Here is a 72,089-nt window from a genome sequence, read left to right on the forward strand (position 1 = left end):
TAATAATTGAGTTTATATTCATTTTCAAATTCAAGAATATTGATTCATTTATACTCTAAAGCTCAAGATATTGACTTTCAGAGAGTGGCTCACCAAGATGGCCTAGAGCAAGATGAGAGAGGAAAGGGAAAATCTCCATGAGCAACTTCTACCTCTTGTAGCTTAAACTGGAAACTGAAAGAATTTATGAAATCACACTGGAGCCTTTCAGGTCACATGTCTTATAGAGGTAAACAGCAGTAGCAGTAAGGTGGTACAGTGCAGCTAGAGTCAGAAATGCCTGAATTCAAATTTGACCTCAGATACTTACTAACTGTGTCACTTTGGTCAAACCCCTCAACCTTTTCTGGCTTAGTTTCCTCACATGGAAAATCTGGATCTTCATAGTACCTACCTCCCAGGGTTTCTGTGATGATAACATGAGATGATATTTGTAAAGTTCTTTACAAACATTAAATAGTGTTCTATGAATGCTGGCTATTATTAGACCATAATGTCCTCAGACTCAAGCTTAAACTGCTTAGGATTGATCAGGCCTGAACAAGTCTCAGCTAGCTTGCTGAAGGAGATGATTTGATGATACTGGTTATTGACCATTTGCTTTATTTACAAAATCCTGAATTCAAGCTATGAAGCATACCTTGCTTTCTGGAAGAATCTTTTTATAAACATAAGAACCAAGGGCCCAACATCTACTTCTGGGCTCTGGAAATCCTTTGGAATCTCTAAGTTCCCTACAGTTATTGAGTCAGGTCTATAAAGACCTTCGGTAGGGCTTGGGGTGGAGTATAGAAAGGTCACTATAGACTTTTTTTGTTGAGTCATTACATTTGTGTTTCACTCTCCATGACCCCATTTAGAGTTTTCTTGGCAAAGATACGGGTTGATTTGACATTTCCTTCTCCTGTTCATTTTACAGATGAAGAAATTGAGTTAAACAGGGTTAAATGACTTACCCAAGGTCATATAGCTAGTAAGTGTCTGAGGCCAGATTTGAACTCAGGTCCTCTTGACTCCAGGGCTGCTTCTCTATCTACTGTTCTACCTAGCTGCCCAAAATACAAAGTGGATCATTGGATTATAGATTCACATCTCAAAGGGATATTAGAGTCACCTACTCTAATCCCTTCATTTTACAAATGAGGAAACTGAGTCCAACAGGAAGGAGTGGCCTGTGTCAGAATTTACTTCTAATGCCCATGGGAGTTTGTGGGAGAAGGCGGAGGAGAAGAAGAGAGAAAGCTTGAGATGAGTAAAGGGGGAGAGTGTGATGGCGATTGGAAAGGGTTTAGACTTACGAAGAAAAGTTAGAGATTGAATTTGGGGAGGAGAAACAAAAATATTTAAAGAGCAATCTCCAGATCCAGATTCTAATTTCACTTTCTGTGAAAGGAGGTTGAAGATGAAAATAGATAAAGAAGTAGGAAGGAATTTTAGGAGAAGGAAAAGGTGGTTGGCAAGGCAAGGGATCTAAGAAAAGGTATGTGGATCAAATTGGTGGGTAAAGCAAATTGGTAGAGTATATTATTACATGAATATCACAAATGAAAAGGCTAGAAGGTTGGTGCTGGGGTAAGAGGATGTGGGAAACAAACGTAGGGCTTTTGTTCAGACTAAGAAAAGGAAACTGGGTAGAAATATCAAGTTACTACAAGATAAAAGTCTTAATTGAAGTGCCTAGAAGTGAGGCATACACATCCTAAAAGACTAAAAAGACTGAAAATTTCAATACTCTAGAGAATAGGGCTAATTTTACAATGACTTTCACTGAGTGATATTTATGTTTCTGTCCCAACCAAGTGATTGCTATCTGTCTTCTAAGTATAGGTTGGTCTCCTTCATAGAAAAGAAGGTGAAGAAGTGTCTTCTTTGGAAATACTTCTCAACATTCCAGATCATTAAGGATAGTGGAATGTTGAATTATTCATAAATGAAACAAAACAAAAAACAATGAAATTCAGGGATTCAAAGGAAAAGAAAAAAAGAATCTCAAGCAGAGGAGGGGAAATCACCATTGTCAGAGTTAGACAGTGGAAGTATGAGGAAAGAAAGGAAAGGTGAGGTGTATATTTATCAATTTAAAAGAAAATTGAGGTATTTTCTGAAGAGAAGAGAATGGAGTTCTCTTAGGAGGAAGTAGCTACTTATCCTCAAAAGAAAGAATGATATGGTAGATTCAAAGAAGCTATAAGGTAAAAGCTTATTCAGTAGTGGTTAGAAGAAGAAGGCAAGAGTAATGGCTCAGCAATTTGCTGACCTGATGGTGACACTGCAGAAGGCTGTTGTCTTCCCATGTACCAAGACAGAACAGAAAATTACTATAATAAATGCAGAGTTAAAAATACTGTTTTTCTTCAACTGGTCCTCAAGGATGTGCCATGTTTTCTAGTCTCTGTACAATCTGGAGTTTCCTTCTTGGGATCTGTACCAGTTTGTCGATGTCTAGGTCCCTCTTAATGTATTGCACCCCAAAGTGAATATAATGCTTTAGTTTCTTGGGCTACTCAGGGCAAAAGTTGGATGTTTCAAAAGGGATTCATGCCTCTATTAAATGGTTGAACTAGATGGCTTCCTAAAATTCCTTCATCTCTCTGAGATTCAAAGTGTTTACTTAAGCCTCTTGGAAACGAGATCTATAAACAACTTTTTGAGCACCCATTATACAATTCAAGCCAACATTTAAGTGCCTACTATGTGCAAGGAATATGCATGTTGCAAGAATTGTGCATATGTCACATATATATGCTGATATGCATATGTTGCATATGCATGATGATATGCATATGTATGAAGATATGCATATGTTACAAGGACTTTTAAGTAGGAACAAAAATTGAGAAAGACATGATCGCAATTTCCTGTCTTGTTCTATCTTGGTATATAGGAAGACAAATGACATCTTCACTGTTGCCATCACGTCAGCAAATAACTTTCTCAGTACCCTGAGCATAAGTCTAGTTATAATCAATTTTTGGTAAGATAATATTCACCCATGTAATACAATTATGGAACAACATATTCTAACAAGCTGTACTAGGTGGTGGAAGTATAAAGGCAAAAATGAGGGAAAAAATAAACCAAACAGTCCCTGCACTCAATCAGTTTATATGCTATTGGGGGATGCACAACATGTCAAGAGACAAGTTATGTACATGATAATTATAATGGGAGAGAGTCAAGGAAAAGCTTCCAATAGATGATGTATGAAGTGAACATTGAAGCAAACTGAGGCTACTAAAAGGTAGGAGTGAGGAGAAAGTTCATAAAGTCAGCCCATTCAAAGACCTAGAGGTAGAAGAGGAAGTACCAATTATATCCCATGTAGGAATAGCAAACAGGACAGTTTGACCAGAACCTATAATTTGCAAAGAGAAATGTGAAACAAACCTAGAAAGGTAGCCTAGAGCTAGGTTGTGAAAGACTTTACATGTCAAAATAAGGAAATTTTATTTAATCTAGGAGTAATAGGAAACTATTGAAGATTGTTGAGTAAGAAATGACAAAGTCAAATGTGCTTTAGAAAGATTTTTTGGCATCTGCTTTAAAGACAACATTGGAGAAGGAAGAGATTAGGAGTTTAATTTGGAGGCTGTTGCAATAGGCCAAGTAAGAGGGGATGATGGCCTAAATTAGAAGACGTAGGAATGAATGTAAGAAATCTTCAACAAGACTTAGCAACTGTTTAGATAGGAACGTACAGGAGGTTTAGATAGAAGGAATAATCAAGGAGAGCTCTGAGGTTGTAAACCTGGGTGACTAGGAGGATGGTCCTGCCCTCAATAAAACTAGGGAAATTTGGAGGGAAGGTGGGTTTAGAGGAGATTATGAGTTCTATTTTTCACACACTGAGTTCAGGATGTTTAAATCTCAGGGACTTGGTGAAATCCCTGAAACAGAGTATAGAGAAGAGGTTCTTAACCTTTGGCATCAGGGACCCCTTTGGCAGTCTCCTGAAGCCTATGATTCCCTTTTCAGAATAATATTTAAAAAACTAAAAGAAATAGTACATTTCAGTTAGAGATCAGTGAAAATAAAGATGCTATTTATTTTCCAGTCAAGTTCACAGATGCACTGAAATCTGTCCACCAGATTTCAAATCTAAACCCCAGGTTAGGAACCCTTAGTCTGGGGAAGGTTGAGAAGATTTTCTGTGAGAGGCCAACCTGAGGCTCTGGATTAGAATGCATTGAGATTCATGTAGACTGTAAAATATAATAAAAATAATTTTATTCAGGATAACTTACTGGCCATCTCCTTAAAATGTTGTCTCTATTTGGGCCATCATCTTTATTGCTCGTCCTGTTCCTCAACCCTAGCTCTGACAGGTAAGCTTTCACCTTATCTTGCTAGGAAACAGGTCTTTACTTTCTGGCCATCTCCACACAAGGCTGCTGACTGAGTACCATCATCCCTCAGCCCCTCTCTGTCCTTGCTTTCTGGCTTCCCTTTATATACTGTCTTCCCTTATTAGAATGTAAGAATTTTTAAGATAGGGACTGTTTTGTTTACTTGCATCTGTATCCCCAGCACAGATGTGACAATCCACGTCACAAAGTAATCACTTAATAAATTTTCTCTCTCTCTTTCTCTCTACACACACACACACACACACTCCTATTATCTACATAAGGTTTAAAATGATCTAAGTCAGATAACTGCTGTTCTCTTTCATATCTGCATTCACCATGTCAATGGCCATGGTAGTTTGATGGAAATTTTGCTAAATTTCTAGCACCAAATCCCCAAAAGACTGGATCTTTCAATGCCTCAGGTAGAAAGGAAGCCAAACCACTGAGAATTGTCTCTCTGTACTCTTATGGGGAAACCAGCTCAGCCTTACTGGATGAGGAAGGGGCCTTAGGTAGCAGAAATCATCCAGTCCAGTGCCTGAGTTTTACTAATGGGGAAGCCAAAACTCAGAGAAATAGAATGACTTGCCCAAAATCTCACCAGCAGAAAGTGACAGAGCTTGGATTTGGATTATGCTAAAGACAGAGTTGTTAGAAATATAAGAGAGGAGATCAGGAAGAGACTATGGCTAGATATATAGATCTGTAAGTCATCTACATTGGAATGACAATTGAATCTATAGGTAGCTGATGATATCACCAAAAATGCATTTATGTATAGAGAAAAGAAGAAAGAAACATACTAATCTGTGTGCTTCTGACTAACATGTACTTTAGAGTTTGAAAGAATAGAGAGATCAGTGTGGTCATAGTAGAACGTTTATGTGTATTCATTTGTACTGTATTCTGGCTATTTTTCATTAATTACTAGGGGGGAAAATCAAGTGGTCCAGAAACTTCACTGGCACTTTTGGAAACCAACAAAATAGGTCATTTCTTATAAACTTTCAGATTGACTTCTTCCTCCTCCTTGTGGACCTATAGTCAACTATTTTTCAAATAGGAACAGAACAGAGCAGTGCTCAAGGAAATATACAAAATCGCCCTATTTCAGGTGTTTTTTTTTCCACAAGGATTAAAGATTTTTCCCCATCAGTTTACATTCTTTCCATGATTAATTTGAGACAGCTTACTGCATTCTTCTCACAAAACAATCTGCTTATTATGGGATAATACTGGCATGTAGAGACATTTACCCCAGATGATGTCAGAGCTTTAGGTTGGAATAAATCAGGGGCAGGCAAGGATAGCCAGGCATTGACCCTAAATGAGAAATAGTCATTCCTCTTACTTCTTTGGGAACTCCAAAGTAATCGAATTCAGAAAATAATTGATATGTAGAATACATAACTTTTACCTGCCTGGAGGATAGAGCAAATATTGGGACTCCCAAGATTGATGTCTTATGTATATGTTCTGAAGTAAGCCAGTTATTCAGATTCATACTCTTTGCCAAGAGCCCCCAAGCAATGAACAAAATGCACAACTAGTGACCTGATGTCCCTGTCAGAAAGAAAGGAGTACAGGACAAAACTCCAATAGCAAATGCCCTTTGTGATTTTGGTCTTGAGGAGTTCAGGTTGGGAGTAGACAGATTTAGCCATGATCTCTCTATGTTTCAATTGCTCAGAATATTGAAAGGTAGAATTGGGAAAAGAGATAAAACATGTTCTTTTGGGTCAATGGCTTTATGGAAATAAAATAACCCACTCAATCCTTTGAATGAAGTCTGGTGGGTGAGCTTTAATTTCATCATTTCTACTATAAATGTTTCCTTCAGGATGATACTGGTCTATTCTACATCCTGCTAAGTTTTTGGGGGACTCAGGAAGCCTCTGGACTGTCTCAAGAAGACAGGTCTATATTCTGTCTGCCTTTTAGAAAGCAAAATTTATCATTTTTAATTGACAAGAAAAATTGAATTCAGTCAAACTAAATGTGAGAGAAGGGTGAGAATCATTGAAGGCACTCCTAGGAGGTCTGCCTCCCCAAAGGCCTTTCTCACATCTAAAGAAGTATAAAACAGGTCATACATTTTGAGAAATGTATTGGGGGGAGGGGGCTTTTTGTTTTTGAGGGTGAAAGTGCCTTACTACCCAGATGGACTGTATCATGATAAGTGATGTTTCCTTTTGTAATTACACATTCTCTATTCAATAGCAGGGGAAATGTTTGTGTGAAATGCATATTATTTCCAGTTCATGAATTAGTGCTATTGAGGAAATGACTCACTATGTCAGGAGCCCAATTTGGTTTCCTAAGCCTATTTTCTGTTTCTTTCTCCCTAGACCCTTCACCAAAGGATAATGCACACTCTGAGCCTGGAACTCTACAAAAGAATTAAAGTCTGTTGAATTTTAATGGTCTCAAATCAAAGGTATCCTGAATCTTCATTTGAGAATTAGGGATGTAGACCTAACATTTAGCAAAAGAAAACTGCTGAAAATAAAACCAGACTCTGAGACCTCATAGCAAGGCCCAAAGAAACATATTAATAGTAAAGATGACAAATAGAAGGACCTAGCTGGCAAAACATATATAACTGGTGCATTTAAAGGCTTGCAATATTTAAATATAAAGACTCCATCTTCCATATTGTAGTAGCAGGGGATCAAAATGTAAATGTTGAAATTCGGCCCAAGCTGCAAATTTTTTAAGCAAATTGTTACATTGTAAGTAAAGATGATACATTAGGAAAGCTGTTTACTTCATTAAAATACCATTCTTATTGAAGTGTTAAACGAGGACTTAGAACTTTTTCTGAAGGCCTCAGAAAATTGAAGTCTCATGAATGGGATGTATGAGTTATATCCCATTCTAAAATTAGGTATTGGGGTAAATGCCTCCCGTAGGCCATAATGACATCAAATGCCGACTATGCCCATGTTCAGATGATCCTTGTAAACAAAGGGAAGAAATAGTGCTTATTGGCTCTTTTTTTTTTTTTGCCACAGCCCAGAGTGCTCCTGTCCCCGGCTTCAAGGGAGCATTATCACAGCCTGCCAAGTAGGTTCTGAAAAAGATATAAATGGCCTTTCCCATTTAGTGGGGTCATAATAGTGTGACAGAAAATCAGACCTATAGCTCTACAGTAGCTGAGAGCAGGGGTTCCTACCCTCAGGGCATGAACTTGTTTTTAAATATTTTGGTAATTTTATTTCAATGTAATTAGTTTCTTTTATAATCCTATGTATTTTATTTTCTGAATTTAAAAATATTATTGTGAGAAGGAGTTTGTAGGCTTCCCCAGACTGTCAAATGAGTCTGGGACACAAAATGGTTAAGAATCCCTGCCTCACCACTTTAAAGACCATCTTGTCTATGATTTTCATTTTACAAGTGGAAGAGAGAGCTGAAGCCCAGAGAGGTCAAGGGACTGGTCCAAGGTAACAAAGAGTCAGGATTTGAACCTAGTCCTCTGACTCCCAATCTAATGTCCTTTCCACCTCACCACAACTTCTCCATTAAGTTTTTATGGAAATGTCAGTGCCTCATGTCGTGTTCATGCTTGATTCCCTTCATATGGCAAAGTGAAGAAAAACTAGCATGAAAAGAAACCTTGAGAGGTCCTCGAGTCTATCTACCTACCTGAGAGAAAGGGCTGAACCTCCATCACTTCAGATAGCTTTAATAAACCAACTGTTCATTTTAGCCAAGGAAAATAGTTTCAGAGTGTGGCCGGCTGCTTTTAATTTATGTGCTCACTGATTTCAATATTGTAAAAATTTACTGGGAGCCAAATTCTGTTCTGAGACACTCCAGGGTAACTCCTGCTAAATTTGGCTTGGTCTCAACCTTTCCTTTTGAGTTCTCCTATTAAATACATTTATTATCAAGTCAGAGAAAGCTTGAATAACTGGTTCTCAAAGCTAGTGAATATTGAGAAATCTATTCCTGGAAGCATTTTTACTCTTTGTCCTGTAAGAAATGTTGGGGAGCTAAATGTGTGCTGATTGGGACAACTTTCACTTGTTCATTTTCCTCAACTTCTACCAAAGTATTTGATTAAAAAAAGTTTTTTGTCTACATATAGCCTTTCATCATCTCCCTGTCCCATGCCAAAGCTCCTCCTCCCCCACCCCAAGGCAAAATTTACCTTCGATTTTTTATATATTTCTTTATGGATATTTTCTCTCCCCTGAGAGAAATTCAGGTCTTCGAAGGCCATTTAGTCTGACTTTTACTCTCATATCCCAATTTCCCATCACAGTGCTTGGCACAGAATTGGTATATAAAAGATGCTTATTGTTTGTTTGATTGATTGATCTGTGCTTTTTGATCTAACATTGGGGAAAGTAAGAATGAAGCTAGGCTTAAAAATGGGGCTGAATCAACTATGACTTATCAAGGTGAACATGTCTCACTGTTCCAGCCAAATCACTCCAGGGCTATCCTCAGATCTCTGCAGGAAGGTCAGGTGAAACCAGGGTCACACTTTCAAACAAACGAGGGGCAGCTGATAAGCAGCTGCCAGGTGAGATAACCATCCAGTTTGTCCATCAGAGTGCTGATACCAGCAGCCAGCAAAATGGCAGGGTTTCATAATGTTTATTTTGGGTCATGCTGACACACCAACTAAAGGGTTACGTCACACTATTTTGCCCTTCCCAGGTACTGGTCAATGGAGTGACTCTGAGTCAATTAGTTCACCAAGTCAACCAGCATTTATTAAATTCCCTCCATGTGCCAGGCACTATGCTAAGCTCTAGGGATACAAAGAAAGGCAAAAACAGTCTCTGCTCCTGAGTGTGTGCAAACTACTTCTATCAGCCCACTACATTTACTGGGTGGCTCTAGACAACAAACTGCTTCATCTTTCTATCCCATACAGCCATCCATATAGTCAGGGATGGGGAACCTGAGGCCTCGAGGCCATATGTAGCTCTTTAGGTCCTCAAGTGCAGCCCTTTGACCGAACCCACATATGGCCTCAAGGCTGCAGATTCCCCACCTCTGACACAGACTATCTCACAATTTGTCTGCTATGTGGCCTCATATGAGCAAACCCTATACCACCTTCTGCTTTTCCAGAACAAAACTATCTTTCCAGCTTACTTTCACCTTTTATGTATTGTATTCACCTAATAGGTTATAAAGGGCAGCTAGGTGGTTCAGTGGATAGAGTGCCAAACCTAGAGTCAGGAAGATTCCTTTTCCTGAGTTCAAATCTGGCCTCAGATACATACTAACTGTGCCATTCTGGGCAAATCACTTAACCTTGTTTGCCTGAGTTACCTTATCTGTAAAATGAGCTGGAGAAGGAAATGGAAAACCATTCTAGTATCTTTGCCAAGAAAACCCCAAATGGAGTCATGAAGAGTTGGACATGCCTGAAATTAGGAATGTTAAGTTCCTTGATGGCAGTGATGGTCTCTTTAAAAAAAGAATCCCTAGTGGTTGGCACAAAGTCTTTTACGTAGTAAGTGCTTAATAAATGCTTTTTTCTTCAGTAAGTACTGAGTATGTTTAAAGCATTCTGCCAAATGCTAGGCATAAAAAGACAAAAAACACATGGATCTGCCCCCAAGGAGCTTACACTCTAACAGAGGAGACAATGTGTAAATACCTAGGCAGCTACAAGACACATACAAGGCAGACACAAGATAGTCTTGGATTGGAAGGAAATAATAATAATAATAATTCTCATAAGTAGAATTTATATAGCCCATTAATGTTTACAAAGTGCTTTACACATGCTATCTCATTTGATCTTCACAACAACTCAGACTTGCCCAGACTTGGTACCTGTAAAAGTATTTGAACTCAGGTCTTTCTTATTCCAAGTCTAGCATTCCATCATTTTCACTACCTAGAAACTTGAGGAAGAAGGACAGTGAAGAATGCATTTTTTTTTCTTTTTGGTGATGGAGGGGACTGGATCTATGATCCTATTGGTACAGGGAAGTACCAATGAGAAAGATTCCTTTTCCAAAACAGGTAAGCACTTGCCAGAAAGGCTTACATGCTCTGTAATTTATATTCTTAAAGAGTAGCCTGAGACAGTGAAGCATTAAGTGACTTTCTCAAGGTCACACAGGCAGTATAGGGCAGAACCTAAATCTTCTGTCTTTGAGGCCAGCTCCCTATCCTCTACAACATGCTGTCTCTCTAGACTGATGTTAAGGTGGAGAAAAACAGACACAGTTTAAGAAATTTTGAAATTGTCCCAGTAATATAAACATAGAATTTATTGTCTCTAGTTTATTGTACATGGGGTTTAACATGACAGATGTAAGACCTGAGGGTTCTTTTTGTGGATCAACCTTCCCGACTTAGAGAGGAGCCTTTCTGCAGAGAGGATTGCTGAACTCTAAAGAACAAGTCAGTCAGCCATTCAGTTGTCTCCTTGTCCTTAAAATCCCATCTTCCTTTGCCTGGATTCTCAGTCAGGTCAGGATGTAGAAAGTAAGGCCAGCCCACAACAAAAAGACCTGTTAATGTTTGTCTGACCCTTTCCCCCCATCTCAAGACCCTTTTGGACTTGTCCTAAAGCAGCCAGTTTAGAGAAAGTCCTTTAGCCAAGAGGCAAGAAATGAAAAAAAAAATGGTACCCAAAACCTCCCAATGACTTGGGAATTTTTTTTTCTCTTGAGGAATAGAGGAAAAAACTCAAAATATCAAACCTGTAAGGCACCCACTCATGTTACCTGCTGTAGATTCAGTTTTGACAATAACATGCAGCATTCACTGTTCTTCTTCCCCAAGGTTCTAGGTAGTGCAGTAGATATCTTCTTTGGTCAGTTTTCAGTAAAAAGATGCCTGAACTCAACATCAGATGAACCAGCTTGAAATTCTGACTCCAACATTTATTAGTTCCTAGACAAGTCCTTTAATCTCTTTGAGGTTCAGTTTCATAATCTCTGATTATGATAACATAATCAGATAACAGTAACACTTACCTCATGAGATTGTGATAAGAATAAAATGGGCATAATAATATATTACCTGCCTCAAAGGGTTACGATGAAGAAAGCACAAAATAAATATGACCTATTTGTATATAGTCTTTTTGTTACCTTTATTTACTTTTTTATTACCATTACTTATTACCTTTGGTTCACATCTCAGCATTTGCAGTGGTCTAAGAATCTTAGTAATAACTTGGAATTTTAGATTCACCCGCAATGAAGATGATGTAAATGCAAGGGTATTTTGAGACTCAAATGAGACAATGGATGTAAACCATTTGCAAACTGCAAAATGTCATGTAAATGCCAATTATTATTATTATTAATTATTATTGTAGAGCTACTATTATTATTATTATTATTATACACATGGAGTTTTTAGTTTAATCTGCATAATCAACATTTTCATAAGTCTAAATAATCAACACAACAACCAAGCAAGCCTTGACCTGTATTGCTGATGTCTGAGTTATTAACGTTCACCTTGAAGATTTAACAATCAGGTTTCAAGCATTAGCTATGGTTTCCCATTTTCCTTTTTGTCTCCCACCAGACTATCAATTCAGAAACAATCAGGATGCACTCCGATTCTAGTCTTTTTTTTGGACCTGTTCTCGCTGGGCAGGAATTGAGTCCTTTGTCCAGAGGCTATGAAATGAGACAGAGATGCCTCATGACCAAGAGGCTTTTCCAATGGAAGTACATTCCCCAACAGTGAAATAAATACCTGGAAACCATAAGACAATGAGCTTTTCTCCTTGAATTGTGTCAGAAAACTTGGATCTCAAATAAACTGAACTTCCCCATCCACCCAAAGTCAAGTATAGTTCTCTTGCTCTTGTAGATTTCCAGGGTAATTCATTTGACTCAGTGATTGGACATCAGTATCCATAGAATGGAGGGTACCTAGTCAAGTGTGGATATGTTCCAATGATGTTTGGAATTTGTGTGTAACATTTTCCATGCTCAGTTGAGTAGTTGTTAGAAATAGAGATGCTGTCTGATGAAAAATGACCCCTAAAGAGGCCATTTTATAAAGACATACATTGTTTTCCCCTCAGATTTGAAAATGACTGGGCAATTTACCTTTGCCTCCAAGTACAGCTTAGAGATGGATGGGTGATATTGCCTGCGTCTGCATTAAAACCTAGTATTCATAAGGCACCTTTGACTTTTTCAAAGCTCTTTCACATCTATGATTTCATTTTATCTTCATATCATCCCTGTAAGGTAGGAAGGGCAGATATTCTAGAGAGGAGAAGACTTAAGGGGGCATGAACCTATGCTCTTCAAATATTTGAAAGGTTATCCTGTGAAAGAAGGATTAGACTTAATCTATTTGTTCCCAGAAGGCAGAACTAGAACTGAAATAGGAAGAAGAAAGGAGAAAGATATGAGCTCAATATAAAGGAAAGCTTCATAATATTTAGAACTGTTCAAAGGTATAATGAACTACCTCAGGATACAATGTGCATGGAAGGGCAGGAATGGGGGTGGGGAAACAGGGTCTTCAGTTAGAGGCTAAGTGACTAATTATCAGGGGTCTTGCCAATGGGATTTATTTTTTTTTTCCTAGGAGGAATCCAATTAGATTAGATGTTAGATCATTTCCAATTATGTGGGTCTATGACTTTTAGAATTTAAACTTAGAAGGGACCTATGAGAGGAGTGGAGCCAAGATGCTGGAGGAGAGGGAGGGAGCACTACAGCCCAGCTCTCCCATCATTCCCTTCCAAATTACTTTAACACCACAAATTGAATTCTGGAGTGACACAGCCAACAAAAGGTTAGGGTGAGACATTTTTTGCAACCCAAGACAACTTTGGAGGTTGGAAAGAAAGGTTTGTGACACTGGGGTGGAGGCTGGCTCAGAGTGTACATGGTGGGAATACCAGCTATGGGCCTTGGAGGCAGCTGCAACAGAACAGAAGCTGCTTTAGGAGCTCTCAGACCAAAGACAGTAAGGGGATCAAACAACTAGTCAGAAGAGATTGCAGGAGATGCCTGTGCTAGCACTGAGCACAGAACACCGCACTGTTTGCAAATCCACTGCCTATGCATAGTTCCCAGTTACAGTTCCAAGGGAGAGAGGAGGGTTTGCAATAGGAGGGGAATAGGGGTCCTCCCAGGATAAAGATAAGATCATGGACAAAGAAAGCAGTGATCACACTTCTCCCTGGATCACACCAGCTTGGAAGAACTGAAAACTGACCGACCTCCAGATCTAGCTGTGAAAACAGCAGCACAAAAAAGCCTGAAGCTTGGTACAGTGCCACATGTGATTTGCCAAGTAAGGAAAACCCAGCTTTAACATAAAGATCAAAGTCAAGAAATAGGATAGAAAATAGGTAAATATAAAAAACCCTAATCATAAAAAGGTCCTATTATGACAGGGGAGATAAAGATACAAACTCAGAAGAAGACAATGACTGAAAAGAGTTACAAGCAAGGCCTCAAAGAAAAAATGCAAATCGGATACAAGCTCAACAAGAATTACTGGAAGAGCTCAAGAAATAGCAAAAAATTATATTAAAGATGAAACAAGAATGGTAGAAGAAAAACTGAGAAAAGAAATGAGAGATACAAGAAAATTCTGAAAAGTTTGTGAAAAAAGGCACAAAAAATAATGAAGAAAATAAAACTTTAAAGAATAAAATTGGCCAAATGATAAAAGAGATACAAAAGTTCAAGAAAAAAATAATTACATAAAAATTAGAATTGGGCAAATGGAAGCTAGTGATTCCGTTCGATCTCAAGAAGCAAACAAAAAAAAAGTGAGAAGAATGAAAGCAATCTATGAGGTTACCTAGTCTAACACCTCCATTTGACAGCTCAGAAAACTGAAATGCCAGTTAACTCACCCATTGCTACAAACTAGTTGATGGAAGAGGCAGGACTAAAATTAAGGATTCCTGATTTCAAATCCAATGCTCTTTCCATTATGCAGCACTATCTCCTATCCTTTCTGCTTTGTTATTGGAGCCAAATAACCAGGCTTCAAATCCTTGATCAATTACATGTTGCTTGTGTGACTGAACCTGCTTCCTCATGATCTTAATGAGGAGGTTAGAATAGTTAATGGTATCAAACTCAAATAGCAAAAGGAGCCACTAAACCATAAAGATTCCTGTGGGTTATATATTGACTTAGAAAACCATATGTTAACATTGACTATATTCTATTGTATTTCCTTTATTTTTTATAACTATTTATTTTTAACATTCATTTTTTAAAACATTGAATTCCAAATCATCTACCTCCCTCCAGCCCCTTCCCCACTTATTGGGAAGGCAAACAATATAATATCAATTATGCATGTGAAGTCATGCAAAACGTATTTCCATATTAGCCATGTTGCAAACAACAAAGAAGCAAGAAAAATAAAGTGAAAAAAAGTATGCTTTAATATTTACTCAGAGTTCTTCAGTTCTCTCTCTGGAGGTGGATACTATTTTCCATCCTAGGTCCTTTTCACTTTTTAAAAATTTTTTGAAATAGCAAACATTTTCATAACATAGTAGAATAAAAAAAAAAGATGACTGCACATGAAACTGCAAATCTATTATTTGCAACTTATCATTCCTTTTAAATATATAATAAAGTTATCATGTAACTTTTTCACCATTTTTTCCCCTACCCTCACTCCACACTAGGGATGTTGTTGGATCAATGTTTTGAGTAGAGTAACCAAGTCTTTCACAGTCGATCATCATTACAAAATTACTGTTATTGTGTAAAATGTTCTCCTGGTTGTGCTTACTTAACTTTGTATCAGTTCATATAAGTTCTCCTAGGTTTTTCTGAAACCATCCTGGTCATTATTTCTTATAGCACAATGGTATTTCATCACAATCATATACCACAACTTGTTCAGTCACTGTCCAATTGATAAGCATCCTCTCAATTTCTAACCACAAAAAGAGCTGCTATAAATATTTTCTTTTTACATATAGTTCCTTTCCCCTACTACAGACCTAGTAGTAGTATTGCCAGGTCAAAGAGTATGGCATAGTTTTATAGCCCCTTAATCATGGTTCCAAATCCTTCTCTAGAGTGGTTGGACTAGTTCACAACTCCGCCAACAGTGCATTAGTATCCCAATTTTTCCACATTCCCTATAAAATTTGTCATTTTCTTTTTCTGTCATTTTAGCCAATCTGATAGGCATGAGATGGTATCTCAGAGTTGTTTTATTTTGCATTTCTCTCATCAGTAGTGTGTTAGAGAATTTTTTCCTGTGACTTGGTAGCTTTGATTTCTTCTGAAAACTGCCTGTTTATATCTTTTGTCCATTTTTCAGTTGGAGAATGGATCTAATTTTTATAGATTTGTCTCAGTTCACTATGTATTTGAGAAATGTGGCCTTTATCAGAGAAACTTGCTGTAATTTCCCCCACCCCAGTTTCTTGCTTTCCTTCTAATTTTGGATGCATTGATTTTGTTTGTGCAAAAACTTTGAAATTTATCCATTTCACTTCCCATGATCCTCTCTATCTCCTTTTTGGTCATAAAGGCTTCCCTTACCCATACATTTGACAGGTCAATTTTTCCATGTTCCTAAAATTTGCTTGTGACATCTTTGTGGTATACTGTGTGAGATGATGGTCTATACTCACTTTCTACCAAACTACTTTCTAATTTTCCCAACAAATTTTTTTCATCAAATGATGAGGTCTTCTTCCAAAAACTTGGATCTTTGGGTTTACCAAAACTAGGTTATTATGGTCATTTACTATTATGTATAATAATACATATATACTATAATTATTATAGTTATATTATATATTATTTTATATTTATATATATACCCATATATTATAATACCTAATCCATTCCCCTGATCCACCACACTATCTCTTAGCCTGTACCAGATTATTTTGATGATTATCACATTATAATATAGTTTAGAATTTGATATGACTAGGTCACTTTCCTTCACACTTTTCCCACATGGGCTCCCTTGATATTCTCAGTCTTTTGTTTTTCCAGATGAATTTTGCTATTATTATTTCTAGCTCTGTAAAAGAATTCTTTGGTAGTTTGATTGGTATGGCACTGAATAAATAGGTTAATTTATATAAGATTGAAATTTTTATTATATTGGCTCAAGCCTACCCATGAGCAATTAATATTTCTCTAATTGTTATTTCTGTCTTTATTTATGCAAAAAGTATTTTGTAATCATGTTCATATAGTCCCTGGGCTTGTCTTCACAGGTAGACTCCCAAGTATTTTATATTGTATGTCATTATTTTAATGGAATTTCTCTTTCTATATCTTCCTATTGGTTTTTTTGGTTATTTTTACTTATTTTGTTAAATATTTCCCTGTAACACTTTAATCTGGAGAACGTTAACTTACTCAGACTGGCATGTTTGACATCTCTGGACTAGATAATCTTTAAGGAGCCTTCTACCTTTAGATCCTATAATCTTTTCACTTTGGATAGATGAGGAGATCTAGGAAAAGTTAAATTAGTTATGTAAAGTTATGGAGTTACTTAGTGACAATGCCAGGAAAGGAACCCAATCTGACTATTAAATCTTCATTCACCTTCCTCAATCATCTGTCAATTGCTTCCCCAGTATTGGACACTTAGAAGCAGTTTAAAGCCTTGTTTTTTATTCAAAGATAAGACTGAATTGGAATATGAGCAGAGATAAGGATTGGACCTGTGATATCATTGGTATAGGGAACTTAACTAGTGAGTGATGGAATGTCCTCTACTAATGCTAATTGGCATATTCTCTGAGAGGTTATTTAAATGAGAGTTTAAATGACTTGCCCAGGGTAACACAGACTTCATTACTTGTTGCAAACTTAGCTGAAGATAATATTTGTAAAGCACTTAGCACAATGCCTAGCACATAGTAGGTGCTTAATAAATGTTTGGTTCCTTCTCCCCTGAAGAGGTGGCTCCTGTAATAATAGTCTCCTGCTTGTAGCACTTTCCGTGGTTCAGCTGATCAATGCAAGAAATTTGCCATGCAGGTAGCATAATTATGATGATCTACATCTTATAGAAGAAGAAGCAAAGGCTAATCTAGCTTAGGTAAAGCTAGGATTTGAACCTGAGTCTTCCAGCTCCCAATTCCTGTCTTCTTTCTACTGCACCATACAGCCTTTCTAAAATGAGGCAGGTAGACAAAGGACTTTCCATCTCCCATATCACTAATAAACTCCTTTTCTCTCCCCAGTCTACTCTGCCAACATGCACATTCACCTTAGAAAGAAGGGAAGAGATTAAGCACAGCATATGTTCAACCCAGATATTATAAACTTAATTTTAGTTGGAAAACTCCTTGACAGACTTCCAGGAAATTTTGAAACAGATCGGCAGTGCTCCTTTTAACATACATCAGTCTGCAATTTTTTGGAGTTCTCCCAATGTCAGTTGCTGAGGGTGGGATCCTCAGAGACTCCTGTCCTCTAGAATCAGACATTGTAACTTGACTCACACTGAAATAAAAGCAGCTGCTATCAAACTTTTAAGGAAACTTACTCATAGAGAATTTACAAATGTGAGAACCTGTTTGTACAAGAATATCCTGCTTTATCTCAGGCTTTTATTATCGCCAGTGATGACATCACTAGGGACACCATGGTTGGCTGCCACATCCTGGGAGAGCAGTATATCTGCTGCAAATGTCACTTTGGGGTCTAAGGCCCACCATAACCCTCTGCTTGTCCTTAATCCTATCCAAGAATCTTTGGTTGTTTTCATTTTAGAAGATGGGTCAGCCTTATATACCTTATACTCAGCAATTTACCGAGGAAAAAAAAATAGTACAATGCGCATATTGAAGATTCCTTTTGCAATCCCTCCAAAAGTATAGCTCACTCTTGCTCTCTCTCTCTCTCTCTCTCTCTCTCTCTCTCTTCTCTCTCTCTCTCTCTCTCTCTTCTCTCTCTCTCTCTGCATTTTCACTAAAATGACTTCATTCATCCATAACAATTTTTCAGAAAAATTACAGCATAAACCTCATTCAAATTTCTATGGCTAGAATTTAGCTGTTAAATAAATGGTTATTTACAGCATTGTCATTTATGATCCTATAATGCATTCCCTGAATCAGGATTTAGGACATCATAATCTATCATTCCAATTTGTGGTCTACTTTTGTGAGATGTCAGGGGAGTAATGAAAATTTGGGGAAATATTTCAATGTATCCTGAAAAAAAAAGGCTTTGGTCCTGATGGGGGCTTTAGACTCTTGTATGTGCAAATAGAAGATGATTTTAGACAAGGTGTTGGGACTCTCCCTCTCACATACTTTTTAGAGGTTGTTTAGATTTTGAAAATGAGATAAATCCTTATGTGGTCCCTGCATATTTTGCAAATGTCAGTTGGCGTCAGGAAGTAATTGTAGAGTCTTAGTGGGATCAGTAAACCTTCTTCATTGACTCAATGGTGATTTTAAAAAAAAAAGAACCCAAGACACCAAAGTCAGATTACAAAACAAGTGATATATTCATAAAGGCAGATCTGGAATATCAAGTGTACCTGAATAACTTCATTCAGTCAAACTTAGGAAATCTGTTGGACTAAGTTCATTTTGGGCAAAGGTGAAGCTCAAAAAGAGCTGTAGGATACTAAGTAGTACATTAATGAGGAAAAGGCAGAGTTCCTTGATTTTACGGTGTGATGCTACTAATAATTCACAATTTTATAATATTTTGTCTTTCCAAAGCACTTTTCCCACAATCATGCTGTGAAATGGGCAGTGCAAATATTATCAGTTCTGGATTTCAAGATATGAAGACTCACATTAAGTTGAGCCTAATGGAATGCTGAGAGCAGGCGAACCAATCTAGTACATAGAAGATATTAAGGATACATGTAATAAGACTACTTCACTACCACCCTGGGTCTCCATATTGGTTTTAATTATGAGAGATGAAGAAGCAAACACAATAGTCTCCAAAAACCAGTTCTTCCCAGAAGTTTGCAGGCTAAATTCTTAGTGACCTAGGGTATAAAGGTGTGCTGAAGATAGCTTACAATAGCTAGAGAGAGAGACTCTATTGTTCAAATTTTTAGTGTGAGCATCTACCCCTCAGAAATAAATACAGATTAGGGTTTGACTCATTGTTTTGTTTGTTGTCTCTAGACTTAAGAAGGCAATGAGAAAAATGTCAATAATGCAAATTAAACTTTGAAGTGTGTCCTGTGTATTCTCTTGCCCCCAGAGCTTAGAGTCTGGGGAGTTTCAATGAAGTAAACAAAGGGAGCTATATCCCTTTACAAACACCCTAATCCAGGGTAAGCAAACTCAAGCCTTTGGATATATCAGTCTTGAGAAGTCTAGGTCAGAATAAACACACAATTTTGTAGGAATCTCTTGGTGCCAAGGATTGTACTTGATTGACTCATCAGTCATTCAAGCGGTTTTTCATTTTTGTCCTTGTCTTTACTCTGTGTAAAGGGAACCTCAAGCAATACTCACCAAAGTAGGCAGCAATCATATATTTACCAAGTATTTACTATGTAGCAGGCATTGTGCTGAGTCCTGGGGATACACATACAAGCAAAAAGACAGTCTCTGAAATCAAGGAGCTTATATTCTTATGCAAGAAGGCAACACATGAAAGGGAACTGAAAAGTATTTTTTTGGGGGGAGGTGTCCATGAGGAGGCATGATGGCAGTCGAGAAAGTGAGTCATTCCAAGAAGGAACTCACCAATGGAGAAAGGGGACAGCATTATGGAGGGATGTTCTAGAGAAAGTCTTATGCACTGAAATAAGTTCCATAGTGACAAATCATGGTGGCAAAGTCCAGAGAGTCAAATGCACACCAGGAGGAGGGCCGCGACTGTACTATACCTATGATGAAGCTTTTTTGCATGCCCAGATCACCAAAGATGGAGGCTCCCATACTTGAGGTGCCCAGGACCAGCTTCTGGGAGGAAATATCCTGTGTTTGTCTGCTATGTGGGTGGGTACAGCTTCTTTCCTTGGGCTGTGTAGCCTGAATTGGATGAGTCTTTATGTCTACCTAATTGAGGCATAATCATGTTCTCTTCCAGTGGTGCCCAGAGGTAGAGGGCTCATTCATTCACTAACTGGCATCATGCAATAATTGTGGAAGAGTATGAAGGCATCCCACTAGTACCACCGGAAGGCATCTACGTAGCTCAGTGAATAGAGTACTGCTCCTGAAGTCAAGAATACCTGAGTTCAAATCTTCCCTCAGACATTTATTAGCTATGTGACCCTGAGCAAGTCACTTAACCTGTTTGCCTTAAGCCACTGGAGAAGGAAATGGCAAACGACTCTAGCATCTTTGCCAAGAAAATGTTATAAACATCACTGGCATGCTGTGGTCCCCAGGGTCTCAAAAACTCAGATAAAACTGAGCAACAACAACATGAGGGCACCTTCCCTTAGGCCCTGTAGGCCTGAGAAGCAGGCTTGGGCTCTTGGTAGTATTCCATTTGTCGTTTATTTGTTCTTAGGTGTAGGGATTGGAGTCCTGGACCTGGGAGTTTGAGCTTAGAATGGCTTACTGGTCAAATTTTAGAATGAGTCCAGCAGGTAAGCCCTGAGAAGCCAGTGTCCCAGGAAGCTAGCCCAGGGGAATTTTGAGTTCAGTACTTGGACTAAAGCTATCTAGGAACTGAGTTAAACTGAATTTAATCTCTCTCCCCTCGTCAGAGATTCAGGGAGTGCAGAGGGGATTTTTCCCTGAAGTGTTGGACAGAATGTTGGTATGTTTTTTCTTGCTATAACTTTGAAGGAAAGATTCCTTGGTGAAAATGAATTTGAGTATTAAGGGGCTACATGGAACTGGGATTCTTAGGCCCCTGTAATTGGAGCTTGAGCATGAGCCTTGCAAACACGGTTGACCAGGAACTGACTGAAGCTGCCCTGTTCTCCATTCCCAGGCCAATGAATTGCCCGGGGCTGACCAGACTGTCAATTGTAGCCTCTGATTATTTTGTCGATTTTGCAGACTCTCACCTCCAGAGATTTCCAAGCTTTCTTTATGTACTTTTGCTTGTTATGTAAAACAACTTAAGTAATGAAACTGTGAGATGCCTAACCCTTTCCACTGGCAGCCTGCTCATTCACCCTGCCTTAGTACCCTCTATAAACCCTGTTCCTAGCTCCCTTCCTTGGGTACCCTAGCACTTGCTGTGTGCCACTTCAGCTGCAACTCATTTGCCTCGATTAAAGACCTCCTTTTTCATTAAAATTTAGGTTGACTAGCCAGTGGCAGAGATTAGACAGCCCTCTTCCCCCAGTCCCCTAGAGGTACCATAAAATCCTTGGGGAAGGGTCAAAATGTAACACACTTGCCCTTCAAGCATTTTGTAGGGCCAGAGTAATCACTGTCACATATAATCAACCCGATTTTTCATTTGAGGAAGCTAAGACCCATCATGAGTGCTGTTAGACCTACGTAAATGGGTAAAATGCTAAATAATCACAATGTACTTCATTACTCCCTTCCTTATATCTCAGTCTTCAAAAGCAATCTTACACTTAACAACCTAAATAAAATTCTTTGTCCCAATCATTTCTTTTTTTTTTTTTAATGATTCCTACAGTCTTTGCCACTAACTAGCTGTGTGGCAGAATCAGGCTCACAGAATTACACAAAATGTGAGAATTGGAAGGGACCTCTGCAGACATCTAGTCCAATCTATGCCTGAAAGGAATCCCTTCTATGACAAACCTGAGGAGAGAGGATCTATCCTCCCTGGAAGTTCTCCAGTGAGAGGGGACCCACTACCTTCTGAGAAAACCCATATCACTTCAGAACAACAATAATTTTCAGGAAACTTTCCAACATTAGGCCTCCAATTATCTCAAGGTCCCATCACCATCCTAGTTGCCATCCTCTGGACAATGTCTTGTTTATCAATGATTGTCCTAAAACTTGGTTCCCAGAACTTGGTATGATATTCTAGATATGGTTCAGTCAGAGCAGAGCACAGAGGGCTTTTATCACCTTCCCTGACTTCCTTCAAATCTCAGCCGAAGTCGCCCTTCTGCAAGGAGCCTTCCAAGTCCTCCTTAACCTGAGAATCTTCGCTCTGAGATGATCTCTAATCCATCATATATAATACATCTCTTATTTGTACAAGATTGTTTGCAATGTTGTGTCCCCCATTGGACTGTGAGCTCCTTGAGGGCAGAGGCTATTTTTCCTTTTTTTACTTTGTAACCCCAGGGTTTATCACAGTGCTTGGCACCCAGTGACTCTTAATAAACACTTATTGACTTGGCTTGACCTCTTTACTTTTGGACTTGATGCTTTCCTCAGTGAGGCACAAGTTACCATTAGCTTTTGTGGCTATTTTAGCATCTTAGAGTTTTAGTCCACAAAAACCATCCAGAACTTTTTTCCTTTTCTTTTCTTTTGCTACTTTTTGCTTTTATATCAAATCATTTTAAAGAATCTATCACTTCCTTTCCTCCTCAAAGCAGTGAGTCTTTCAATGTATTAAAAAGTTTAAAAGAAAAAAAGATAGAGAAACAAAAACCAAGCAACTGCTTCTGACAAAACAGGGCTACCTTCAATCCCCAGAGTCCCCTACCCTTGTTATAAAGGGAGAAGGATTTTCTTGAAAAGGTTCTGGAGACAAGCTTGATTATGGTAATCATACAGTATTCTCCTTCATTTTATTGTTGTTTACCTTGTGATAATCGTGTTTATATTGTTTTCTTGTTTCTAATTCTTTCACTCTACATTGATTCATTTATGTTTGCCCCTGTTTCTCTGAATTCTTCATATTTATTTTTCTTATGGTCCAGTAATATTCCATTACCCTGATCTAACACAAAATACAGTATTGTGTGTTTATTGATTCTCTAATGGATAGACTTTGTTTCCAATTCTTTGGTACTACAAAATTGCTGCTATCAAACAACAGGTGTGCATTAAGCACCTACTAAATGCCAGGCACTGCCTCATTACTACTGAAACATTTTTTTAAATGCACAAAAGAGAACAGAAGGAAATTCCAAAGGAAGCACAGACTAGCAAAACAGTTTTGAAAATAATATATGTTTAGATACTAAAAAAAAAAAACAAAGAGTGTGAAATGGAGAGTCACAATTTCATATACAGTTCTCTTTCTGTGTTCTGCTCTGTATATAGAAATGCTCTTTTTGGGGGGGATAAATTCAAAATAAAATACTGTATATATATGCATACATGTATATATACATACATACATACATATATATATATATGTATGTATGTATGTATATATGAAGCCTAAGTTCACCTTTTTGTTATTTCCTCTCATTGTTTGGATATACCTTCTGAGGCTAAATAGAATAAAGCTAATCTTTTTTTTTCATGTAATAGCTCTTCAAATACTTGAAGAAAGCTATCATGTTCCCCTTATGTCTTCTCTCCTCTTGACTAGGCATCACCAGCTTCAACAACCAATCCTCAAATAGAGTAACTAAATCAATGCCCTTCACCACCCTGCTTGTCCCCTGCTGCACGTTCTCTAACTTGTGACTGTCACAATTAAAATGTGGAGCCCAGAACTAAACGTGCTACTCCACATCTGGTCTGACCAAATAGAATTCAACAGGACCATCACTTCCTTTGAACAGCTAGCTGGCATAACTGATAGAGTGCTAGACTGGGAGTCAGGAAGACCTGAATTCAGAGCCTACCTCACTAGCTATATGCTAGTTAGCCAAGTCACTTAACCTTTCTCAGGTTAAGCTATACCTTTTTTAATGTAGTTTAAGGCCAGCTTATTTTTTTTTTTTTTGCTTTTTGGTGAGGCAATTAGGGTTAAGTGACTTGCCCAGGGTCACACAGGTAGTAAGTGTCAAGTGTTTGAGACTGGATTTGAATTCAGGTCTTCCTGACTCCAAGGCCAGTGCTCTATCCACTGCACCACCTAGCTGCCCCTAAGATCAGCTTTCTTGATAACTATAGCACATTGTTTATACCAAGCTTGAAGGCCACTTGTACTTCTGAAGTTGATTCAAACCAAAGAGCAAGATTTTATCCCTGTTTCCAGGTTAAAAAAAAGTAGTGTTGCTTTTTTCCCTACATTAGCTTTTAAAGATATTTTTTATATTGAGACTTCTTTTATTTACATCTTGGAATGTACCCCCCCCACCCTCCTATTATTTCAACCTCTTGTTATGAAGTTTCTGTACCCTCTAACCCTGAGGCCCCACCCTCTGATTGGAGGATGAAGAACTCCTCCCAGAACCTCCATTTAAGGAAGCTGCCCAGGCCAGCCATCCCTTCATTTTCCATTTGGCCGAGTTCCATTGGACTTCTCTATCATGTCTCAGCAGCCTCTTCATGCTGCAGGATCACTTCATCCCTGGAACTCACATTTTGTTAGTACCCTCTGCCCTTGGGGTCTCTCCCTCTGACTGGAGGGTGGAGAGGGAGAGCTTCTCCCAACACCTCTGTATAATCAGGGCAGCCAGGTCGCTATTCCTTCAGTTCCCACCTGGCTGCACTCTCCTGTTCTTCTCCATTATGCTCCCAAGTGGATACCTTCCTTTCCTCCTTTATCCCCCTTTCAGCTTCCTTTTGTGTGTAGTCTTCCCCTTTAGAATGTAAGCTTCTTGAGAGTAGGAACATCCTTTTTTCTTCTTATATATGTATTCTCAGAGTTTAGTACAGTGCCTGTCACGTTAAGTGCTCAATGAATGTGTCTTGACTTTACCATTGTTGTTGATAGCAGACATGTTCTGTTGGAGCACATGCTTTCTCAGTATTACTGCCTCGTAGCAGTGGCAAATGCAGGGTACTTGAAATGCCATGTTTTTAATCTGTTTCACTTGTCAGGTATCAAGTATCAGAATTTAGGTATATGTAGAAGTCTCATTTATGCAGGCATGCTTCTTTTTAAAGTAAACTTACTATATATAAATTGGAGCTTCAATTTAATTTAGCAACCCTCTACTCTCTCTACCTCCTATCGGATACTGTACTCCAGGTTGGGAAAAAAAGATGAAAAATGACATAGTCCCCACCACTATTAGAAACCGGCATCTCAAATACTCTTCACCTCCACTTCTTTGGAGCTGTTCACATTGAGCTGCAGGGTATATGCTAAGTGTGGCATTGATAAGTAAAATACAAAGTAGGTTGATTTTAACAGTGAAGAGACCCAGATAAAATGTATGAGTGAAATTTGAGGATAGAGAAAGCACTTTCATGTGGGGGAACTCAGTGTAGTAGTGGTGGTGGTAGTAGTAATAGTAGCAGCAGCAGCAGGAGGAACAGTAGTAGTAATAGTAGCAGCAGCAGCAGCAGCAGCAGCAGCAGCAGCAGCAGTAGTAGTAGTAGTAGTAGTAGTAGTAGTAGTAGTAGTAGTAGTAGTAGGTGGTGGTGGTGGTAGTGGTGGTGGTGGTAACAATAATAATACCCAGTTTTTATGTAACACTTTTAGCTTTGGAAAATGATTGACAAATTATCTCATTTGGTCTTCAATAGCAACCTTGTAAGGTAGGTGCTATTATTATTATTGTCCTCATTTTACAGACAAGGAAACTGAGTTTGAGAAAGGTTAAGTGACTTGGCTAGCTAGTGTGTGAGGTAGAATTTGAATTCAGGTCTTCCTGACTCCCAGTCCAGCACTCTATCAGTTATGCCACTAGCTGCTCATAGGGCACATATAATGGAAAGGTTGTACCTGAGCTTACTCTTGAAGCAAGAGAGGATTCGAAAAAGTAAAGGTGAGGAAGGAGGCCTAATTCCAAGGCCTAATTCACAAGACTAGACATAATCTCCAACCATCATACTTAGTGAACAGCTTGAAAAACAATATTGAGAAATAAGGCAGGGAACCTAGGTAGGAGCCAAATTGAATAGTTTCTTAAATAGTAAGCTAAAAAGTTAACCTCTTAAGACTTTTCATTAGGGCAAAGATATGGTCAGACTAATGCCTTGGAAAGATAATTTTTGTGGTGGGTAAAGGATGGACCACAGGACATAAATAAATCAATAGATCAATCAATAAGCAATTTTATTGTGGAGGTAGAGTCTTATTGATAATACTTGTCAACTAATTGAATATGAGGGTAAGTGATGGGGAAGTGTCAAATTTTACTCTAAGGCTATAGGCACAGATGATTAGAAGGGTGGTGTGACCATTAATAAATCTAGTAGGGTTAAGGAGGAAGGGAAGCTTAAAGGCATAAGATGAGATCAGCCCTGGGCATGTTGAATTTTAGGTTACAGCTGGACATCAGACTGTAGGTACATGAGAGATAGTTCAGTTGTTTCTCAGTTATATCTGACTCTTCATCATCTCATTTGGTTCTTTTTTTTTTTTTTGCAAAGAGATTAGAATAGTTTGCAATTTCCTTTTCCAGCTCATTTTACAGATGAAGGAACTGAGGCAAACAGGGGTAAATGACTTGCCCAGGATCACATAGCTAGTAGATGTTTGAGGCCAGATTTGAATTCAGGAAGAGGAGTCTTCCTGCCTCCAGGCCTAGTCCTGTTTGAAAGATCAGGGCTGGATAAATGGATTTGAGAATCCTCATCATAGAAGTGATAATCTAATTCATAGGAGTAGAAGAAATCAAGGGAGAGAACATATAATGAAGAAAAGGACGAGGACAGCCTCCTTGTGTGGCACTTACAATAGGGGATTGAAGACAGTAAACTAGCAAAGAGCTGTCACACAGATAGAAGAAAGGACATAAAAATGTCACAGAAGCCAAAGGAGAAGAAGTGTCCAAAGGGAAGGAGTGGTCAATAGTGAAGAATCCTGTAGAGAAGTCAAGGAGAACAAGAAAAAATCATTGGATCTCAATTGAGAAGTTACTTGTCACCTTTGAGCATTTAATTTCTTTAGATTGATGGGGCCAATCAATTAGCAAGCATTTACCAAGCACCTACAATGTGCTAGGCATTGTGGTAAGTGCTTGGGATACAAAGACAAAGGTGAAATAGTCCCAGATGTTCTTCAGGAGCTCCATTCTATCAGAAGTAACCTCTACCAGACATCATGGGCAGCTAGGTGGCACAGTGGATAGATTTTTGGGCCTAGAGTCAGGAAGACCCGAGTTCAAATCTGACCTCAGACACTTACTAGCTGTGTGACCCTGGTCAAGTCACTTAACCCTATTTGCTTCAGTTTTCTCATCTGTAAAATGAGCTGGAGAAGGAAATGCCAAGTCACACTTTTCTTTGCCAAGAAAACCCCCAAATGGGGTCACAGAGAGTCAGACATGACTGAAACAACTGAACAACAACCAGAAGTCACATTGTAAGGTTTGATAAGTGAATCAGTGGTGTGGAAGTGCAAGCAGGGAGGATAGACTACTGTTTCTAGGAGCTGAGCAGGCAAATAGAGGAGAAATATAGCTTGAAGAGGATTGCAGGGTCATGGTAAGATCTGTAAAAAGATGGGGAAAGAGTAAGCATTTTAGTTTGCATGCAAGTGGGGAAGGAGGCATCAGATAGGGAGACATTGAGAATGAGAGAGACAGAGAGATAATTGATGTATAAACCTCCTGAAGAACAGCAGCAGCAGGTGAGGGCACAAATGGAGAGGGGAGTTTGTCCAGAATGTCTGCTTCATCCTTTGAGAATGGAGCAGGATAAGTGAGCATGGGTGATGGTATAAAGTGGTTCTCAAACTTCTGCATAAAGTAAGAGTTGAGAGAGAGTAGAAATTGGTGGGGAGAGTTAGGGGTTAAGGAGGGAGCAGATTTGAAAAACCATTATGGATGCTATGGTACAGAGTCAATCAAAGAGGAGTTAAAGGAGGCCATTCAGTGCTGAGAAGGCAGTTGAGGTTAGGTAATATGAATTCATAAAGAATTTAATTTACATGGACTTGCAAATTCCTCCTGCAGTGTTGAGTAACCTTTGAGTAGAAAATGAGAAGACAGATAGTGAGGACAAACCAGAATTGAGGATTAATAGAATGGGAGAAACAGAAGAACAAGGGCTCATGTGATTCCAGGGTGGAGCATGGTGCCATAATAAACTGGTTAACTACAGGGTCAAGAGTCTTGAGGAAAGAACAGAGATAATAAAGTAGGAACACAGGGAAAGATGGAAAAAGTTGAGGACAAAGATATTTAGGAGAAACAAGGCAGTAGGAGAGAAAGAACTAATAAAAATGACAAGTTTTGGGTCTGATTCCTTTAAAGCATTTGTTGTCTTGCTAAATGTCAGGGGTGCTGACATCTTTGATAGCATAAAGGACTTGGGAAGGATACCTAATAAATAGATCAATAGTTCAAATAGCTTTTAAAGGAATAATAGCCCCTAAGAGAGCAAAATCACTTAATGAAATAAAAATAAGCAATTAAGAGATACTTGTAGGGAAAAGCTTAGGATGTGGTAAGCTGATTTGGAACAGTCTGTGAACACATAAACTTGGTTTTTTCAGAAGGAATATTTCATTGGTACAATTATATTTTTAAAAATGAAGCAGAATGGCTTTGTTTTCCTATAAACTGTCTTCCAAGGAAATATTATTGCTAATGGTCCAGGTCTCCATAGGGTATATAACCAGTAGGAAGAAAATACTGTGGAAATAGCCCTAAGACAACTCAGTTTTCCATATAACATTTTCAGTGGTAATATAGCAGATATTATTTTTCAGCTAAAACTATCTTTGTTCCTTTAAATATATGATTGAAATATGAAATTGCTGCCTTCTCAAGTATTATTTCTATTGTATCTTTGGGCAAAAAAGTTATTTTGTGGGAACACATCTCCAATTTTATAATGGCAGAGGAAGAAGAAATGATTCAATTCACAGAAATTTCTTTTTGCAATATTTCCAGGATCCATCTATTCCACAAACTAAGGTATACCAAAGATTACTTTTATGTAAATGTGTGTATACATACTTTTGGTTTCCTTTTAAGTCTGGAAAATGTCCTTTTCCTTCTTATGAATACATACTATATGTAAAGAATTGGAAATAGATTAAAGAAAACTTCCATTGTTACAAATAAAATAAGCAGTAGTTATAAATTAGCCAAGAAGAAAACTCCAGGGTAGAACCAGAAATGGAAGAGTCACAAAGCTAATCTAAGAGTTTAAATGTAATAGAAATACATGATAGAGAAGCACTTAAAAGGAAATTTTAATCCATCAAACAAATCTTAAATATCACTTTGGGGATGTTGCATAATTCACTTATCATCATGAATAACTGATAATCATGAAATAAAATGACAGCAGCTTAAATACAACCTTAAAAAGATGAAGTATCTTTCCCTTAATTAACGTCTACAAAGAGCTTTAATGATGAAAAGTGCTATTAAGTGCCAAGTATTATTAATTATTTTCTACTGCAGGAGGGATTAGGTCCTCATTATAGCCTGTTTTAAATATTTTTAAATATTTACAAAGTAAGCAAATGCAAACAAGCCAAATAAAAAGATATGTTCCTTTCTAGGTGAAATTATGAACAAAATCTAGAGGGAAAATATTACTTACCTAATAAATACAGAAGTTCAACAAATGCTTCAAAATGATCTGGTTCTACGTTTGTCTTATTTTTCTTCTCTTGTAATTCCACAGTTTATATCAACTGAGAAGTATTTGTACCACAGGTGACAAAGGACTAATTTCAAATACAAACTCCAGGGGACTGATGATTGTGATGATGATGATGATGATGATGATGATGATGATGATGATGATGATGATGATAGCAGCTAATATTTACATCGTGCTTACTATGTGTCAGGCACTGTACTAAGTGCTTTACAATTATTATCTCATTTGATCCACATTACAATCCTGGGAGGTAGGTGCTATTATTATTCACTCAGATGAGGAAACTGAGGAAAAAAGAGGTAAAATGACTTGCCTAGGGCCATACAGCTAGCAAGTATGTGAAGCTGGATTTGAATTCTGTTTTCTTGACTCTAGGCCCAGTGCTCTATTCACCGTACCACTCTGTTGCCCCAAAGTGTGGGTGGTATTCACTCTAATGATTTCAAATTGTGATCCTTCTATGCTTGACCTTTCTATGTGACTCTTACCCAGGTCTTTTTCTAAGTCAGCCACAAGGGATTCATTTAATGTTATGGGGTGGGGCATGGGGGTGGAAGTCTTCCTTAAATTCTATTGACATCTCAAGGATACCAATAGAATATTTAGTATCTCTATTGGTTATGCATCACCTTAGCAATGTGTCATGCCCTTAGTTTTTTTCTTGTCCATTTCTTTGATGATATTCTTTATATCCTTTTATAACTTTTTTCCTTCTTAATTCCTTATATTTAATGTTTGGCAGCCTCCTCAGTTCCACTAGGCACCTTTCAATTTCACTTTATATGAACTTTAACTTCACTGAATCAGACACTGTATTCTTCCATATTTCGCAGCTATGCAACATCAATAAAAATATGTGGATTGAAAACATGGGTTTGCATTTCAGGGAGAATCTTTTTCTGAGTGAGGCATAAACATATATATGTATATGTTCATGTGTATGTGTACACACACATATATATATATAAACATTTATATAATATATGTACATATATACATACACATATACTTTCATATATATGTAATATACATATACTCTATAGGTTGTTCATCCAAGTGTCTGTCATAGTCTGGACACTAGACATTTGTGATCTGCTTGGTTTTTCCTATGTGGATAGTTAGAACAAGCTAATTTGAGTGATTATGGGATATATCTAAGAGGCTTTTCAATATTTGGGTGTTTAATGCAACGTCACCTGCAAAAAGGAGCATCTGGGGGTCCTCTTCATCCACAAAGAACCCCTTTTCATCTTGGACTGTCAATGGAATTTCCCCTATGATCATGGTGAACATCTTTGTTCAGCATAATCTCAGCAATCACCAAAGTTGCTTCTGTTGCTATATCTTTTAAGAAATCTTGTATAATTCTGATATATCCTAAAAGACATTAAATTAGAGAAGAGACTTTCTTGTCTACCTGCTTTTCCCATCTTTTCTTTCTTCATATCCATTTCCAACTCTTTTATGAATATATCCTGGCCTGGGAAGTTATAAATTAAATGTAGTCTTTGGAAAGTCTACTATAAAAATTGCATATTTTTGGTCCATCTTTTGTCTCTTTGTCACCCTCCCTCCAGTTTCACCATTAAGTTCTCTCAAAGTGACTTGGCGTGGTTAATCCTATCACTGAGCTTTCCTTAACATGGTTTGCCCATCCATGGCTTTTTGCTGTTTTATGAGTTAATAATGCACATAATATTCCACCATCGTTCTCTTCAAAGTTTTACGAACTCATTTATATTCTAAACCAGAATTGTTCTTGGCTATCAAATCTCTCTTGTTGGTGAGTAAATCAAGAGTTTTGTGGCTTGGGTGCTTTGTGTTAATTAATATATGGCAGTTAGAATTCTGTGTGAAATTTTACTCCATGCTGATATCCCTTTTTCCATCCTTTCTCCATAAATTGGCACTACTGATTCCCTTAAATGTATTAAGTTGTAGTTGTTTTCATTGCATATCACTTAAAAATTATTATTCTTTCCTCTTATGTTGTATTGATTTGTATATCAATACAACTTTAGCAAGTTATTGATCTGACTATGCACTGAGAACTGATTCAGAAATGATTCCATCAGAAATGATTTGTTTTCAGTGATGTAATTTTGTGTTTACCACGCCTGGTACCTTCCGATTCTTTTTTCAGAGAAAATGTTCATGATGTACAGATGTACATCCTTATTTTGGAAACATATTTTCCAAATTTTTTCCATATGAATTTATTCCCACCTTTGCATTGAAGTCAGCCTAAATTCAAATCTGGCCCCCTGACACTTTACTAGCTGTGTGACTCTGGGCAAATCCTTTAACCTCTGTTTCCCTCAGTTTCCTCATCAGTAAAATGAGAATAATATTAACAGCTACCTGTGAGGGTTGTTGTGAGGTTCACATAAGATAATACTTGTAAAACACCTAGCACAGTGCCCGGTAAGTAGTAAGTGCTATATAAGTGTTAGTTATTAGCTATTATTATTAAATTTGATTTAATTTGGTAGCTCTAATCTAATTAACATAATTTTTCTACCTCTTCATCCTCTACAACCAATGTTGATGCATGAATTCAATTTTATTAATCTCAATAAGCACTTTTAAACACAATTATTTTCTAGATGCTAAGAATACAAAGACAGGAAAGAATTAATTGCTGTCCTCAAGAAGTTTACATTTCATTATCCATTTTTTTATTTTTATTTTTATATTTTTTAGGCAATTGGGGTTAAGTGACTTGCCCAAGATCACACAGCTAGTAAGTGTTATGTGTCTGAGGCCGGATTTGAACTCAGGTCCTCCTGAACCCAGGGCCGGTGCTCTATCCACTGCACCACCTAGCTGCCCCCATTATCCATTTTTTCAAAATTATAAAATTGACAATCATCAGCAAACACAAACATTTGACAATGAAAAAGAAAAGCACAAGGAAAGGGTTTGTATAAACAACTGAACTTGTGTCATGCACAGTTTGGTGATTTCTTTGAAAATATTTAACATGAACACTGACACATGAGATACCCAAGCGTGACACGAAATGAATTTTGTTGTTGCTTTGGGTGCAAGATAAAGGCAACTCCTTCGCCTCCTTTATTTGTCTCTTAAATCATTTTCCACTTAGTTGAAATTTTCTTTTGTCTCATGTTTTTATGTATAACAAGAATGTCCCAATCATAGATAATGGAACTGAAGCTCTGAAAGTTGGGTAACTTGCCCAGGATCACATAGCCAGTAAGTGTCTGAAGGTGGATTCAAGCTCAGCCCGTCCTTCTCCAAGTATACGAAGGGTGGCTAAATAGGTAGTGGGGCTACAACCCTGACTGGGGAATTCGCTACAATTATTTTCCTTCCTTTAGTTTTCAACTAAGAGTCTTCACTGTCAGCCCTCACATCCCACTCTAGTGACCCAAAGTCACTTGGTATTATTTAGCTTGGTCAAGAGGATGTTCAGGGAGATATATTTTAAGGAAAACCAAGTGAAAGAATTGTTCTTAATCTTGAGATGAGAATGGGAATCAATGACAATAACTTACAGGGAGAGGGGAGGGAGCAGATTTTGTTTGAAAATAAGGAAGATCTTCATTACAATTACAAATGCCCCCAAATGGGATTAGTTGCCTTGAAAGATAACAGATTACCTATTTCGGGAGAGCTGAGCAAAGACAAGATGACCATATGCTTCAGGAAGAGGTCATATTGCTCAGAGGATTCTAGACCCAGGTCTGTCACATATTAGCTGCACGACCTTGAGCAAGTTAATCTCTCTGGGACTCAGTTTCTCTTTTTGTAAAATAAGTTCATAAATTCTTAGCTTCAGAAACATCCCAGGCCTCTTGAGGCTGCACTGGTTTGGAATCTGTCCCCAGTGCTTCCATTGGACATGACTTAGACAAAGGATTGGCACCGGAATGATATTAATTGGATATTCACACCTACAATTTGTCCTCTATGTCATGTTACATTCTCTTTGTAGGAAGTGCCAAGGGAAAGGGAGATACCTGGAAGAAAAAAAATAGCTTGTCTTTTCATTTTTTCCCCCTTTTGGGGGGGAAGTAGACCACTTTACTTTGACCACTTATAGAAGAAACTTGGCAACTCAAGGGACCAGATGTTCAGCTCTGGGCTACATTCCTGCTGCCCCTGTATTTAGCTTTATGATTGGTTGCTTGCCTAGATCCTCCCTGGTCCAGATGGCATGGTGCTGAATTAGAGCCAGCTGATGCCTAGTGTTCCCTTATCCTTTTGTTTGAGTTACCAATTCCACTCATGACTGATCATTTCCTATGAGTTCCAATAATGTTTCACCTGTGAAATGTACTACATAATTATGTTGTTTTCTTAATTATCTTAATTAATGACAAAGTTATAAAAATGGAACCAGAAATATCAAACACAAAACCAAGTGTTTGTCTATGGCAGCAAGTCAGTAAGTAAGCATTTGTTAAATGCTTACAAAGTTCCAGGCACTGTGCAGAATAGTTCCCCCGTCCCAGTAGTCTACAAATAATGCCCATTACCTGAGATTTTTAGGAGTAATCAGAGCCACAGGTGAGTCATTATACATTGTTCATTATAGAGGCCCTCTGAAAAGTAACTACATAGTAATTATGAAAGATTTGGGGAATACTGCAGCATAATATTTTCATATATCTCTATATGTTGTGTGGTTATCATCATCATCATCACCATCATCATTATCAACAAGCATTTATTAAGTACTTACTATGTAGTAAACATTGTGCCAAGTGCTGGGGCAGGGGGGGAAGACAAAAGCCATCTTCAATGATTTTGTAAGGATGAGCTACTTTTCATTTTCTAGAACCTCTGGTCACTGAAGTGGGAGGTAAGGGCTGACAGTGACAATTCTGAATTGGGGAAGTACCTGTGGTGAAGTTCCCAGTCAGGGAATGGTATAGGCACTACTACCCATTTAGCCACCCTTCCTGGACTTGGAGTCAGGAAGAGCTGAATTTTGCATCCTGCCTTAGACATTCGATGATTGACCCTTTGTTGTTGTTATTGAGTCATTTCAGTCATGTTCAACTCTTCATGACCCCATTTCAGGGGTTTTTTTTGGCAAAGATACTAGAGCGGTTTGCCATTTCCTTTTCCAGCTCATTTTCCAGATGATGAAACTGAGGAAAACAGGGTTAAGCAACTTGCCCAGGGTCACACAGCTAATAAGTATCTGAGGTGGGATTTAAACTCAAGATGAGTCTTCTTGACTCAAGTCCAGGCATTCTATGCACTAGGGCGCCACCTACCTGCTCCTAAGCAAGTCATTTAACCTCTTTCAGTCCCAATTGACTTTTGTAAAACGGGAGTAATAATAGCATCTACCTCACAGAGTTTTTGTGAGTATTGGATGAGAACATATATGAATTGTTTCACAAATCTTAAAGCACTATATAAAAGCTAGATATTTATTGTTATTTATTATCATTATTATATTCCCTGTTGAAATCCATAAAAATTGTGGAAGTGATAGAAGATAAGTTGCAGTCACCTTAGAAATCTACAAAAATAGAATTGCCAAATCTCAAGAAAACAAAGAATCTCAAAGGTGCCCACGGGTCTCTAACTCAAATAGAAAGCAGGGCCACTAACTGGTATGTAAGGATCCTTGAAGGCTGTATATTGACTTAGTTTTGAAATGTAATATTTTCTAAGTTATATTGTATTATTTTTTATTTTGTTAAATATTTGCCAATTACATTTTAATCTGGCTCACCCAGAAGTGTTGTGTGACTCATGTTTGACACCTCTGCTCTGGACCAACTCATAAATGAAGAGGAATCCCCCATAAAACCAATCAACAAATCAGTAAATATTTATTAACCTTAATATGTGTCAAACACCATACTAAGCACTGTAGGGAGGGGGGAGAGATACAAAGAAAGGTGAAAATAGTTCCTGCCATGAAGGAGTTTACATTTCTTTTCCTTTTTAATAATTATGCTTTATTTATTTAAATATTAATTTTAAAAGTGTTCGAGTTCCAAATTCTTTCTGTTTTCAGACCCTCCCCCACCCATTAAGAGCAAGCAATATGATATCAATTGTACATGTGAAGTCAGGCAAAACGTATTTCCATATTAGTCATGTTGCAAAAAAGCAAAAAAAAGTAAAGAAAGTGAAAAAGTATGCTTCAATCTACATTCAGAGTTCATCAGCTCTCTCTCTGGCAATGGGTAGCATTTTTCATCATGGCTCCTTTGAAATTGTCTTGGATCATTATATTGATAGAGAGAATAAGTCTTTCATAATTTATCATCATTATATTATTGTTGTTACTCTGTACAATGTTCTCCTGGTTTTGCTCAATTCACTTTGCATTGGTTCTTAAAGTCTTCCCAGATTTTTCTGAAGCCACCCCCTTGTCATTTCCTACAGCATAGTAGTATTCCTTCGTAATCACAACTTGTTAAATTTGCAATTCTTTGGCACCACAGAAAGAGCTGCTATAAATGTTTTTGTACATATAGATCCTTTTCCTTTTTCTTTGATTTGTTTGGGATACTGCCCTAGTAGCAGTATTGCTGGGTCACAGGGTATGCACAATTTTAAGCCATTTGAGCATAGCTCCAAATTGTTCTCCAGAATGATTGGACCAATTCATAATAACTCCACCTACAATACATTAATGTACCCATTTCCCTTATCCCCTCTAGTATTTGTCATTTTCCTTTTCTACCCTGTTAGCCAATCAGATAGTTGTGAGATGGTACCTCAGAGTTGTTTTAATTCGTATTTTTCTAATCAATAGTTATTTAGAACATTTTTACATGTAAATTGATAGCTTAATTTCTTCTTCTAAAAACTACATGTTCATATTTTGTGACTCTTTATCAATTGGGGGATAGCTCTTATTTTTATAGATTTGGCTCAGTACCCTATATATTTGAGAAGTGAAGCCTTTATCAGAAAAACTTTCTATAAATTCTCATTACCACCACATAGTATCTCCTCCTTCCCCCATTTCCTGCTTTCCTTCTCATTTTGGCTGCATTTGGTTTTGTTTGTACAAAAATGTTTTAATTTCATGTAATCAAAATTATCCATTTTGCCTCATGTGATATTCTCTATCTTAGTTTGGCCATAAACTCTTCTCTTATCCGTACAGCTGACAGGTAAATTTTTCCATGCTCCCTTAATTTGCTTATGATATCACCCTTTATGTCTAAATCATGTACCATTTTGACCTTATCTTGGCATATGGTGTGAGATGTTGGTCTATGCCAAGTTTCTTCCAAACTCGTTTTTAGTTTTCCCAATAATTTTTGTCAAATGATGAGTTCTTACCTCAAAAGCTTAGATCTTTGGGTTTATCAAACACTAGATTACTATGGTCATTTATTACTTTGTATTATGTACCCCATCTATTCCACTGATCTATCAACCTATGTTTTTTTTTTTTGTGAGGCATTTGGGGTTAAGTGACTTCCCCAGAGTCACACAGCTAGTAAGTGTTATATATTTGAGTACGGATTTGAATTCAGGTACTCCTGACTCCAGGGCCAGTTCTCTATCCACTGCACTACCTAGCTGCCTCTCACCAATCTATTTTTAACCAGTACCAGATTGTTTTCATGATTACCACTTTGTAATATAGTTTGAAATTACATACTGCTGGGATACCTTCCTCCTTCATGCCCAGTCTGGCCAACCTTCATTCGCCTCCCATCTCTGCCCAATTTTCAGCTGTTTTATTTGTTTTCTTCTCCCATTTTGGTAACGGCATCATACTGTCCACTCACATTGAGCTTATATTTCACTAAAATCCCCAGAAATATTTTCAGGCAAATGGAGGTATAGCCTAACCTTCCTCATCTTGTACTTGTGGATGAGATGTTTTTTAACTGAAGTGTATGCTTTTGCATATATTCCTATTGAATTGTATCTTCCTAGATTTAGTATGTTGCTCTACTCTGTCAATATCTTTTTGGTTCCTGACTGTCACCTGGTGTGTTACCCATCAATTGTCCCAGCTTTATGCTATCTGAATATTTGATAAGTGAGCCATCTATATCTTAGAGAGAAATTCCTTTGGGTTTATGTCCTAGTGAACAACGCAAATACTACTGGGAAAGACAACACATGAAACTAAATCTTGGAGATTTCTTGGATTGTCTTTCATCTTGACTACCACAAAGCAAAAGGCAAGACTTTAAGTTTTTGGGAGATGGGGAGATGCTGAAATGGAAGAGAAAGACTATAAAAGGGGAAAGTGGAAGCACCATAGGTTAGTTTTATTCCCCTTATAGTTATTCCCTCAGCTGGCTCTGAGGCCTGGGGCCTCACCCACTGGCAGCAACTGTATGTTGGTGTTCAAGACATCATTTTCTCTGAAATACCCCAACGAGGACAAGTATGCTATCAATTGTGTTGAATAGAATCTAAATTTGTGAATTATGTGCCTAACCCTTGAGGAAAATTCTCAGGAAGTGGTTTGAATGCAAGATTACATATTAGGAGTTTCAGGAAACTCTTTTACTTATTACCTCTTGCCAGGGACTGAACATTAAAGTTCTTTACTTCATCAGAGTGAGTGAGCAGTTTGGTGCCAGAAATTGTATTACTCCCTGTGGTTCACCCTAGCATCCAGCATGGATATTTCATTAAGCTTTAAATATAGATATATTGAACCAAAATGCTCATCACCACAGGCTTCTTCCCTGCATATGCATTCATATTCTTTTTCTCTCTAGGCTGAATTTGTTTTCCTGAGGGTCACGTGGGAACTATTTGTCTCTGAAACATCCTCTCCTCCACCTTTCTGTCTTCCTTTCTTATATTCTCTGACTGTAATGTATAGACAGGAATGGGGAAAGGTACCTAATGATAGCAGAACGTAAGATGCAAAATAGCAAGCTGCCATAGGGAGGAGAGAAGAGGGTAATTGTCAAGAGATAAATTGCCATTGGAAAGAATATCAAGGATGTGGTGGCGGGTGGAGAATGTTGATAGCCTGCATAATATAGTACTTTTTTAAATGTTCATTTCTCTGGATTAAAATAATTGCTTATCTATGCCAGCAAAAGGTACTTTGGATCAATTTTGGAAACCTTATTATTGGAATGTGCTAAATTTTAATTATTCCACTTCCTGCCTGGTATATTAATGTTGTGATTACCCTTGAAAGGGTATTGCCCATGGTGATTTATGCAAAACTGCATTGGCTCTATGGCTATATCAGTTTCAATTAAAACAAGCCATGGAGGATGATTGTAGGCTGTAGATCATCATTATTTTCTCTAGAAGGCATGGCCAGTTTACTTAATGCATTACCTTTATTTAGTGGTCTGGAACCATTGCTTCCTTTCACCAGTGAGCCACAGAGGGAAAAACAAAAATCAGAGATTTAGAGCCTGCTGGTCTTGGATTTGGGGCTGTGATCATGTAGTACAATGTACTTTGCCTGTGGGACAATTAGGCCAATGCTTCCCTTGCATGAAATGTTCAAGGCTGAGCAGACCCAGAGGAAACTGTCAAATATCTAATGTTTCCTGGTTTCCTCAGCAGTGTTTGGTCATTCTCCTGGTCCCATGGATGCTTGGATCCAATCATTAAGTAGGCATCCTTTCTGCAATGGAGAGCTGAGCTTTGTGCTCATTTATCTCAATGATTTGAGTTTTCTAGAGGTCAAAGGCGTTTATATGGTGAATCCCCAGTCCCCACTTTCTCTAATTACTAACTTGGTCATGCAGCCATTCAAATTTCATTTTTGCCTGGCAGTTCTCCCTAAATTTATTCCAAACTGTGTCATATAGCTTGGCTGCCAGCATGAGGAGGAGTTCTTCCTGAGCACTGGGGACCCTTCAGCCAACCCTGATTTCAGTGCTAGTTTCATTTTAATCAATCACATTGGGAAACTCCCAAACACAGAGTGCCCACCCTTTGCCAAATATGAGCTCTGTGAACAGTTTGCCAAGAGCAGGCCATATTTTGCATTAAAAGGGAGTAGTTTGAAGCAACTTCATCCTAACAACGTATCCAAGGTCTCATGCCATGACTGAATCACAGAATCTAAACACTGGATGGAAGTTCAGGAGGTCATTTAGTTCACCTTTTTGCCTTCAGACCACTAAAAAGCTTAAACCGGATGATTTAAACTGGCTCAGTCATACAATGAGTGCATTTCAATTCTGCTATAGTAAGAAGAGCCTGGTACTATGCAGTATCCAAGGCAATCGAATCTTGCTCTTGAAAGGTTGCCAAGAACAGGGTCTACAAGTCACTCTTGTAATGCAAGTGCTACTTTCTCTCTCTCTCTCTCTCTCTCTCTCTCTCTCTCTCTCTCTCTCTCTCTCTCTCTCTCTCTCTCTTTATTTCTCTGGGGCCAGACCTATGACTTTATTAGCATAATGGACCCCAGGAAAGGAAACTCCCTCTACCAAAGCAGAGGGTTGCTTGCTCTGCAACATAGAGACTTAAAGAATTGCCTGGGAGCATCAAGAGGTAAAATGACTTATCTACATAATAATACATTATCCACAGATTAACTACAAGGGAAATATAAAGGAAGACACTATCAGCATCCAGAGAAAAAACTGACAAACAGAAGTAGGTATGGAATGATTTTGTGTATACATACATAATTGTGTCTAATGGTAGCCGTCTTTAGATTGGGGGGGAGGGTAGAAGGGAAAAAAAAGAAAAAAAATTACATGGTAACTATTATATATCTAAAAGGAATAGCAAGTGATTTATAATAGTTTTGCAGTTTCATGTGCAATCATCTTTTTTTTTATTACGATACATCATGGAAACACTTGTTTTATTTTATAAATTAAAAATAAAGTAAATAAAAACTTTAAAAAGAGATAAAATGGCTTATCTACATAATACAGTCATTGTGTATCACAGGATGGATTGAAGACAGGCTTCTCTGTTTCAGACACTACACTATTCTTCCTCCTTACAAACATTGCCCTAGGAATAGCCGTAACCCCACTGGCTGTGTGACCCTGTGTGACCCTGGACAAGTCACTTAACCTCTGTTTTCCTCAGCTTCCTCAATTGTAAAATGAGGATAATAAAAGGATCTACTTCACAAGGTTTTTGTGAGGATCAAATGGAATATTTGTAAAGCATTTAGCACAGTGCCTGGTACAGAGTTATATAAATGCTTATTGCCTTCCCTCCCTCTCCTCTTTCTCCCAAGTCTAGGGCATTTTGCGTGCTGTTGAGTATGTGAAAATATTACTCCAGATTGGTGGAGAAACAGGGAACTAAGGCAAACAGAAGTTAAGTGACTTGCTGAAGGTCACAGCTAGTAAATCTGAAGCTGGATGTGAACTCAGTTCTTCCAAAACTCCAGGTCAGCCCTCTATCCACTGAACAAAGCAAGGAAGAGGATGGTCCCAATTCTAAACAATTAGAAGGCAATTTAGAGTCACTTGTTAGTTGTAATATTTCCAGGGCTGGCTGAGCTGAGAAAGCCTCATAACCTGTTGGATAACCTGCTTCTTTACCTCATGGCATGCTCAAAGCCTTTTCTCTAAAGGGTATCCTATTTTCAATTGAAACAGTACATCAAGCCTTTGGGGAGTGGATGCCCCACTTTAGCTCACTATCCAGAATACAGATATAGATATAGATGATAGATGGGTAAATGATTTACTAAGTACTAAGTATATACCTGGCACTGTGCTAAGTGCTCAGAATAAAAATAAATATAAAAAAAAAAGCAGCTTCTACTACCTTTAAGAATCTTGAATGCTTATAGAGAAGATACCACATAAAAAGGAATTAGAAGGGGGTTGGAGGAAAGATACCATGGAGGAAAGATGGGAAATCTTGGAGAGTCAGGAGTGCAATTGGGATAGAAATGAGTATGGGTGGCCTGAATACTTTCTGAAATGTGTAAAAACTGAGTAAAAACTCACTAATCAAAGGAGGGGGCCTGGGTACTCTGCTTTGACATTTTTCCACTTAGAGAGCCACCTTGACATAGTCAGAATCATTGGCTATCTATGAGGTATAAATTGAGTGACATCCAATACTCAAATCCTTTACCCACTCATGTGTGAAATCATACTACTAGCAATTTACTTCTTTGTGTTAAGAACTGCTCTCCCTTCTCTGTCCTTTAACATGTAGTTATTCCTGAGGCTAGTAGTAGCAACACATTAAAACACTAAAAGAGTATGAGGAAATTTAGTAGACTGCTTTCATCTCCATCAGGAAGGGCTCAGGCAAGAGTATGCTCTTGGAGGAGTACTGAAGAGGGGGAGAGGGAGGAATTGCAGAGATTAGGTATGACCCAAGATGACCTATCTAGCACAGGGTTTTTCAGGTGGCTGTTACCTTGTCTACTTCCTAGCCCCATCCCAACAAAGTTGCGTTGTGATTAGCCCATGCTTCAATGCCAGTAGGCTGCTACTATTCTATCCAAACATAGCTGGTGACCTTGTCTTGTCACTGACTATTGAGAATGCCTTGTAGGTGATTCTGATGAAGCCTGATATAACTCTGACTGAAGTCCAAGACTGACAGTCATATGGAAGGCTGTCCACACTGCCATGATTTTGCAGCCCTTCATTTAGGGAGGAAACTGGATGTTTCGTTAGTGCCACACTTTGTCTTCCAGCCTCTCTAAGGACATGTTAGTCTTTTAAATGCGTTGTTCTATCTGTCAATCAGTGTACCATTAGACAGTTGGACATGACAGATGAAGGCTCCTACAACTGTGTAAGGGTAGCGCTAGGCAAAGAGTAAGCACTTGGGAAATGTAATTATAATGCTTGTGTCTTAACTATCACTATAACATTTGTGTTTGTTGTCCTTTTAAGGAATGTACTTGAGAGGATTAACAAAATCATCTTATTAGATAGGTAATGCAGGCCTGAAGAGTGACTAACATTAGATTCTTTCAAATGCCTAGATACTGTGGAAATAGACAGCAGATATATAGGTAGATAGCCTTAAGCTTTTAGATGTATTAAGCTGCAGGGAAGGTAAATTGTTCATTGATAGTTTTACACTTAAGTGCTTGCTCAAGAAGTAAAACTGTCAGGAAAATTACAAAAAGGCCCCCACAATTCAATATGCCTTGAATTTAAAGCTTTTTCACATTGATCAAAGACTGAAAAAGAATACACATCAATCCAAACTTTATTTTATAAATCATATGGAATTGATTTCCTATAGCTACAGTTCTTCATTATTCTTCAAAGACAGAATGGGGATTCTAAACCACATTTTAATACTCATAGAGATATATATGTTCCACATCCTTTGCTATGAAGATTTATTTTGTACTACAGATTTATTTTGTACTACACTTAGAATTTGTATTATTAATCATTCACCCCCAAAATAGTATTTATTCATTGGTAAGTTAAATGGACTGCAAAGTTCATTTGAAACTTCCAACCAAAAGTAAAATTTGGACTAATTATTTTTCAAAACCAAACAAAAGCAATCTAAGAAAACTAACATGTTTTTCAAATGAATCTATTGGGGTCAGAGTAAAGCAAGGGGATAGGGTACAGGAAAACTGAGGGAGAATAAATTCTGTATTGGAGAGAGAATTTAATTTCTTCTTTCTGTAGTCTTAAATATGGTGACAAGGCTAACTTAAGTATCAACATGAACACCTATGGGGGTGGAGCCAAGATGGTGGACTAAAGTCAGGGACTTCCCTGAGCTGTCCTCCAAACCCCTCCAAATACCTTTTAAAATTATTCTGAACAAATTCTACAGCAGCAGAACCCCAAAAAAAGATGGAATGAAAGAAATTTCCAGCCCAAGATGCCTTGGAAGATCAACAGGAAAGTTCTGGGGCACCAGGGTAAGAGAAGAGGGTAGGCCAGCACAGGCCAATGCAGACCAGGCCTCAGCAAACTCAGAGCAGGCCTCGGGGTGACTGAATCACTGGCAGCAGTGGCAGTTTCCAGCCTTCTCAGCCCACACATGCCATAGACAACTTAGAAGGACAGCAGGAAAGGTTTGGGTGAGAGTAAGTAAGAGAGCAGCACAGTCCAGCACAAGCCATGCCAACACAGCCCCAACCCCAGCAAACCAGGAGCAGGCCTTGGGAGTGACTGAATCAGCAATGGCAGCAGCTGCTTCCAGAGCTCTTAGCCAGCAGACGGTAAGGGGGTTAAACAACTGATCAGAAAGAGATTACAGCTAGCACTAAGACAAGACTCTGTTGCTTTGCCTATACTTGGATCCAGGTTGCAGTCCTGGGAGGCAGTCCCAGGGCAAGAAGGAGCACTAGCATAGCAGTGGTTGTGGTCACAGTAGAGGAGGGACTGTCCTCACAGTTCCAGGACAGAAAAGAGTGCTTGTGGTCTCTTACAGACCAGAACACAGGCCAGGAGAATAGTAAACACCTCTCCTTAGATCATACCACTTGGAAGAACTGAAAATTTACAGGTCTCTAGAAATATCTCTGAAAATAGCTGCAACAAAACCCTTGAAGCCTGGGACAGTGCACCCTCCACTCTGGAAATAGAGCCTTACTTTATTTAACAAACAGTTAAAAGTCAAGTAATAGGCTGGGAAAGTGACCAAACAATGGGGAGGTGGGGGGATGGGAAACTCTGACTATAGAAAGTTATTATGGTGACAAGGAAGATCAAAACACACACTCAGAAGAAAACAAAGTCAAAGCTCCTATATCCAAAGCCTCCAAGAAAAAATATGAATTGGTTTCAGGCCATGGAAGAGCTCAAAAAGGATTTTGAAAATCAAGTAAGAGAGGTGGAAGAAAAAGTGGGAAGAGAAATAAGAATGATGCAAGAAAATAATGAAAAACAAGTCAACAGCTTGATAAAGTAGACACAAAAAAATACTGAAGAAAATAACACCTTAAAAAATAGACCAGGCCAAATGGTAAAAGACATCCAAAAAGACAATGAGGAAAAGAATACTTTAAAAAGCAGAATGGAAAAGGAGGTCCAAAAGCTCACTGAATAAAATACTTCCTTAAAAATCAGAATGGAGCACATGGAAGCTAATGACTTTATGAGAAATCAAGAAACAAAAAAACAAAACTAAAAGAATGAAAAAATAGAAGACAATGTGAAATATCTCACTGGAAAATAATTGACCTAGAAAATGGATCCAGGAGAGATAATTGAAAAATTATTGGACTACCCGAAAGCCATGTTAAAAAAAAAAATAGCCTACTGCCCTGATATTCCAGAACCAGAGGATAAAATAGAAATTGAAAGAACCCACCAAAGAAAGAGGTCCCAAAAGGAAAACTCCCAGGAATATTATAGCCAAATCCCAGAGTTCTCAGGTCAAGGAGAAAATATTGTAAGCAGCCAGAAAGAAACAATTCAAGAGTGGTAGAACAACAATCAGGATAACACTAGATTTAGCAGCTTCTACATTAAAGGACTGCAGAACTTGGAATATAATATTCTGGTGGGCAAAGGAGCTAGGATTATAACCAAGAATCACCTACCCAGCAAAACTGAGTATAATCTCCAGGAGAAAAATGAATATTCAATGAGGTAGAAGACTTTCAAGCATCCTTTTGTTTGTTTGTTTTGTGCTAGGCAATGGGGTTAAGTGATTTGCCCAGGGTCACATAGCTAGTAAGTGTCAAGTGTCTGAGGCTGGATTTGAGCTTAGGTTCTCCTGACTCCAGGACCAGTGCTCTATCCACTGTGCCACCTAGCTGTCCCCAAGCATTCTTTTTTTAAAAAAATTAATTTATTTATTTTTAGTTTTCAGCATTTACTTCCACAAGATTTTGAATTCCAAATTTTCTCCTCATTTCTCCCCTACCCACACCCCAAAATGGTATGCATTCAAAATACCCCTTCCCTTGATCTGCCCTCCCTTCTATCACCTCTCTCCCTTCTCTTATCCCCTTTCCATTCTATTTTCCTGTAGGAGGCAGGATAGATTGCCTGTATATCTTATTTCCCAGTTGCATGTAAAAACAATTTTTAATATATGTTTCTAAAACTTTGGGTTCCAAATTCTCTTCCTTCCTCCCTGCCCACCCACCCTCCCAAGCATTCTTGATGGAAAGACCAGAGTATTAGGGTAGTTAGAAGAAGTATACATATATATGTGTGTGTGTGTGTATGTATGTATAATATATATGTATGTATATATATATATATATATAGAGAGAGAGAGAGAGAGAGAGAGAGACAGACAGACAGACAGACAGACACAGAGAGACAGAGACAGAGAAAGAGATAGAGACAGAGACAGACAGAGACAGAGGGCACAAGTGTGAATTCAATATGAAGGGATGACATCTAAAAATAAAACTAAGGGCTGAGAGAGGAATATACTGGGAGAAAGAGACAGGGAGAGGTAGAATCAGGGTAAATTATCTCACATAAAAGAGGCAAGAAAAAGCTTTTACAGTGGAGGGGAAGGGGGTGGGGAGGTGAGGGGGAGTAAGTGAACCTTAATCTCACCAGGATTGGCTTAAAGAGGGAATAGCATACACATACAATTGGGTGTAGAAATCTATCCTACCCTATAGGAATGCAGGAGGGGAATGGAATAAGAGAAGCGGGTATGATAGAAGGGAGGGCAGTTTGGGAGAGGGAGTAGTCAGAAACAAAACACTTTTGAGGAGGGACAGGGTGAAAGTAGAGAGAAAATAGAATAAAAGGGGGAGAGGATGGAGGGAAATAGAGTTCTTGTGGTTTTCCTCTCTTGTTTATCTTCTTCCTTCACAACATGACTAATGTGGAAATATGTCTGATAGGATTGTACACGTATAACCTAAATCAGATTGCATGCTGTCTTGAGGAGGGGGAGGAAGAAAAAATTTGGAACTCAAAATCTTATAAAAGTAAATGTTGAAAACTGTCTTTGCATGTAATTGGAAAAAATAAAATACTATTAAGTGGGGAAAACAAAACAAAACAAAAAACATGAACACCTATGTTCAGTTTCAGCTTAGAAGCTCTTTGAGGATCATCTCTAGTCTTCTTGATCTATATGTTGCCACTGGACCCAGATTGCTCTCGAGGAAAAAGTGAGCTGGTGACCTTGCACAGTCCTCCTCACTGAAATCCAGTTCACTTGCATGTCATGGTATCACCTCACTGATGTCATGGTCCTCTTCTAGAAGGAGGGATAAATAGCAAGAAGACGCTCTGAGTCATAAGGGACCTCAGGCTATCTGGTCCAATCCATGCCTGATGAAGAATAAGCTCTACAACATACCCAACAGGCCAAAGCTTTGAAATGGGGAGCCCACTACTGCCCAAAACCTACTTTGAGAAGACCTAATTGCAAGTTTTCTTTACATCAAGCTATAATTCATGTCTTTGAAATTACTATGGCTCCACCTTAGTTCTATGTTCTCAAATAGCATGAATATAATTCTTCTTCCAGATGATACCTCTTCAACTACTTGAAGACAGCTCCCTTGAGTTTTCTCTTTTCTGGGCTAAATTTCCCTGTGCCTTCAGCTGATCCTCATATGGCTTGTATTAGAGTCTCTTCAAGAGAGTGTGTCAGTAAGTCCACTAATATTTATCAAGTACCTACTATGTGCCAGCCACTGTGTTATACACTGGCGATACAAAGAAAGATACAAAACAAAACAAAACAAACAAAAATATCCCCTGCTCTCAAGGAGCTCACAGCATAAGTAAAGAGATAAGATGCGAGAAACTATGTACAAACAAAATATATTCAGAATAGAGTGGGGGTAATCTTAGAGGGAAGACACCAAAATTAAGGAGGACTGGGAAAGGTTCCTTATAGAAAGTGAGATTTTATGGGACAGGTAGGTGACTCAGTGGATAGAACACCAGCCCTGGAGTCAGGAGGAACTAAGTTCAAATCTGGCCTCACACACGGCTGTCTGTGTGACCCTGGGCAAGTCACTTAACTCCCATTGCCACCAAAATAAAGAATTAAAAAAAAATAAAGTGAGACTTTAGTTGATACTTAGAGGAAACCAGGGAAGCCAGGATATGGAAATGAGGAGGGAGAGAGGAGGGAGAGAATTCCAGATATAGGAGAGAGCCAGTGAAAATACTCAACAACAAGGAGGACAGTGATATTGGATTGCAGAAAACATTTGTGTATGTGTGTATGTATATCTATGAATATGTGTATATATATGTATATGCTTATATATAAGTATATGTATGCATACAGTTATCCCTTCTACATCTCAATTTTCCTCATCATGGTTTCAATATATCATGGATTGGTAGAAGAAACTAAATGGTAATTTTTGGGAGTTTTGAAGAAGGCACAAATGATACATAAAAAGTTTAGAAACTCAGAAATGCACATGTATAGTATTGTATAGTATTAATATATTTTATCTTTTTAATAGCACAATAATTCAGACTTCATGTCTGTGAGAGAAGGAGGGCCAAAAAATTTTAGGGGATTTACTAGATCTTGGGGTTGCCATGCCCCTAACAGCCATGAGGTGAAAGGGATAAGTGTATATATGTGTGTAATATACATTTGTAGGCACAAATATCTAGTAACAGCAAACTAAAGGAAATGAAGTCAATTGTAGGGTGGTGTGTAAATGTGTTGGGTAAAACTTGTTTTCTCTGTCTTAACTTCTATGTTTCATTCTCAGAAAGAATCACAGAGAGTTTGTCAACCATCATGAATTGATCTAGCAAAAAGAAGATGGCATCATAAATTTGGAGAACAATAAAAAGATTGGAGGTTCATTTTAGTTCACAATCAGAGCATGTGGGAACAATTTAGTCTTTCAGAAGAGAACATTAGTGTTAATTAGGCCATCGGACATAAAATGGTCATATCAGGAGAATACATTGTTCAGTTAGGGAAAAAAATCTTGAAGGACAAAGATGATTTGAAGAGAATATGCAGGATAGTAAAAAATAAGATCAAGGAGAAAAAAAATTATGTGAACTATTTTTTTTTAAATTTTGATGAAGAAAATGCTGAAAAACTCAGGGAAATTGTGTAAATTTCTTCAGATGAAGAAGGTCTGTAATTTTTCCTCCAATTTTAGCTAAGTCTAGAAAAAGAGTTAATTTTCCCAATCTGAGAGTTTAGGCACATAATAGATTTCTAAGGGAAAATCCAGCACATTTGGAGACCTTTAAGGAAAAGTTGAGAATATCTATAGTTATTTTGGTGGAGTACAAAAATCTCTGAGCTCTCCCATTATCATTCTGGATACTTTTAAATCTGTCTTGGGAAACAGACAAATTCTTGGTTGATACCCATGCTGCCAAGGAGTTCAGGAAACAGATTATAAGGCTGGCATGGAAACATGATATAGAAGTAATGGAGGGCTTCAATTATGTGGACATCTGCTGGAACTCTCTCTTCCAAAGATAAAGCAGCTAACAATGTCTTGTCTTGGTTTAATCACCATTTCATACTTCAAAAGATCGAGGAATAAATAAGGAGAATGTAAATTCTGGGCCTGATTCTCATGAAGTAGAAATTAGTTACTGCTGCAGAAATAATGTGAAGCTTGGAGAGATGCAAGCCATTCCTCTTAGAATTTTTGATAGAACAGAAGAAATCCAGGTATAGTTTGATGTTCATCTTGAATTTTGGAAGAAGAGATTTCTAAAGTTTCAAGAGAAAAGAAGTAGGATTCCATGGTTTAAAATTCTACAAAATTCTGGAATTTAAGAGATGTTTGGTGAATTCCTTGAATAGAAAAGTGAACAAAAAGAGCCAGTATGGCTTCAAGAATAGGTCATATATACTAGACTGAATTTTTTTTTTAACACAATGACAACAACATTAGATCAGGGAGACAGCTATAGAATCAGTTACCTAAATTTTACTAAAACATTTAACTGGGTTTTTTTTAAAAGCTATCATTGTAAAAACTATGGAACTCTTTGAGTTGTATACATAGGTGAATTCGGAGCTATTTGGACACAAGCAGTACTTATCTTAGCAGTTATGACTGGACACAAAGAGCAGTCATTAATAATTGACTGCCAGCTTAGAAAAAGGTCTTCAGAGAAGCACCCCAGGGATCTGTGCTCATTCTTCAGATATTTAACATTTGTATCAATAACCTGGATAAAGGACTGGATGGCATGCTTATCAAAATCACAGATGACACAAAATGAGGAGGCATAATTAACACATTTGAACACTGAATCAGAATCTAAAAAAGTCTTGTTGGGTCAGAACTTTGGGTTAAGTCCAATTAAGATGATATTTAATGGGAATGAATACAACATGCTATTACACTGAGGTTCAAAAAAATTAACTTTACAAGTACAAGATGTGACTAGACAGCAGTTTGCCTGAAAAGATATTGGATTTTTTTGGATGGAATGTTCAACATGAGTCAACAACATGACATGGTTGCCAAAAACATTTAAAACTACCTTAGCAACCATTAAAGATGCAGAGTGGCCAAGATTATGGAGGTGACATTTTCAGTATTATGTTGAGCTCTAGGCATGGCATTTCGAGGATACTGATAAGATGACAAATGACCAGTAGAGAGCAATTAGGAGAGTTAAAGACCTTCAGATTATGCCATGTGAGGATTGGTTGAAAGAACCAAGGCTGAGAAATCATAGATGTATTGGGCTGGAGGGGGCCTTATCAAATTCAACCTAATTCATTTTGTGGTTAAGGAGACAGAGCCCCATAGAGGTAAAGTGGTTTTCCCAGATTCGTACAAGTAGGAAAATGAAATTCAATCTCAGGTCATTTTACTCCACATACAAAGCCATTCTTGTCATGCTGTATCCTACTGGCCCTAGACAACCAAGGATTTTTGCTGGAAGACGATATCATTGTTCAGTGGGGCAGGCATGCCCAGGCATTGGCTTTGTTGCCCCAGGATATTACCCTTGGTTCTGGAACTTATTACATATACTAGACAAGGTGGAAATTCCCTTTGCTCTGAGTCCTTGTAACTGCATTTGAGGCTTTGTTCTAATATCACTAAAGAATAAGCTCACCTTGTCTTGAGTCCTTGCTGCCCTTGGCACCACATTGATAATGATTGATTGGTGATTTGTGACTAGTTCTTACCTCTTAGCTACCCCTTGGGTTTAATGGTAGGACTAGAGAAGATAGCAAGTAGGACAGCTAGAGGGAGGAGAGATTTTTTGAAAGTTAATGGCTCATGCGTGACTTTTTTCTTTTTTACATTTTATTCTCTAGTTAAACAAAACCTGCCCTATATTTGACATCTCATTAGCCTAGATACTTGCATTTTAAATGAGGGCCTATTTTTTTTTCTTGTGGAAACATAGACTTATTTATACCAGTGTTACCAGAGGAAACCTTGAGTGTAGGCAAAATGAGCCAAATTATTATGTTCCAAGGGAAAATCCTGGATGAGTGTACAATCAAAATCACTTACTGAGAATTTTCCAAGCTCAAACCTGATCTATGTCAATTAGGGCTTTGGATCTGGCCCATGGATTACGTGAGGGGGATGGGTCATCCATAATATTTTATTTTTCTGGGTCTGGGTTATCTGCAGTAATAACGCATGAGTCAGAATAGTCGTCTCAAAACTACCACATGGGTTACATTTTGCCAGTTTGTCCTGGATCATTCCGTATATTTTAGGTCTAAGTTTTCAGTGCTATAAGTGGCTGAGATTTGATTAATGCTTGTATGAACTTAAACAGATATGAGCCCAGTAAAGCATTGTAAAGTTTTGAGTAGGAAGTGACCCCCAGGACCCCTACTTTTTGGAAGTGTGGATCCTCACAAAAAACTATTGATTTAGGGCTTCTTATGGAGTAGACAAGAGCTCTGCTGTAATGACTTTACAAAAATTAAAAAGAGGAAATTACTTTCCTTACTACTATAAGAAATTTGGGAAAATGTAGGGCATTGGGAAAGATATTCACTAGAAAGGGCAATGCCACTGTTGCTTGATAACCTATATGATTACCTACAGGCATCCAGAGAAATATCCAGAATTGGTGCTATAGGTCAGTGCTCCTAAAAGCAATATGCTGTAATTTTAAGGGACTGAATGTTTTTTAGCTGGAAGAAGATGGGTGAGAACAAACATTGTCTAGGGCCTGTTGGCCCATTCAATTGGCTATTTTTCCTGGTACTGATAATATATCTTTAATAAGATGGACATTCCCTTTGTCCTAAATCCTTGTTGTCTAACTAATAAGGCTTTTGTTTTGGTAATAAGGTGTGAACTGGCCTCACACTGAGTGCTGATTTATCCCATGATACTTGTCGATTATGTTTGGTTGATAATTCACAAGCTTATTCATACATATTAACTACATTTGGGCTTCTTTTTAGAAGGGAGCTAGCATTAACTCTGGCACCTCTATAATGAGGAAAGGGGTACCAGGCTGCCTAAAGAGGGGATAACCCATGAGTAGCTACTGCTACGTCTAGCATGGATGAGACTAGTCTTAAAAACAAACAAATGAAGGAATAAATGAATGGGTAGATGAGGTGGCTGAGTAAACTGAGGTGGGAGAGCTGGAGATAGAGAGAGTAGAGAGAATGGAATCAAACCCAGGTGTAGTAACCTGGAAAGAAGCAAGGGGCAGCATGGCTTTCCCAGGAAAGATAAAAATGGTATCAGATGAGGAGGGTTTAGCAGAGAAATTCCTGGAGCACTGACTTCCTGGACCAAGCAACAATGATAATCAAGCTGAAGCAGGATCCAGAGCCATGATGCGGAAGAGCAAACTCGGACATTCAGCTTCCCTGGTGGCTGGAGTATATCTGGGGGAGGGAGGACGGCTCTGCAGCAATGATGTACTTCCCTTTGGGGCATAGAGTGAGGGTAAGGGAAGAGACCAAAGTTTCCCTTGGGAACATCAGCTTTGTTTTGTGTCTAGATCTCCACAACAAAAGGAAAATGCCCACTAATCCAATGCAATCAATGAGACTAACAAGACATGAAACGTTGACACAGGCTTCATTTAATTCGAAAGTAAAATACCAAGGGAGGGGCAGCCAGGTGGCACACTGGGTAGAGCACCAGGACCGGAGTCAGGGAGACTCAACTTACTGAGTTCAAATTCAGCCTACAATACTTACTAGCTGTGGCACTTAACCCTGTTTGCCTCAGTTTCTCATTTCTAAAATGAGCTAGAGAAGGAAATGGTAAACCACTCCAGTATCTCTGCCAAGAAAACCCCAAACAGAGTCATGAAGAGTTTCATTTCTGAAACCACTGAACGGCAACAACAAAATACCAAAGATTATGAGGCAGTGTAGTATAATGGATACAGCATTTTACTTACAGTCAGGAAGGCCTAGGTTCAAAACCTGGCACTGATACTTAAGACTTCTATGACCCTGGGCAGTCACTTAATCTATCAGCCTCGCTTTCTTCATTTTTAAAATGAGAGGGTAGACTATGATCTTGTGATTTCATAGCCAAGCCCTTAATAGATGAAACAACTCTTCTCTCCCTGGTTTGGCTCCATATTCTAGGTATCTATACAATCTTCCACATAGACAGTACTACCCTAGACTTCTCCCCTTAAAATGGAAAAAGGACTCAGGCTTTCTAGAGAGCTAAGCATCATTCCCTGGACCTGCACAGCCCATGGAACACTCAGTACCATTGGACGTCAATATCTAGGTTTATTATTTTGTACTGTTCCATCATTCCTTGTTCCCACTAGGTCTAGGACTCCACCCCTCTTCCTCATGGACCTCACCTACCTTCTCCATACACTCTTAAATTTGTTCTAGAATCTCCTTTTTTTTAATCCTTCTCAACTGGTACTGGTTTCTTCTATTCTGGGGTGTGTGATTTTCTGTGTGTGTGTGTTTCATGATTTCCTAGAGGGCCCTAAGGAATACACAGGACTACCTCCAGGAAACTGAGTCTGGGTTTGTCTCTACACCAATCATTTCTGTCTTCTGTGTCTTCAAATCTTATGTCTCTCTAGCTCCCTAGATCAGATATGGGAACTCACTGCTAATCATCAATCAGCACTGGTATCTGGTGGACAATAAGTACCACTACAAGGCAAGCTCAGCCTTTACCAGGAGACCTCATTAGTGCCAGAACAAATGCCTCTTGGGTGTGTGCAATAAGGACTAAACACTTGTGGAATTTGTACCCTATTTACTCTGTATTTCACATTCCGTTTCTTACCTCCAGGCCAGTGAACAGATTGTCCCCCGTGCTTTAATGCTGTCCATCTCTACCTTTTGGAATATCTTCTTCTTCTTGTTTGTCTTTCTTTCTGGAAAAGGACCAGTGACATCAGGAATGTGATGTCATGTCTTCCTAGTGAATTGGATTCAAGTGAGACAGGGCTGTGCAAAGTCACCAGCTTCACTCTCTCCTTCAGAACCATCTGGGTCCAGTGGCAGGACAGATCAGGACAATTGAAGAAGGACCTGGATGCAGTGGGAAACCTTGGCTTTTTCAAGCTAAGGTTTTCCCAGGTCTCAGTTTGTCTGGGGCTGCATCATTCAGTGATTAAGGCTAGGTAAGAAATGAGGCAAAAGAAGGCCTCTTTCACCTACTCAAAAAAAAATTAATCTGGAAGGGGAAGACCCTCAGGGTTTCTAGCCAGAAGGGAAACAATTGCTATTTACACTCACCTGGAGCCATTAAAACCCAAACAATAACCAACAAAGGCTTGGGCTGGGACTTATTATTGGCCAATAAGTAAGAACCAGAGTGATTTGGGTTTCAGGCATACTCAAATAGCTACATCTGGATCCCAATGGGCCTGGTTTTTGGAGTATCTAGCTTCCTTCAAAGCACAGCCCAGGTGCTGTGAGGGGGAGGGAGTTTCTTGATCTCCCTGCTTTTTAGCATTCTCCCCTATATACCTGTATATAGCTCTGTGTTATTTCTCTATGTATTGTTTTTTTTTTTTTGTCTTTGTGCCTAGGGGCTATAGTACAGTGCCTGGCATAGTTGGAGATCAGTAAATGCTTCTTGCATCAAAATGAAGTGAATTGAATTTTAGATTGCTTTAGATTCACTTCAGTTCAGTCAGAGGGCCACATCAGTAGGGTGACAAAAACCCAGAACAATGCCTGGATACGCACCTGCTACACAAGTCACATAAAAGAGTTTTTAGATTTGTTCTGCTTGGTCCTAGAGAGCATCATTAGAAGCAATGTGGTGAAGAGATTATTTTTAGTTCAATATGAGGAAAAAACTTCCAATAAAAAAAGCTGACATTTATATGACACTTTAAAAGTGCTTTATTTATCTCATTTGAATCTCAAAACAGCTTTGTAAGGTAGGTATTATTGATGTTATTATCCGTTTTACAGATGAGGAAACTGAGGATCAGAGATATGAAGTGGTAATCCATGGTCAAATACACAGGATTGTCATCCAGGTCTTCATTGTTCCAAGTCTAGCACTATCAATCATTCCCTGCCCCAGAAGTTAGTGGTTTCTCTTGATTATAGGTTTTCATGCAGAGATGGGATGACCATTCTTGAGATAGATTATGGAAAAAACTCTGTTCAGATATGGATTGGACTAGAGGGCCTCTGAGATAAGATTTTTCTTGGACAGGTATCAGTCTTGAAAATCAGTAAGAATAGCTCAGATCCTACTGATTTTCAGGATTGATACCTGTCGAATATCTGGGACACATTTTAAACCCTTCTCTGTCTGTAACTCTTCCCCGCCTGCCTTAGTGTGTCCCTATTTCCAAATCCTTCTCTATAGGAACCAGTACTCTCCTACTTTTTTCTCTAGACTCTAATGAAATCTGCTTTTAGGAAATTATCTGATATACTCTTTCACATGGATGTGACTGATAAGGCTTTAAGAGTTACATACCACATTCCTCCTATTGGTTCTAATTCTTACTTATGACATCACTAATGTGAAAAATGTGAATGTAAAAAAAAGTTATATACCATAGAGGTATTTGTTTTAGTATGGATATAACAGTTGTGTTGACTGGTCTTGTTAACAAATAGAAACCTCTGGTATGTGCCTATCAATCACTCAGCACCCTTCCTCTAACTGCTAAAATCTGAAACTCTTTAAACAGGAGTGTGGATCAATCATTATATCTCAACCATGATGTGCTACTCATATGGTTCCCTTCCCACCTCCTCTATGCTCCTCTTCCTTTCCAGACTTGATGTATTGTTTCAATCACTCAGCCCCATTCAAAGTTTTAGTCGAGCACTTTAGTTGCGTATGGAGGCATGGGATCATATCCCATTTCTGACACATGGTTTTGGGTAGCTAAGTGACTCAGTGTATATAGTACAAGCCTGGAGTCAGGAAGACCCATCTTCCTGAGTTCAAATATGACCTCACTAGCTTGTAACCCTGGGCAACTCACTTAATTTTATTTGCCTTAGTTTTCTTCTCTGTAAAATGAGCTGAAGAAGGAAATGGCAAGCTACTTTAGTATCTTTGCCAAGAAAACCCCAAAGGGGTCACAAGAGTTGGACATGACTGAAAATGACTGAACAACAAATACAAGCATAGGAAAATTCAAAAGCTATCAACTCTTGTGTCAGAAAATATGACATACCACTCACTTCCACTTCCAGTCCTCTAAGGCAAAACAACAATAGCAACAACAAATACCTTCCCCTCCCCTCCACTACCCCATTCTTTCAAGTTAGAGTGAAGTTCTTCACTTTTCAGTCTCCAGGGCAGCGTTGAGGCAGAGCGTAGGAAAGCATCAGTCTGGAAATTCAGTCTCTTTTAATAGATCCCCCATTTCCTTCCACTATGATTGTGTAGGGGAGGATGGAAGTGATGTTGGCAGCGCGTAAAATGGAGCTTTGAGCCAGGCTTCTCCACAATGTTTGTGGCTGCTTCCATAGACAACTGAAAATCAGTATTGACATCTCCAGAGACCTCATTTTGCTGTGCTTGCTTGGGTTCAGTAAGGCATGGGTAAAGTAGTGTTTCACCTGCTCCATCTTAAAATGTCTTTGGTCTCACAGTAACTAATAGAGCAGAGTCCTATGCTTGTATTGTTGTTCAGAGAAGGAGAAAAGCATCAAAGTCGTAACTCAAATTGAGCAAGGGAAAAATGGAGGCAACAGTCTTGCCTTCTGCACATTTCTTTTTTCTCATATCTCTCTGTGTGAATGTCATTCACCTTCAAAATTCCCCTCCCATGTTGTGTCTAACATCAGCCTCCCCACTCCCATCTGCCATCTGCATCAGCTTTCACAGGTGCTGCACATCCCAGGAGGCAAAAGGTTAAATGAAGCTGTGGAAGGATATCAGAATGCTGGGAAGTGGTTAGGATGCCCTCTCTTATATCTTAGGGAAAGTTCAAAGGAACAAATCTCCAGTCTCAGGATTTTATACATAAACCAACCAACGGGGAACAAAGAGAACTTTCCAGGATTCCTGAAATTACGCCATGTAGATGATACATTCTGTCTATGCCTGAGGCTAGCCATGCATCCAATCCACAATCCTTCACTTAGTAGATGTGTGTTAGACCCAATTTTGTCCACCTTACTTTTCAAGCTATTCAAGTTTATGGGGTGTCCAGGAAGGATGAAAGGCAGTATCATTGGTTTGAATCATATGAAGGCCTTACCTCCTCATCCTCACCCAATGAGACATCCCTTGCCAGGTACCTGGAGAAAATTCTCTTCTCCTTTCCTGGGCCGACAAGTTTGTCAAAAACTGACCAGCCTTAGCCAGGTGGTATAATGCAGAGTGCTAGGCCTGGAGGAAAGCTTGAATTCAAATCCAGCCTTAGACTGCTTATTAGCTGTGTGGCCTTGGGCAAGTCACAACCTCTGTTTGCCTTAGTTTCTTCATCTATAAAATGAAGATAACAGCACCTCCCCCCCAAGGAGGTTATGAGGATCAAATGAGACAGTAATTGTAAAGCCATTAATGGAATTCCTGGCACATGGTAAGCATGAAATAAATTTTAGCTAAAAATGTTAGCTAGGTGGTGCAGTGCATAGAGAGCTGGGCCTGGAGTCAGGAAGACTCATCTTCCTGTGTTCAAATCTAGCCTCAGACCCTTACTAGCTGTGTGACCCTAGGCAAGTCACTTAACCCTGTTTGTCTCAGTTTCCTCATCTGTAAAATGAGCTGGGGAAGAAAATGGCAAACCACTCCAGTATCTTTCCCAAGAAAACCCCAAATAGGATCACAAGGATTCAAATATGATTGAAACAACTGAACAACAACAAAGAAAAGAACAAAACCACCTTTCTCCACAAGATCAGCTACACTTTTGTCATTAATCTTAGCAATTAAACTAATAATCCCCTCTGTAATATTCAGTAGGCTCCTACCCCACCACGACCAAATACAATTTCATCATGTGTTTGAAATTTTGCATGCCATATTTGAACCCCATTTCCCATACAAATGAAGATACAACCTTTTACCACTGAATATTATGCTTCTGGGAAGAGAAGGTTTGTAATAAAAATGTCCAACAAACTGAATAACTAACACCATTTCAATTATGCATTTAATACATGCCCAGATTAACATACTTACAACTTCAAAGCTCTGGCGGTGAACAAAATCTGAGCTAAACCAAACTTGGTAACTCAGCATCTTTGGTTTTCAGTCAGGCTATATTATCCTGCTTACTTAGTAGATTTAATGTTATGTAATTTGTTTTTTATTGCCTCATTTGTAAGTCTCTCCTCTACTTCAGTGGTAGGTACTCTTCAGAGGGTTTAGTCGGCCTTTTGTGTTGAAGATGTTCATTTTTATAAAGGGATAAGAGCTTGTATTAAAGAGGATAAGTAGCAAACACTGCAAATTATTGAGGCCAAGAAACAAGATGCAGCATTGCATTCTGAGATTATTTGGGACAAAGATGGATCAAGTTGGCAGAGGACGGCAAAAGAGCCATGCAGCAGTGAGTGCTGCCTTCAACAGAGAAAACTTCTGGAAAATTATTAAAAGAGAATTTGCTCTTACCTGTGTTTTATCTCTCCAATGAGCAATTGGATTCTTTTGTAACTAGTTTAGCTGAGATAATGTTGCTCCATTCATATATGTCATCTTCCAAATAATATAATTTCTCCTCCTTCCTTTATCATTTCCTCAATGTTTATCTACTCTATCACAATTTTCCTTTAAAAATCAGGGAGTTAGTGATATGTTCCCCAAAGGTCAAATGGTAATGCAATTCTTTCAAAATCTGGAAATGCCGAACCCTAATCCTATACTTCAGAAAATGTTGATACTAGCATCAAGAATACCCAAATGAATCAATGAATCAAACAACAACCAATAAGAATTTGTTAAGTGACAGACAGCATGACATTGTGGAACCCAGAAAACCTGGGTTCAAATTCTCCCTCTGACCTGTAGTAGCTATATGACCTTGGGCAAGTTACTTGACTACTCTATGTTCTAGACAATTTTCTAATATTATAAATTACTGAGAGGGTGCTCACCTGCAGAGGTAGGCTCAGTTTCCACAATGGAAGATCCTTATACCAATGAAATCACAGGTGCAATCCCTATTTCTATGCACCAGGCACCATGCTAGGTGCTGAGGATACAAAAGCAAAGCAAAATATTCTTAATCTACATAGCCTGGGTGATCACAGAAATGGAATAGTGTATGTGGTTGGATAGTAGCCAATAGCACATAAGAAGACAGGCATTGTTGAAATTAGTGCAACCAATCAACAAGTGACAGGAGGCTAAGGGTATTTCTCTCCCAATCAGATTTTGGCCTGATGACTAAATGGACAGAAGCAACATTTTCATGTTTATCAAGAGAAATTCTATGTGCAGATACTTTTCTCCCTATGACTCTTGCTTGAAAAAGAAATTAGCTCATTTGCATTTGCATGTCTTGTCCAACTACGTAAATGTGAGATTGAGTATGGACTAAGGATTTTCACTGGAGCATTTTCAGGTTCTAGAATCAGTGCCTTTATATAAGGCAAAAGGGACACATTGCTCATTGCTAGAGTGAAATTCTGGAGTTTGATAATGCTAATGTTAATTGTTAATGAGAATGTGTCCTTAGAATGGTTCATAACATTTTTGAATGTGAGAATAATCAATGAAGTCTTATGATCATGTTAACTCAAATGGTACAGATGGAGTGTTATCATCTGAATCCTCTCATAGTCCTCTATATTTTACAAACTTCATTTTCATTTTCTTTCAGCCCATTCTCACCTTCATAAGGTGTGAGCACTTTCTCCCATTTTATAGAATTATCTTTTGACTTGACTGTTAAGAGCTTTGCTTTCTCTTGGGGGAGATGCATATTAAATACCATATCAAACCCCTTCTCATCTCCTTGCTTTCTTCCTTCTAGTCACATGTGATGCCTTCTACCCCCCATACTTCATTTCCATTTATAATGCATGCATCCGCCAATGCTACTTGAAAATCATCTTCTCCTCCTCTACTTGTGTGACTTTCATCCATTTTCTTCAAATTCCTCAAGTAAAAACTTACCTTTTTAAAGAATAGTTTTCATAATGAATATAGAGCACTTAATGATAAACAATGATGGAGCAAGAAAGATTGGATTTTACAAGTTTATGTGCATATTTTTCCTTATGTTTCACCGGGCTTAACTCTATTACTAGCTAGCTAATGTCTTTCTGTCTTTACTTTTCTCTATATTTTTAAAGCCAAATCTTTTTGTTAGGCTTCTAGGTGCCATAACTAATAGAAAGATAAATCTGGAGTCAGTGAAACCTGAATTCAAATACTCTTCAAACTCTTATTGTGTGACCCTAAGTAAGTCACTTAACTTTTCCTGCCCTCAGTATCCTTATCTGTAAAATGAGCATAATATCAGAACACAGACATTTATATGATCATATGCACACTGAAAAAGACCTATTCAGTGGTTGACATTATATTTGGATATGAATATGAATATGGATATAGCTACATATACAGATATAGATGTAGGTAAAATACCAACCACTGAATAGATCTTTTAATAATTGAATCATATTCTTATTGCCCTTAATGAAAATAAAAAGCGTAATAGCATAGTGGAGAAAGAGTTGTCCTTAGACCTAGCAAGATCTAGGTTCAAGTCCCTTCTCTTATATATACTGACTGTGTGATCCTGGGCAATTCATTTAACCTCTTAGTTCTCTAGGCAACTAAGATCATAAACTGCAGAGAAAGTGCTCACCTGAATTAGTGGAGAGTGTTTCCTTATTTGAGAGTTTCCACTATCAAGAAAATCACAGGTCCAGTTCCTATCCCTTAACGAAAAATAAATAATGTATTTATTATAAATATTCATATATATATATATATACATACACACGTATATGTATATGTATGTATGTGTGTATGTGTGTGTGTATATATATATACATATATATATGTATATATATACATATATATATATGCATATATATATATATATATATATATATATATATATATATATATATATATATGTATATATATATATATGTATACACATTCTCCCTAGTAAAGTGCAAGCTCATTGAGGGAAGGAACCGTGTCTTAGTATTCTCTGAATCTCTCCATTTGTTGTAAGCACTTGATGTAGTCTGTTATTAAATGAACAGATAAACAAATTCACAAGTTACTCATAATTGATTGTTTGACCAATTTATTGAAGAGAATTGAAACCCTCAACTGACTTCCTCTACTTATTTGGGGGCGGGGGGCAATGGTTTTCATATTATACACAGATTTTCTATAATCTACCTTCTTTAATTTCAATCAATCTAGCTGTTTGATTGAAATTCTTGTTGTTTGTTGTTTTTCCTTTGCTCTTGAAGGACATCAGGGAGGTGATGCCATGACATGTAAATGAATTGGATTTAAGTGATGGAGGGCTGTGCAAAGTAATCAGCCTCACTTTCTCCTCCAAACCCATCTGGGTCCAGTGGCAAGATATAGATCAGAACAACTGGAGATGGCCCTCATCCATCTAACAGCATTTATTGAATGCCTGCTTTGCTCAAAGCACTGTCCTAGGTGCTGAAACTTTGGGCCTCATCTCTATAGCAAGAATTCAAATTCTGAGCATCTTGGACCAAAAGAAACTGGAAAATTACATAACACTTTTTTGTGTTCCCTGAACTATAGGATCCAAATCCCCAAATCCAATATATTAGTTTAATTTTTAAGGATAATTTATACAGAATCAAAAACTTTAATTTGAAGTCATCTCCATCTGGCCATGTTCTATGTGGAGCACGTGATTTCTCTCTTTCATAGATAATAGTTCCCACTTTCTCTGTCTGTATGGTCTGTGCAGTACTTTTCCTTCAGTACCTAACAATATGCAGGAGAAGTCAGCAATGGGAAAATGACCTTTATCATCACTCTCCCTAAGCTGAATAAAAAGCTTGTTAAACATGCTGAGCAGTACCCCCTTAGAAACTAAATGACAGGCAAATTACAGTGGCTGAAAGTGGTGTGTAGTACTGTAGATAACCATTTCAGGGGAATTATTCTCTTTGCAAATGTTTGCATTCAGCATCTCCCCTTTTTCTCTGGTGCATCGGATTGTCTTACTAGGACCTTCTGGAACACCAAATTATTGTTTGATATATTGCAAGGGAAGTTGAGACCTCATTTGTGCTCTATTTCATTTTCAATTATTCATAGATTACTGTCCAGCTGTTTATGTGGTTATGCCAATAATGACATTTCTATTTGAAAAGTATACAGTTTTGCAAAGAAGTATATTTCCAAATTTTTCCATGTTATACTAGAAATCTGAGTTTTTAGCAGGTTGAAATAAAAGTAAAAGGCAAATTTTTACTTCATATGTTGAGACATTTATATTTGTAATTTCATAACATCTAGAGCTGTAAGAGATCTCAGAGGTCATATTGTCCAGAATCCTTATTTGAATGTTGAGGAAATTGAAACCCAAGGATGTAAGTGACTTGCACAAAGTTACCCAAAATCTGTCAAAGGCAGGATTTGAGGTCCAGGTTTCAAACACAGAGCCAATGGAATGGATTGCCTTAAAAAAATCAGGCACTACTATTCCTAGAGTGAAATGAGTTTGTCTCCTATAGTAGAATGTAAGCTTCCTGAGGGCAGAAACTGTTTCAATCTTGTCTTCATATTTCTAATAACTAGCACAGAGATTGGCACATAGTAGGCATTTAATAAATACTTGTTGATTGATTGATAGAGCCCAAACTCTATCCCAACTAGCTGTCAGGAAGATTATAAAAGTTCTTGTATCAGGTAGATGGCTGGACAAGCTGATCTACATTTTATTAAAAATAAAACAATAAACATTTTTAAGCTGAACTTGTGATTTCCTTAGAACAGAAAGCTCCTGGTAAGGGACTCCCTCTATTAATGACCATTGTTAGAGTAAGTAACTACAAGTTTGAGTCTTAGAGATTTGCCTGTAGGCACTAAGAAGTTAAATGATTTGTCCAAGGTCACAGACCTAGTATGTGTCTGAGATGGTACTTGAACCCAGGTTTCCTGGACTCTAAATCCTGCTCTTCGATCTACTGCCCCATGTTATGACTTTGAGCACCAAAAAGAAAACAAAAACAACAAAACAGGTTGAGTAACTTTTTGTGTGTAAAATGATCACTTCCAATATATAAAGTATCATAACACTATTTCAGTGACCCTCTAAGTCCTTATCAGAATTATTTGTCTATTCATACCCTTTTACTTTGATATAATCATAGTGTGCACTCTGTTATTCTAGTCAGCTTTTTTTGCTTTGCTTTATTTCAAAGAAATCTTGCCAGATTTATTTGTTTTCTCAGAGACTCCACAATTCTAAAATAGCACTCCCCAACAACTCCCCAGCCTGGCCTCCTTCTTTTTAGTTCTTCAACAAGATTCAACAAGTAGAACCACTTGGTAGCTAAAAGGATAAAGTGTTATATGTTTGGGTGTTCACAAACCCCTGGATGAATGAACTTCATGGAGACATTTTCTTTCCTTAACAATTTTACTTCAATCACCTGAAATATTCCAGGTAACTACTTTTCTCTCTGTCTCTGTCTCTGTCTATCTCGGTCTCTCTGCCTTTATGTCTGTTTCTCTCTCTCTCCTCTCTCTCCCCTTTCCTCCTTCTCTTCCTCCCTCCCTCAATAGTCTGAGATACCTGCTTCTTGCTGCCTCATCTCCTTAGGGAAAGGCAATATTAATAATTTAAAGAATAAAAATACGTGAAATACAAAGGACAACTGCAGTGTAATTGTTTGGCAGTCAAACCACAAGGTTTTAATGCAGTGAACTGTGGTATACAGGGACCTAAGGGTTGAATTCAAAGCCTAAATCTGAGTGAATATTTTAGAGCACATATAATTATGCCAAGAGGTCATGGGAGTGCTGTATATTAGAACATTTTTTTTCTTCTTTCCTTGAGTACAACATACATTAATATTATATGGTTCTATTTTCTTGTGTATGTTTTACTTATATCCAGAAATGACATTTCAGTGACCCAGTGCCCTAGTTACCATGTTTATGCAAAGATGTTTTCCAGAGATAGACTGCTGCTCTCACTCATTCCTCCTTGGCCCTTCCACCCTTTCTCCTTTATTTTTTCTTTCCCTCCCTCCCTCTCCATGTCCCTCCCTTTCCCTTTTTCTTCTCCTCCTTCTCTCTACTCTCTCTGCTCAAGTTAGACTCTAAGCAGCAAATCTATGGCTGCAAAAATTCCCTAAACTCAATAATTCTAGGTCCTGATAAATTATCTCATTCAAGGTGGTGTTTTTATTCTGATAAAAGATGAAGGAAGACTCATTCATGTAACATAATAGCCTTCACCAGAACATAATGGCATGTAGGTGTTAGAGAATGATTCCCTTCTGTTTCTTTCCTTCATGCCAGCTATGGTAAATAAATAACTACTTTTGAGTACTTCAGCATGACAGGCACTATGCTAGACCTTGAAACATTCAGAGTCACCTTGATTTTCTTATGGGGAGGGAGAAATACAAGACAATATAGATTTTTAATTTCTTGAATGAAGGAAATGGTGAAATAATACAACATTTTTGTTCCCTATAATCATAGAAATGAAAGACTTGAAACAAATATCTTATGCTTTATTTATTAATATTAAAATTTTTTTTAATTAACAAGCATGTATTTTCTCTCTCTTTACCTCACCCCAATACACACACACACACACACACACACACACACACACACACACACACTCACACACAAAGAAAGAAAAAGAAAATCCATGTAACAAATATACATAGTCAAGTAAAATAAATTCCTATATTGGGTGTGTCTCAAAAGTTCTTATTCTGCCTATTTAGTCCATCACCTCTCTGTCCAGAGGTGGTAGCATTATTAATCATCAGCTCTGGAATTATGGTTAATCATTGCATGATTAAGAAGTAAGCCTTTCAAAATTTTTCATTTTTATCATATTGCTACATTCTCTTGATTCTACTCTTTTCACTCTGCATCAATTTGTAAAAGTCTTCTCAGATTTCTCTGGAACACTCCCCTTCATTATATCTTACAATGTAGTAGTATTATATGTCTTTTATATTATTTATTATATATTTATATTATATTTATATACAATATGTGTATAATATAATATGATATATAATATATACAACAACAAATATTTATATTTGTTCAGCCATTTCCCAGTTGATGAGCACCCCTTTAGTTTCCAGGTCTTTGCCACCAAAATAAGAGCAGCTATATATATTTTTTTAACATTCTCTCCTGTCTTTTATACCTTTGGAATTTAAACTGTGGTTTACTTTTCAAGTCCAGACTCCCTAACTTCAAGTCCCTGTCTCTAGTCCTAAAGCTTGGGTTTGAAAGTCTGTAATTCTATTTATATTCCATTTGGAAAGGAATCTTCCTTCCTTTTTGAAAAAAGAATCTGCATGAAGGTTATTAATCTAATAAATAATAAGCCCATATGCTTAAGATATCTGACACTAAGGGCCTTTACTATATTCCTATAGAATATATCTTAATAGATGAAATTGAAAAATGGCTAGTAATTTTTTTAGCTCTGCAAATGAAACCATTAGGCAAGAAATAAGGTGATGCTAAGATGAAGAATAATGGAGTACACAGAGTGCTGGACTCAGGAAAAAACAGATTTGGATCTTGCCTTTGACACTCATTATCTACCTGACCATGAGGAAGTTCCTTAACTTCAATGAGCCTCAGTTTCTTCAGCTGTAAAATGGGGAGAATAATCTTTATCTTACCTATCTCAGATTGCTGCTAAGAGGCTAAAATTAAGTAATGGTTTCAAAATCTTAAAGTTAATGTCAGTTATTTTCTAACTGTCTCCTCCTCTTATATATTTTCTAATAACTGCACTTAGTTACATAAAAGCAGTAATAGTGATCAGATTTGGAACTGGACTTATGATTTAGTTGGTAAAGGGGAAAAACTCTGAAAGAAAACTCACTTGGTCAGCAACTTATAATCTTGGAGAGCAGCCTAGAGCACTGAGATTTTTTAAAATAATATTTCATTTTTACCCAATTGTACATAAAAACAATTCTTAACATTTGGGTTTTTTTTTTAATTTTTTGAGTTCAAAATTCTCTCCTTTCTTCCCTCCCCTCACCCTTCCATGAGATGGTAAGTAATTTGGCATAGATTATACATGCACAATAGTGAAAAACTGAGATATTAAATGACTACTTGCCCAGGATCATACAGACATTTTGTGTCAGAGGAGGGCTTGAACCCAGATCTTCCTGACTACAGGGCTGGTTCTTCACTCACTGTGTCATGCTGCCCCAGAGTAATATTGCATGCACATTGAATTTTAGACTATTTCATAATTCTAGTTCTTAAATATGAATTGGTCATCATGAATTTGCATAGCAACTTTAAAATGCATATTTTATTCCTTTGGCTTAATCTATTGATTTGCTTTTCATTTCAAAGAACTCCTCCATTTCATGAACACTTTTCACTTAATCAGTTCTTTCTTATTTTTTAGATGTTCCAAATAATATAAAAATTAAGCAAACATAGGCTTCCTTTGAATGAATAACCTCTATCTTATGTGGAGAAGAAAAGATGAGTCAAAACTCACATAAAGAACATAAATGTTCAAATTAATGGATGTGTGTATTTATTTCTAGACAATAGCACAAATTATGTGTTATTATTTCAAAAATGTATAACAATGCCTGGGAAACATTTGACATTGTCTAAGATACACATTTCCTCCTCTTTTTCTCCTACTTCAAGCCTGGTCAATCTCTCTGTGTCTTCCCTTACATTACTAATTCATGATTTATCGATAATTCTCTACAACTTTTCCATTCCTAAGCTGTGCTTGTTGTCACAAATCCATCCATCTCTCTGTCAGTATATCTAAGAATTGAAAAGTAATATCAAAACTATAAGGGGGCGGAGGAAGAGGCATATGGTTCAAGGCTCAAGGATAGACAGGTAGATAGACAAGATAGAGGATCAGAATCTGGGAGGCTAGATTTGGGGAAAGAAATAATGAGGAGGACATGCTCGGGAGGACCTTGGATTGGGAGGCAGGACTCATATTAGAGTAGAAATGGATGCCTATGAACAAAAAGACAACTATATATAGATATTAAGGCAGATGGACATACAAGAGACCTGGAGGAAATAGTATGTAAACAGGCCAAGGTAGAGATGGAAAGAAGAATGATGAACCACACAAAATCCACTTTAAAATTTTAACTATGTAATATGAACTTTTTCTGGTTCAAGCAAATCCTTCCCTATTTTGTATAACAAAAATATCAGTAGGACAGGGTTTATTCATAGTTATGTCAACCTTTATCCAATGACTCATTATGCTCTCAGTGTGAACAAGTTGATTTTTTTTCCTGTTATGGAAGATTTTTAAAACAAATTTTTAATTAAAGGTCTTCATTCTTTAATATTGACCCTTTATTTTCTTTTTTAGAAACTCAATGTTTTCCTTTTTCCACTCTTCAGTTACCTCATCAGCAAACCTCCCATGATGTACTGAAATTAAGCTCTGTGATGCAAATCAATTCCTCTAGTGGCCTAAATTATAATCCATTACAGCTTCTAGATGTATGTCCAATTCATTTAAGTGTTATTCATATAGATACTTTGTTATAGTGAGACATGTTTGCCCTCCCATCTGAAGTAATGCTTACTGCCGTTGGCTAGCCAACTAAGTAGGTTCAGAAAAATATTAACAGCTTCTGACTTTTCAGTTATTCCTGTGAATTAATTTCTCATTGCATTTAATAAAAGACAATCTTTTCCTTTATCTCCTACATTTTGTCATTATTCCAGCCAATGAAAAGCAATTCTTACTAGTTTTTAATTCTAAAAATATCAACAAGGTGACCAGAGGAGAAGGTGCATAATGAATAGGAAATAATAGAAATCTTCCAACTAGACATAAACAGGCTGAGCCATTACATTGAACTTGAGCCAAAGCTTCTGGCTACCCACCCAAGGAATTGACGGTGGTCCTCAGCTTGCGGTCATTTGTATCTAACAATATTGTAAAGATTGCCTGCCACCCATCATTATATACAGAAGTCATTTCAGTGGAAGAATTGCTATTTATGAATGTTGGGGCAACATGATATAGTACAGAGAACACTGATTTTGAACCAGGAGAGATCTGGGTTTTAATTCTAGCTCCCACAATGACTGTTTCCACAGGAAATCACAACCTTTCTCAGTTTCAGTTCTTTATCTGTACAACGGGGCTAATATCTTCCAGGACTGTAAGCATTAAATGAGACGCTGTGGCAAAAAACTAATATTTTAGTAGAATAAGTCAGAGGATCTGAGTTCAAATCCTACCTCTTGCATTTTATACCTTTGGGACCTTAAGTAAGTCACAAACCTGCTTGGGACTGTTTCAGGAATTAAGTCCTATGGAGCTATCTGAGGCACGTAGACTTTATGACTTGGGTTTGAATCCCATGGTGATGGGATCACAGCTTACATCTTACATTACAACTAGTAAGATGATATGTGAAACCAGGGCTTCCTGAGTCTAAGCCCAGATCTCTTTCCATTAAGCCAGACTTTTCAAATGACATAAGGCATGTAAAATGTTGGATAAATATAAACTATCATTGTAAGACTTTATCACAGACCTGTACAACTTGCAAATCTCTGAGGCAGCAGACAGGTTAGAATAGAGACAGACTGATGATGGTGGGTTTCCATGAGTCACGTGACAAACAGGAGAGTGTACAGTGGCAGCCCTACATTTTTCATACCCCTTTGTCAGGCTGCAAGCAGCCCATGGCAGTATGTTGTGCAGGCCTACTTTATCATAAGGATAGGCATTAGATCTATGATTTCATTAGTATGGGGACTCCTGGATAAGGAAATTCTCTCTAACATTTGAGTCTTAAGAGTGTTGTCTAGAGTATTAAGAGATTAAGTGACTTACCTAGGATCAAATATTCAGTAGTGTCAGAGGCAGGACCTTAATTCAGGTCATCTTGGCGCGGAAGCCCACTTTGTATCTACTACTCCAGCTGACTCTCAAGGTTTTATCAGAACTATCAAAAAATGAATACATTGCATCTTACTAAATGGTACATTAGCTACTTTCAGACACATAGAGCACTAGTCTAGCAGAAATGATAAAAATTCTAGTGGCCTGAGAGAGCTCATGTACCAGCCAAATCTGGAGGTGTTGAAAAAAGTGTTAAAGACCACACAGGGTGGGAACAAGAGGGCTTGAGCTGCAAAGCTCTCATAAAGACACCAGGAACAAAGCTGAAAGCAAAAAAAGGGAACAAGTCAGTTGGTAATTATTTTATTAAGGGTTTGCTATTTGCCAGGCATTGTGGTAAGTGCTGAGATTTGATCTTGAAAGTAATAGGGAGTCACTGGAGTTTATTGAGTGTGTGCGTGTGTGTGTGTGTGTGTGTGTGTGTATGTGTGTGTGTGTGTGTGTGTGTGTGAAACATAGTGAAAGTTGCACTTTAGGAAGATAACACCTAATTGAGAGTGCAAATTGAGATTTAACAGCCATATTGTGATTTATCAGCATGTAAACTACCTCATCTCCTTACCCTGTGTTGTGTTATTTTCTATTTGTCACATGTGTTATGGGCACATGTCACTATGAACTCTTCCATTCCTCACAATTCCTAGGACAATGATAGGCATATAGCAAGTGTTCATTAATTCCTTAAGCTCCTTGGAATGAGGGGCTGCTGCTTTTATCTTTGTATTCCCAGTAGCTAATGCAGAGTCTAGCACATAGCAGTTATTTAATGAATATTTGTTGAATTGAAATGAGTTAAGGCGTGATCCTTATTGGTGGGTTCTGGCCACATTAGTGTGTAAGGATGAGGCATTTCCTAACAAACCTTTTCCTAACCTCTTTTCTGAAGCTGTGAGCTCTCTAATGACTTATTCTACCTCCTGAGACTTGGGTGCTGGAGGAAAGGAGGTACAGATTCTGTTTGTAATGGGTAAATTGGAATCTATTTGATTTGGCATAAGTCATTTGGTACTGAAATATAATAACCCCCTTCTATCATTTTACAAGTATGTATACATATATATGTGTGAGTGTGTGTATGTGTGTATGTGTTCATACATATATTACATGCATGCTTACATGATCTGTTGGTTTTTTACTAGGAATATTAAAAATATGAATATGGCTTAGCTTATAGAATTCATGTGCTGTCAGCCAAGCAGGAAATATAAGTTCAAGATCTATCAGTGGAGGAAAGGATGCTTTTCTTCATTAATAAAAGCAATTTGTGAGTTACCCAGCTGTGCAGCCAGCAAGCCTACTGTGTTCAGTAGAGCGCTACAGGCATCTGAGTGCAGTCTGTTAACTGGGCAAGATAATCATAGCAGGAAACTAAATATTGTCATTGTTTCTAATTGTCTTCTCCTTGGAATTTTAGGCCTTATTCTATGGGAGAGCTCTCCTCTCTCTCTCTCTCTCTCTCTCTCTCTCTCTCTCTCTCTCTCTCTCTCTCTCTGTCTTTATCTGTCTATCTTTGTGTCTTTGCCTCTGTATCTCTCTGTCTGTCTCTGTTTCTGTCACTGTCTCTGTCTGTCTCTGTCTGTCCCTGTCTCTCTCTCCCCTCCTGGGTTCCATGTGTATCTGACCCCCTGGCCAAATATTCTACACTTTGAAAGTAGAAGTGGGATGCCTGCTTTTTCTAAATATCTGTAGCTTAAGCATCCATTAACTATTTTGAGGAAGCTATGGTTGGTAAGATGTCAGATGTGGGTACATTATAAGACTGATCTCTGCCTTTCATCAAGTAAAACGGAAATTGCACAAGACTAGAGAGGGAAAAAATCCATGTGGAGGTGATAGTGCTATTTCTGGGTAGGATACCCAGTCATGTACTAACTATTTCTAGGTTCTAGAGTTGGTTTTTTTGTTTGTTTGTTTTTGTTTTTGGAGAGGCAATTGGGGTTAAGTGACTTAAGTCACACAGCTAGTAAGCGTCAAGTAACTGGTCTGAGACCAGATTCAGACTCAGGTCCTCCTGACTCCAAGGCCAGTGCTCTATCCACTGTGCCACCTAGATGCCCCTAGGTTCTAGAGTTTTGAGGAGACTTAAAGATTATCTCCTCCAAACACTTCATTTGATACTTAAAGAAACTGAGTTCCAAAGGGGGAGTGAGCTTGCCCAAAGCCATACAGGAAGTAAACAGCAGATCCAGGTTTACATGGAAGCCTGACAATGCCAAATCCAGTGCCCTTTCCCATTGTACCATGATCTTTTTACCTTGATCATGCTTCTCATACTACTTCACACTGCCTATACTACTTATGAAGTGTCATGTATATAAAATTTTGTGATGTAGAAAGAAATCAGGAATTTCCAAACCAGCCTAGTGTGGCTCCATTCCTTCATTACAGTATACTAGGAGGCTCTGAGAAGCTTGACTCTTTCAACACAGCAGCCTCCAGTTTCTAAAGGCCAATAGCCTAGGTCACATGATCACACAATTTATCCCAATAACCTCTGAAAGCTGTAGAAACAGAGTGGAGATTTCTGGCTACTATACAGATCATGGGGCCCAGCCATTGTGCTAGGAATTGTCCCCAGAGATAATTATTACACCTAAGTTTCCACTCCAACTTTCTACCACTATTACTGTAACCCATCATCTATATATAGACCAAGGACAATTTGCACCTTGAGGTACTCTAGGGTTACCCCAGAGTCACTATCAATCACTGCACTCTGATAAAGTAAGTTACCAAGTCAGAGTGCCAAGTCATAATCTGTGGCTTGAAACATAAACACAATTGTCTGTCTTATTATGATTAGGCGGAAGCTTAGGCATTGGAAGCCTGTGGCTCACTGACTATTTACTTAACAGTGATAACTGACAATGAGTTGGGCAGTTTTTCTATCACAAAAAGGGATGGCTGGGTGTGTTAGAAACAAAGAATTTCAAAGTCCTTGCTCTTTAATTGTGTTTAAAGAACACCTTGCATGCTGCTAGCTGCCATTCACCTTCATTATAGGTTTTACAAATG

This window comes from Phascolarctos cinereus, unplaced genomic scaffold (genome assembly GCF_003287225.1).
Source record: "Phascolarctos cinereus isolate Bilbo 61053 unplaced genomic scaffold, phaCin_HiC Scaffold_726;HRSCAF=1367, whole genome shotgun sequence".
Classification (NCBI taxonomy): Eukaryota; Metazoa; Chordata; class Mammalia; order Diprotodontia; family Phascolarctidae; genus Phascolarctos; species Phascolarctos cinereus.